Source organism: Bufo bufo, chromosome 2, assembly GCF_905171765.1.
Source record: "Bufo bufo chromosome 2, aBufBuf1.1, whole genome shotgun sequence".
NCBI classification, from domain to species: Eukaryota; Metazoa; Chordata; class Amphibia; order Anura; family Bufonidae; genus Bufo; species Bufo bufo.
Genome location: NC_053390.1, coordinates 78495802 through 78567890, shown reverse-complemented (window position 1 = coordinate 78567890; position 72089 = coordinate 78495802). Strand labels below are relative to the sequence as shown.

At 44.6% G+C, this 72089-nt stretch overlaps 2 protein-coding genes across 3 annotated transcripts; one reads left to right on the top strand and one right to left on the bottom strand.

The window, feature by feature from the left end:
* Positions 1-27468: 27468 nt before the first annotated feature.
* CDC20B (cell division cycle 20B) lies at positions 27469-66036 on the top strand. The gene is made up of 13 exons (XM_040419619.1): positions 27469-27544; positions 27623-27694; positions 46488-46695; positions 48220-48356; positions 51093-51262; positions 51714-51775; positions 54116-54220; positions 55488-55684; positions 56427-56521; positions 57944-58169; positions 60151-60276; positions 61239-61356; positions 65908-66036. The coding sequence occupies exons 1-13, from the start codon at positions 27482-27484 to the stop codon at positions 66018-66020; spliced, it is 1692 nt and encodes a 563-aa protein (XP_040275553.1). The 5' UTR covers positions 27469-27481; the 3' UTR covers positions 66021-66036.
* Positions 33102-40096, bottom strand: GPX8 (glutathione peroxidase 8 (putative)). 2 transcript variants are annotated; one of them, XM_040421249.1, is made up of 3 exons: positions 39829-40096; positions 39164-39425; positions 33102-33707 (listed from the first exon to the last, which is right to left on the bottom strand). In XM_040421249.1, the coding sequence occupies exons 1-3, from the start codon at positions 40033-40035 to the stop codon at positions 33544-33546; spliced, it is 633 nt and encodes a 210-aa protein (XP_040277183.1). In that variant the 5' UTR covers positions 40036-40096; the 3' UTR covers positions 33102-33543. The 2 variants fall into 2 exon arrangements, with proteins under 2 accessions (XP_040277183.1, XP_040277184.1); XM_040421250.1 differs by lacking the exon at positions 39164-39425.
* Positions 66037-72089: the final 6053 nt, after the last annotated feature.

Below are 72089 nucleotides of genomic sequence, written 5' to 3'. Positions count from 1 at the left end.
AGCGGCTCCGTTGACGGGGCTCTTGAAGGGACGGAAGTCCGTGACGGTCCACTGGAATGAGCAGGCGGAAAAGACTTTCTCTGCTTTAAAGTAGGCTCTGTGTGGGTCCCCTGTTTTGGTGACGCCCGACTTCAAACGGGAGTTTGTGGTACAGACCGATGCCTCTGAAGTAGGCCTTGGAGCTGTACTCTTTCAGGAAGTCAATGGGGCGTAACATCCTGTTGTTTTCCTAAGCCGCAAACTTACCCCAGCCGAGACTAGGTACAGTATAGTGGAGAGAGAGTGCCTGGCCATCAATTGGGCACTCGAGTCTCTCCGCTATTATCTGTTGTGGAGAAAGTTCCGTCTGGTGACCTAACACTCCCCTCTCAAGTGGATGAGCCAAGCCAAAGAGAGGAATGCTCGGGTCACCAGATGGTCCTTATCTTTACAAAACTTCACGTTTTCCGTGGAACATAGGGCAGGCTGCTTGCAGAGAAACGCAGATGCCCTGTCCCGGGTACACTGTCTGGCGGGTGTTCACCCCCTCAGGGTTGAACAAAGGGGGGAGGTATGTAGGAAGGCGCAAGGGTCCGTCATTGACGGAAGGTATGTGTCACTGAGGTTCCTGGCCTCGGTGAGGTAAGAGCCAGTAGTTTTGAGTGTCTGCGGCAGCTAGTGCTGACTGATACTGTTTGCTGTTAGTATGGCTGTAAAGCCGATCCGGGCCGGCTCTTACTGGGAGTAGCCAAAGTGCTGGGTGGGTGGCTTCTCCCCACGTTCCAGGCCGGGTCTTTACTGGCCTATATTAAACCCGGCCAGCAGTCTCAGCTGGGTGTGGTTTTCTCCTCTCTGACAGTGGACCGCCGTCAGTCTCTGTGTGTTTGGGAGCTGAGAATTTTCCTAGGAGTGAAAGAAGCCACATCTCACTGAGAGACGCCTGCTGGGAAACAGGCCCTAAAGCCTGCTGTGGACTGCGGGTGGAAAAACTGCTGACCAGGTGAAGGCTTTTGTTCTGTGAACTTTTTATGGTGTGAACAAACACCAAGACTGCAAACCGTTACTTTTTGTTTTTCCTTATGTGTGAATAAAACACCAAACTATTTAAGTTAAAGACTTTGTGGTTGCCTCTGTACTGCGTCCGCTAGCCTGTCTACCAGAGCAAATCCCCACACTATGCATTAAAATCTTTCAAAATTCAGTGCAAATACAATGCAATAATAGTGCAAATGAACAGGACATATCATGTAAAGTTCAATTCAACAGTATGAAACAGTGTATGTGCAAACAACAGCATAAATCACAGTGCAAGTTAAGCCTTCAAAGTGCACTAAAGTAGTTGATGGCTTTGCATGGCAGCAGTAGGGGCAAATATCCACAATCGTACCCTTGCTCCTGGCTACTACACCTCAGATTGCTAATGAAAGAAGTGGTAAGTCGTTAATAAGCAAACCGCACGGCTTTTAACAAATAACAAGGCGTTAGCGCTTATTTCATTAGTAATCTGCATGGCCCTTTTGTCCATGCGGTGGCCCCTACATGTGACAGCACTCTGAGTTAAATTTCTAACATTCATTGGGTGCCCTCTGGTTTCCTCCTTCTGGTTCTATCTTGACGAGGTGGCCACTTTCAGAGCTCTCAAATCGAAGACAACACACCTCCAAAAGAGGATATCATACCTAGGACAGTGGTGTATGATACTACAATACACATCATCATTTAGAACACTTGATTATAATATCCATCATAATATAAAATGCAGTTATATAGTATCCACCATCATATAGAATGCCGTTATATAGTATCCACCATCATATAGAATGGCACTGCATCGCGTTAACTACGGCGCAAAACCAGGGAAATGTGGCGTTTGCTGGCACATGCGCAGTAGTTAAAGCGATGCCGTGCCCACAATGAGCATCGCAGTACGCATGCTCCGGCCCGGCGATGCAGTGCACAGGCGCGGGATCTCGGCCGGACCGAAGGATGACGCAAGGGAATAGGAGGGTGGGCATAAGCAGAGGCTGGGGTGGGGAAACAATGAAAAAAGGCAGAGCAGCCTGGGCCCCAACACAGTGAACGCCAACCCTGGGCACTTGCGAGTGCTCATTTGCATATGAATCAAAGTTCGTTTTTCCAGCTTCTGCAAGTGTAAAGACAAAGACAAAGGTACCATTACATTCATGTATAGGTGTGCTATAGGACAATGTAAGCACTGTATATGGCCATATGGAGGTGACAGACTCCCTTTAACCGCCTCCGGACCGCCTAACGCAGGATCGCGATCCGGAGGCGGCAGCTGCAGGCAGAGTCACGCATATACGCGTCATCTCGCGAGACGCGAGATTTCGCTCAAAGCCGGTCCGCGCATGCGCATCGCGGGCCGGCAAAAGTTAGAGGAGTATTTCGTCACCAGCCTGCCAGCCAATGATCGTCGCTGGCAGGTTGATGATTTTTAAAAAATCTAATCACAAGCCATCTAACACCTTATATTTATAAATATAATGTGTTAGGCCTCTTTCACACTTGCGTTGTCCGGATCCGGCGTGTACTCCACTTGCCGGAATTACACGCCGGATCCGGAAAAACGCAAGTGTACTGAAAGCATTTGAAGACGGAACCGTCTTCCAAATGCGTTCAGTGTTACTATGGCACCCAGGACGCTATTAAAGTCCTGGTTGCCATAGTAGGAGCGGGGAGCGGGGGAGCAGTATACTTACAGTCCGTGCGGCTCCCGGGGCGCTCCAGAATGACGTCAGAGCGCCCCATGCGCATGGATGACGTGTCCATGTGATCACATGATCCATGCGCTTGGGGCGCCCTGACGTCACTCTGGAGCGCCCGGGGAGCCGCACGGACGGTAAGTACACTGCTCCCCCGCTCCCCGCTACACTTTACCATGGCTGCCAGGACTTTAGCGTCTTGGCAGCCATGGTAACCACTCTGAAAAAGCTAAATGTCGGCTCCGGCAATGCGCCGAAACGACGTTTAGCTTAAGGCCGGATCCGGATCAATGCCTTTCAATGGGCATTAATTCCGGATCCGGCCTTGCGGCAAGTGTTCCGGATTTTTGGCCGGAGCAAAAAGCGCAGCATGCTGCGGTATTTTCTCCGGCCAAAAAACGTTCCGTTCCGGAACTGAAGACATCCTGATGCATCCTGAACGGATTTCTCTCCATTCAGAATGCATTAGGATAATCCTGATCAGGATTCTTCCGGCATAGAGCCCCGACGACGGAACTCTATGCCGGAAGACAAGAACGCAAGTGTGAAAGAGCCCTTATATGGCTTCTCTGCTCCTCTGCTGGTCCTTTTGGTCGGTTGGTTCCAGCAGAGGAGCAGACATCACAGTGAGTACACCAAACACTACACTTAGCCCCCAGATCACCCCCTATCACCCCAATTAACCCCTTGATCACCCCTTGATCACCCCTGTCAATCACTAGTGAAAGGGAAAAAAGTGATCAGTGTAAACTGTCACTTTTTTTTCCCACTAGTATTGGCTGTTAGGTTTTAGGATAGTTTAGGTCCCTTGGTTAGGTAGTTTAGCGTGAGTTAGCGCCCAGCCCACCGCACCACAGTCACTGATTCGCTGATTAGCGTATCGCTAATCAGCATTTGTACTTTTATAGTATCTGTAAGTGATCAAAACTGATCACAATCAGATCTATAATAGTATTAGTGTCACCTTAGTTCACCCTCCACCCAAAACGCAGTGTTTGCCCGATCAGGCCTGATCGGTCGCCCACACGTGCGTTAACCCACGCCCGCCCCACCGCAGTGACAAAATTTTTTATTTTTTTTGATCACTGCACAATCACTTTACAAGCGCTGCGGCGATAAAAAAATCAGTTTTGATATTTTTTATCAACCGCAGCGGCCTCCGGTACTTCGCTAGCCTCCCCTTTGTAAGACAGGTTTGCTTTTTTTCTTGGGTAGTCTCAGGGAATACCCCTAAATTTTGTAGTCCAAATGTCAAACAGGGGGTATTCTTCTGAAGAGGCCTACAGGATTCTGACCCAGTCGGATGAGGAGTGGGAACCCTCATCTGATGAATCTAGCGGGTCAGAATATGAACCTGTAGAAAGCAGTGGCAGTCTGACCCAAAGTTCGGACGAGGAGGTTGAGGTCCCTGATAGCACCAGGCGTACCCGGCCCCTTGTTGCTAGACCAAAGGTTGCGCAGGATCCGCTTCAAGGGCAGCAGAGTGGGGCTGGCGCTGTTGGATTACGTGGTGAAGCATACACCAGCAGCGCAGCCCTCCCTGGACCTAGTACCAGCACTGCCGTACAACATGGTGAAGTGGCGAGCACCAGAAGGGCAGTTGAAGCTGGTACGGTGGCACGTGCAATAGTTACCCCGTCGCAGCCACCGCACAGACAGGCCCGTAGAGCCCCTAGAATCCCTGAGGTGCTGGCAAACCCTGATTGGCAGTCACCAACTTCAGCCGCACCTGTAGTTCCCCCTTTCACCGCCCAGTCTGGAGTTCGGGTTGAGACAGCTCAGATCGGTTCGGCATTGGGATTTTTTGAGCTGTTCTTGACTGCGGAGCTCTTGGACTTAGTCGTGGCAGAAACAAATCGGTATGCCACTCAATTTATAGCCGCCAACTCGGGAAGCTATTATGCCCAGCCTTTCCGGTGGAAACCAGTCCAAGTTTCCGAATTAAAAAATTTTCTGGGCCTTCTCCTCAACATGGGTCTAACCAAAAATCATGAATTGCGGTCATATTGGTCCACGAACCCAATTCACCACATGCCCATGTTCTTTACTGCTATGTCCAGGGCACGATTTGAGGCCATCCTGCGTTTCCTGCACTTTAGCGACAACACCACCTCCCGTCCCAGAGGCCACCCAGCTTTTGACTGGCTCCACAAAATTCATAAACCACTTCAACAACAAATTTGCAGATTTGTATACCCCTGAGCAAAACATCTGCGTAGACGAGTCCCTTATACATTTTACCGGGCGCCTTGGCTTCAAACAATACATCCCAAGCAAGCGCGCCCGGTATGGGGTCAAATTGTATAAGCTCTGTGAAAGGGCCACAGGCTATACCCACAAATTTCGGATCTATGAGGGAAAAGATCAGACCCTGGAGCCGGTCGGTTGCCCTGACTACCTGGGGAGCAGTGGGAAGACAGTCTGGGACTTGGTGTCACCCTTATTTGGCAAGGGGTACCATCTTTATGTGGACAATTTTTACACAAGTGTGGCCCTCTTCAGGCATTTGTTCCTAGAACAGATTGGCTGCTGTGGCACCGTGCGACCTAGTCGCCGGGGCTTCCCCCAACGGCTCGTTACCACCCGTCTTGCAAGGGGGGAGAGGGCTGCCTTGTGTAACGAAGAACTGCTCGCGGTGAAATGGAGAGACAAGCATGACGTTTACATGCTCTCCTCCATTCACGCAGACACGACAATACAAATTGAACGGGCAACCAGTGTCATTGAAAAGCCCCTCTCAGTCCACGACTATAATGCGCTCATGGGAGGGGTGGACTTCAATGACCAAATGTTGGCTCCCTATTTAGTTTCCCGACGCACTAGACGCTGGTATAAGAAGGTGTCTGTATATTTGATTCAATTGGCGATGTACAATAGTTTTGTTCTCTACAGTAAGGCTGGAAGAACAGGATCCTTCCTTCCTCAAATTTCAGGAAGAGATCATCGCGAACCTCCTGTATCCAGGAGGTTCCGTGGCCCCAACCACCAGTGTAGTGAGCCGCCTACACGAGCGACATTTCCCCAATGTCGTTGCTGGTACCTCAACCCAACCGTCACCCCGAAAAAGATGTCGTGTCTGAAGCAGGAGTGGAATAAGGCGTGACACCTGCTTTTTCTGTCCTGACTGCCCTGACCACCCTGCCCTATGCTTAGGGGAGTGTTTCCGGAAGTACCACACACAGGTACACTTAGCATAGGGATTGCATCTCACAGGACAGGCACACAGGGCTATTAGGGCCCTTTCTCTCACAGCTGCTGCAAACCTCTCCTTTCACCTGGGATAAAGTGCATAATGTACTTCGCCACATCTTTGGGCGATTTGCGCTTTGCACATTGTCCCATGGGGAAGGAGAGGTTTGTCCTATAAAGGTAAGAAAAAAAAAAAAACACCGGTAAGCAAAAAAGTTAACGTTCTGTTCAAAAAGTTAAAAAAAGTTTATATGTTCCGTTCAAATGTTATTATAAAGTTAATAAATTAATTGCCTGGTTTTTTCTTTTTTGTTTTGTTTTTTTTACCTTCCAGGTGGACCAACCGATCGACTAGCTGCAGCACTGATGTGCATTCTGACAGAAGCATTGCGCTGCTGTCAGATTATACAAAAGTCGGTGTATGCGGCGCTGCAAGACGAGATTTCTCCTCTGCAGTAAAAGATACGTTTGCCGGGGCATATGAGCTGAGGAGGCAGCGGTGTTCATATACTTTGGCAAATACTTTGTATATAAAAAAAAATCAAAAATCCCGGCAATTATTTATTCATCCACATCGATTGATGTGAATGGAGAAATCGGGTTTGCTAGGGCATACGAGCTAAGTGGGTATGGATGTTGGGCGGAGCTCCTATGTCCTGGCAGACGCCTTTCCCCTCCTTTTTTTTTTTGGCAGAGATTTTTTCATCCACATTGATCGATGCGAATGAAGAAATCTGTGCCGTTCATTTTTTCTTTCATCCCAGAGGCTGAACGGAAAAAATAATATCTCATTACCCGTATGCTCAATATAAGGAGAATAGCAGAAACTCCTAATGCTGGCCATACATGTAATGATTGCGGAGACCCTCAAATGCCAGGGCAGTACAAACACCCCACAAATGACCCCATTTTGGAAAGAAGACACCCCAAGGTATTCGCTGAGGGGCATATTGAGTCCATGAAAGATTGAAATTTTTGTCCCAAGTTAGCGGAAAGGGAGACTTTGTGAGAAAAAAATAAATAAAAATCAATTTCCACTAACTTGTGGCAAAAAAAATAAAATTCTATGAACTCGCCATGCCCCTCATTGAATACCTTGGGGTGTCTTCTTTCCAAAATGGGGTCACATGTGGGGTATTTATACTGCCCTGGCATTTTAGGGGCCCTAAAGCGTGAGAAGAAGTCTGGGATCCAAATGTCTAAAAATGCCCTCCTAAAAGGAATTTGGGCCCCTTTGCGCATCTAGGCTGCAAAAAAGTGTCACACATCTGGTATCGCCGTACTCAGGAGAAGTTGGGGAATGTGTTTTGTGGTGTCATTTTACATATACCCATGCTGGGTGAGATAAATATCTTGGTCAAATGCCAACTTTGTATAAAAAAATGGGAAAAGTTGTCTTTTGCCGAGATATTTCTCTCACCCAGCATGGGTATATGTAAAATGACACCCCAAAACACATTGCCCAACTTCTCCTGAGTACGGCGATACTAGATGTGTGACACTTTTTTGCAGCCTAGGTGGGCAAAGGGGCCCACATTCCAAAGAGCATCTTTCGGATTTCACAGGTCATTTTTTACACATTTTGATTTCAAACTACTTCTCACACATTAGGGCCCCTAGAATGCCAGGGCAGTATAACTACCATACAAGTGACCCCATTTTGGAAAGAAGACACCCCAAGGTATTCCGTGAGTGGTATGGCGAGTTCCTAGAATTTTTTATTTTTTGTCACAAGTTAGCGGAAAATGATGATTTTAATTTTTTCTTTTTTTCTTACAAAGTCTCATATTCCACTAACTTGTGACAAAAAATAAAAACTTCCATGAACTCACTATGCCCATCACGAAATACCTTGGGGTGTCTTCTTTCCAAAATGGGGTCACTTGTGGGGTAGTTATACTGCCCTGGCAATTTAGGGGCCCTAATGTGTGGGAAGTAGTTTGAAATCAAAATGTGTAAAAAATGACCTGTGAAATCCTAAAGGTGCTCTTTGGAATGTGGGCCCCTTTGCCCACCTAGGCTGCAAAAAAGTGTCACACATCTGGTATCGCCGTACTCAGGAGAAGTTGGGCAATGTGTTTTGGGGTGTCATTTTACATATACCCATGCTGGGTGAGATAAATATCTCAGCAAAAGACAACTTTTCCCATTTTTTTATACAAAGTTGGCATTTGACCGAGATATTTCTCTCACCCAGCATGGGTATATGTAAAATGACACCCCAAAACACATTGCCCAACTTCTCCTGAGTACGGCCATACCAGATGTTTCACCGAGCAATAAACGAAAGTAGTGTAGTGCAGAAGTGTAAAAAGTGGCCTGGTCATTAAGGGTGTTTAAGCTAGGGGGGCTGAGGTGGTTAAAAGTAAAAAGTAAGTAGTTGCAAAGAACTAACATCACAATCTTTGCAGACTGTGCCTGGAAAATACATCAATCAGGAGTCGCACTCACCAGAACTTGCGGTCAACCGGAATGCAACAGCCCACCTGGAGCCCTAGATCCACACAGGCTCCTGAGTATACAGTCCAATGAGCAATAGCGGAGGCAGCATATCCGGATATACTGCCTCCGCTATTGCTCATTGAACTGTGCCTAGAAAAGAGTCACGGCCACCTGAGAAGAGTCTTGGTTATTCATAAATTCCTGCTCTCCCTGCCCACCTGCTGATGACTGACAGATTTCTACCTAGTTCCCTTTCTCTCTAGGAGAGAACTGCCAATCATCAGCAGATGGGCGAGGGAGCAGGAGATTATGAATAACCATGACACTTCGCAGGTAGATTTGACTCTTAAGGCCTTGTGGCAGGCGCAGCACTATGAAGTGCCTTTTGCACTGTGGCATTAGAAGAATTTTGGTATCTCTGACTTTTAGTCTAACCAGACTGTCTATTACTCTGTAATTCCTCTAGCGCCGTTCTATGGAAACAGTAGGTTTAAAGAGCACACCAAATGCTTGAAATAACTTCTTTATTAACTTCAATTTTTCTTCATATAAAACACTGCCGCCTCCGCAGCAGATAGTCCATGTACATAACACGTATTGAAAAGATATCACAAAATGGCGGTATGATTAAGATGGTGGTTCAACTGTTCAATCTTGTCATTCAACATAAAATCGTGGATATATTTCTCTCTTGAGTATCTGTACTCTCACTTTAAGTTATTTAAGTACTTTATGATCTCTCTTAGAGGTATATCTGAGGTTAAACTAATAGTTCTGCTTGCTCAACTTGGTTTGCAGTTTGTATTTGCAATTGTATTAGCAATTGGTGGAACTGTAAGTAAACACATATATATCTAGTTCAGTATATAGTTCTAAACCCAATACTAACAATATGAACATTATATAACTCTTTTAACTACCTATTTTGGCCTCTTGTTCCCATAAAACTCAGCTCTCAGTAGAGTGAATGCCTCTTCATCTCCTGTCTCTGGTGAATAATGATTCCAGCAGCTCCTGCTAGGGGAATTCCCAGACATGCTGTGTGTGAGACTGGCTGTGATTGGTGAAAACTCTTGCTATATGAGAAGTTGGCTGTGATTGGTCTAGACTTCTGCCCAGCAACAACAGATTAAGGCCTCATGCACACGACCGTTCAGTTTTTTTGCAGTCCGCAAACCACGTATTCGCAAAAAACGGAAGCCGCCCGTATGCCTTCCGCAATTTGCGGAATGGAACGGGCGGCCGTCAATATAAATGCCTATTCTTGTCCACAAAGCGCGGACAAGAATAGGACATGTTATATTTTTTTAGCAGGGACGCGGAACGGAGCAACGGATGTGGACAGCACACGGAGTGCTGTCCGCATCTTTTGCGGCCACAATGAAGTGAATGGGTCCGTTTCCGAGCTGCCAAAATGGCGGTTTGGATGCAGACCCAAACAACGGCCGTGTGCATGAGGCCTAACACTAACTTTCTGTTGTTTCTGCTGTGTCACTGAGCTTACCTTACATTACAAAATGAATCTTAAAGACATGTTATCTTTTTCTGATTCTGTGAACACAAAATATAACAGTTATATGACAACCAAAACATGATGTCACAGTAAATAACTCATTACCCAACTTCTCCTGAGTACGGCGATACCAGATGTGTGACACTTTTTTGCAGCCTAGGTGGGCAAAGGGGCCCACATTCCAAAGAGCACCTTTAGGATTTCACAGGTCATTTTTTACACATTTTGATTTCAAACTACTTCCCACACATTAGGGCCCCTAAATTGCCAGGGCAGTATAACTACCCCACAAGTGACCCCATTTTGGAAAGAAGACACCCCAAGGTATTTCGTGATGGGCATAGTGAGTTCATGGAAGTTTTTATTTTTTGTCACAAGTTAGTGGAATATGAGACTTTGTAAGAAAAAAAGAAAAAATTAAAATCATCATTTTCCGCTAACTTGTGACAAAAAATAAAAAATTCTAGGAACTCGCCATACCCCTCACGGAATACCTTGGGGTGTCTTCTTTCCAAAATGGGGTCACTTGTATGGTAGTTATACTGCCCTGGCATTCTAGGGGCCCTAATGTGTGAGAAGTAGTTTGAAATCAAAATGTGTAAAAAATGACCTGTGAAATCCGAAAGATGCTCTTTGGAATGTGGGCCCCTTTGCCCACCTAGGCTGCAAAAAAGTGTCACACATCTAGTATCGCCGTATATAACACATAAACATAGGAACTGTATTAAGGCTATTAGCAGGTTTAGCTGTATACACATATAAGGCATATTAGCAAACTAGGACAAGTCCCAGCTGGCCAGCTACAGGCCTGGGTTGCAATAATTATGATGCTAGTTCTCAGCAACCACTTACTTTTAGCTCATCAGTGACACACCGCAGAAATCTGAATTTCTGCCACTATTTTATGCTGCGCTCTAGGTCAGCATAAAGCTGATGACAGGTGTCCTGTAAATATACAACAAATTTCAAACTTGCAATATGTAGTGCAAATACGAACATAACTGAACAACATGAGTGTTTCTGCTCCTTGTGTGGCATGATTAAACTTTCTTGCACATCTCGGGCTTCAGTGCAGATCGGTGGCATGTTACTATGTTGCCACTGGTGCTGAATGCCCTTTCAGAGGGGGCACTCATGGCAGGAATGCCAAAGTATTTCTTGGCTAGGCTTGCCACCCTGGAAAATTAGCCTGGTGCAGCCTCCACCACACCAGTGGGTCAGCTTCTTCTTCTACATCCAGTGCCTGCAGGTAACTCTTAGGCCCCTTTCACACGGGCGAGAATTTCCGTGCGGGTGCAATGCGTGAGGTGAACGCATTGCACCCGCACTGAATCCGGACCCATTCACTTCAATGGGGCTGTTCAGATGAGTGTTGATTTTCACGCATCACTTGTGCGTTGCGTGCAAATCGCAGCATGTTCTATATTCTGCGTTTTTCACGCAACGCAGGCCCCATAGAAATGAATAGGGGATGTGTGAAAATCGCAAGCATCCGCAAGCAAGTGCGGATGCGGTGCGATTTTCACGCATGGTTACTAGGAGATGATAGGGATGAGCAACCTCATTAAAGTCAATTTACTATATTATTTTCCCTTATAACATGGTTATAAGGGAAAATAATAGCATTCTTCAGACAGAATGCTTACTAAAATGTGGCTTGAGGGGTTAAAAAAAATAAATAAAAATGAACTCACCTCATCCACTCATCGCGCAGCCGGCATCGTTTTCTTTCTTCTTCTTTCAGGACCTGCCAAAGAACCTTTGATGACTTAGGCTACTTTCACACCTGCGTCCGCTCGTGAGCTCCGTTTGAAGGGGCTCACAAGCGGCCCTGAACGCAGCCGTCCGGCCCTAATGCATTCTCAGTAGAGGCGGATCCACTGAGAATGCATCCGTCTGCCAGCGTTCAGCCTCCGCTCCGCTCAGCGAGCGGACACCTGAACGCTGCTTGCAGCGTTCGGGTGTCCGCCTGGCCGTGCGGAGGCAAGCGGATCCGTCCAGACTTACAATGTAAGTCAATGGGGACGGATCCGTTTGAAGATGACACTATATGGCTCAATCTTCAAACGGATCCGCCCCCATTGACTTTCAATGTAAAGTCTGGACGGATCCGCTCAGGCTACTTTCACACTTAGAAATTTTTCTAAGTTATAATGCAGACGGATCCGTTCTGAACGGATGCAAACGTCTGCATTATAGGAGCGGATCCGTCTGATGAAACATCAGACGGATCTGCTCCGAACGCTAGTGTGAAAGTAGCCTTAATCGTGCTCACCATGTGGTGAGCGTGGTGACGTCAGCGCAGGTCCTACTGAATGAAGACCACGTGGTGAGCGCGATTACGTCATCAAAGGTCCTTTGGCAGGTCCTGAAAGAAAAAGAAAGAAGAAGATGACGGCTACGCGAACAAGTGGATGAGTTGAGTTCATATATTTTTTTTTTAACCCCTCATGCCACATTTTTGTAAGCAATCTGTATTAAGAATGCTATTGCTTTCCTTATAACCATGTTATAAGGGAAAATAATAAAATCTACAGAACACCGAACCCAAACTGGAACTTCAGTGAAGAAGTCCGGGTTCGGGTCTGGGTAACACAATCAGTTTTTTCTCACGCGCGTGCAAAACTGAGCAACGCAACGCAATCGCAGTCAAAACTGACTGAAATTGCGTACGCACTCACAAGATTTTCCCTGATCACAGATGCAATGCATCCGGACCTAATCCGGACGCGCTCGTCTGCAAGGGGAATTTCAATTGCTCCTCTGTCAGTGAAGGCAGCTGGGCCAGGCTGAGCGGATTTATTTTTGAAGAGGCTGGCCAGACTTCATTTACTCCTCTTGGGTTCTCTCTGGGCTTCTCCGTCAGCTCCTGTGCTTGTGTGTGATGGTGGTGACTCTGCCAGATACAGCTTGCGTCTCTAGCAGGGCCTGAATTTCTGCTGCTGCTTTTGTCAAGATGAACTCTCTTCGGTCATCTGCTATATGTGATGATCTGAAGTGTGGGTCGACAAAGGAGGCCATATCCAGGAGGTCATCAGTCGCAGGGTCTTAGTACTTCTCATTTAAATACTTAAGGATGGCTCTCTTCATGTCCTTCGTCAGGTCTATGTCAATGTCATCATCAGCTAGAGGAAGAACTGTGGTGTTTAGAAGGTGGAGCACAGGTTTGACATACGACACACTCACATAGTCTTCTCCAGACAGAGTATCTGTGAACTCCAACAGAGGATTGAGGGTCTTGTTCATGGATTCTAACACATCAATGTCCTGCTAAGTTTATACCAGGTGCCTGGTTTTCCTGTCTCAGGACCTGTGATATGGCCTTCTCTTGTTCAAGCAGTCGCTGAATCATCTGTTGTCGAGACCCCCATCTTCTTGGTGTCTCAATGATGAGGCGGTGAGGAGGCAGGTTTAGCTCAGCCTGGGCATTAGCCATTTCTCTCTTCCTTTTCCAAGTGTAAGAAAAGGCACTCACTGTTTTCTTGCATTTGCCAATTCCATGTTCAACACGGGCGTCTTTCACACTTCTCTCTAAGGACAAAATTGGAAGATATTAGCCAAATACCCCCGCATAATGTTGAACTAGTCTAGGACTAAAATAAACGTTTACCTACCGATGGCGAGGTGGAGCCTGTGGCTGAAACACTGCAGTCTTGTCCAGCCATTCATTTCCACTGCTTTCACGATATTTGCACCATTGTCGGTGGTTATGCAGACTTGTAACTCTTCTTTAAGTCCCCATGACTCCAGCGCTTCCTTTAATCCCTGAGCAGGGGCGTAACTATAAAGGGAAGTAGGGGAAGCGGCTGCTTTGGGGCCCTGACCCAGAAGGGGCCCATCCAGGAGGAGGAGGACTAAAAGATTTTGTCAGGGCCCCCTCAACAGTATTACACAATGAAATTATATACAGTGACAGTATAGACAATGTAGAAAACGGATGGAACAGCTGCCCGCCTGGTCTGAGAGAGCGATCTTTACTAGCCACATTAATGGGGGCGGCATGAAAGGAAGGGGTTGCGAAAAAATTACTGGAGGAGTAGGGGCCCCATTCAAAAATTTGCTGTGGGGCCCAGTCATTTCTAGCTACGCCACTGTCCCTGAGATATCAGTTCACCCGTATGATCCTCGTGGAAATAAGCTGTCTGTAGGCATCTGCTGCCCAACTTCCACTCGTCATTGATGAAGTGGACTGTGAGACTAATGTAAGGCTCCATTGTGCGACTGGACCACAAGTCCGTAGTAGTTGCATAGTGTTTTATCCTCCGGAGTTCTTTCTTCACTTGCTCGCGGACTTTGTCATACAGTTTGGGCATTTTTTTAGTTTGGCTAAAGTGTTTGCGGCTAAGTACCTCGTAACATGGATCGAGTGTCTTAATCATGTTCTGAAAGCCGATTTTCTCCACTGTAAGAAACGGCCCCATGTCAGTGCACAGGTACAGGGTAATGGCATTTGTAATATTAATCCACCACCGATTTCTTTTGTCATACAGAATGCCTTTAGAAAATGCTTTTAAAATATTAATCTGGTGGGCAGGGGCAGGGCCAACTTTTTGGTTTCCACTTGACTGACTGGGTTTTTGTGGAGGGCGCAGTTTTTGGCTATCTTCCTATTCCAGTGTGCTTAGTTTTGAGGTGATAAAACAAATTTGTTGTATTTCCCCATCTTCGCTATTATTCTCGCCCGGCATAGTTTGCAGATTATATTTTTCTGCTCAACATCTGACTCCTTAAACCCAAACCAGGTCCATATGACTGACGTCGCACCGATCTTCTTTATGAGCACCTCCTCCCCATCTGTAAGCTCCTCCATGCTTGCGAGTTGACCAAAACAGGCACAGCTTGATGACATCTAGGGCTGCAGGAAACTATTATTTTAGCAATTGAGTATTAATCGAGTACACTAATAAGAAAAACCTTCGTAAACTAACGTATTGCTAATTGCTTTATGAAAACAATATTTTTATTTATCAGCCCCATGCCATTGCCTTTTGCCATCATCCATGTCCCCCAGCCAGCGCCATCAGCCCCATGCCATTGCCACTATCATCATGTCCCCGAGCCAGCGCCATCAGCCCCATGCCATTGCCTTTTGTCATCATCCATGTCCCCCAGCCAGCGCCATCAGCCCCATGCCATTGCCACCATCATCATGTCCCCCAGCCAGCACCATCAGCCCTATGCCATTGCCAATTTGCCACCATCATGTCCCCCAGCCAGCGCCATCAGCCCCATGCCATAGCCATCCACCCCCCAGTAGATTTGGGCCCCTTCTAATATACTTACCTTTCCTGCAGGGTGTGCAGCTGGCTGATGGAGTCCGCATCTTCTTCCCAGCATGCACTGGGAGGGTCCTGACATCACACACAGCGTTAGCCAGCGAGATAATGATGTGTGCACGCAAGGCCCTGGCCAGTGCAGCGCGGTGCCCAGTCGGGAGTCCACGGAGCGGTGAGTGAGAAGCTTCTTCAATTCACTACCGCTCCGTGGTCATTTATCGCGATATGGCGATATAGCTAAAATCTATATCGCTGCCCGAATTGATGGCGATATTATCGTATATCGTTTATATCGCCCACCCCTAGTATCCACCACCATCATATAGAATGCCCTTATATAGTATCCACCGTCATATAGAATGCCCTTATATAGTATCCACCATCATGTAGAATGCCCTTATATAGTATCCCTCATGATATAATGTCGTTATATAGTATCCACCATCATGTAGAATGTCCATATATAGTATCCCTCATCATATAGAATGCCCTTATATAGTATCCCTCATGATATAATGTCGTTATATAGTATCCACCATCATGTAGAATGTCCATATATAGTATCCCGTCCTCTGCCAGTGGTCCACAGTAGGGGGCAGTGCAGAGAGAGGAGAGATTTGAAGGGATGTCCTGATATTCGCTGTACAATGGATATTTCACTGCTATACCGTCTATAGATCACACGCAAAGTTATGTGAGTGTGATATAACACCGCCAGCATTGTTTACACCAGTCACAGAGCGGCATGTCTGTCCGGCCTGTCAGTCTGTGGCTGCAGACAGCGCAATGCTACTGACTCAGTCCTCCCAGGTATCCGTCCAGGCCTTGCACCGGACGAAGGACAGGAATCCAGGAAGCCGGACTGTCCAGCCTAAGGGTCCGTTCAAACGTCCGTAAGTGTTTTGCGTTCTGCAAATTGCTCTGCCAATCCTGCGCTAGATGAAACGTCTATTTGTGGAGCTTTTTGGGTGGCTTCTATCAGTTCACCTCAATGAAAACTTTATTAAGCCTTCTTCATCACACACATTTATTTTTCAGAGTTTTTAAGGCATTTTCATATAGTTTCTTGGGTGTCTGTTTACCATTGATTAAGCGGGCCCCTAGGGTCCCATTACACTGACAGAGTATACTATGTGGTGTACCTTTTATTTACTATGGCATACGTTTTAGGGGTCTATTTAAGAAATGTGCTGCGAGCTTTCCCCATGTATATGGTAAATGTATGCAATAAACGCTTGTAAAGGACGCCGTAAATTCTATTTATTTTTTTTACGAGCATTTTCTGAGACAGGTTTTATTTTGTTACATTTGTAGCCTGCATTTTTTTCTTCTGGACTATTGTAAGCCCTGATTGGAAGATCACCAGAGCGTAAAGTGTTTTGAAAAAAAGCCATTGACCCCAAAAAATGTCACCAAAATGCTAAAAAACAACATGCATTGTATGGATTGTGTTTTATATTTCACTACAGGCTTTAATGAAACATTTGCCCAAAAAAAAGAAACACAAAAAAATTGATAAAAAAGCAACAACTTTATCTGTGAAACCAGCCAAAGAACGTTTTCATAGAACCGTGAGACATGAATATGGAACGGCGTCCACCAAACCTTTTCTTTGCATTTGAGACTGCACTTGCTGTTTTAGGTCCAGTTTGAAGGTCTATGATTAATGGAAAAAGTCTAAAAATGCCTCTCCTAGAGTGTGCTGCACCGTGTGCCCCACCGGGGCCGGGGAGGCTAAAGAGAGCAGAAGAAGGCATTTGCCCATAGTAACCATGTATAAAGGAAGTCATTGGTTGCTATGAGCAACTCAAAAAGGCAAAAATGCACTGATTGGAAACTTCTCTCTCTGCATCTTGAAAGATCATTTTTCCACATCTCAGTTTTCTTTCACATCAAATGACAGATCGTCAGATGGACAACTGTATGTGATAGTCTGAGAACATGGCCTGAGAACATGGTCTGAGAACATGGTCTGAGAACATGGCCTGAGAACATGGTCTGAGAACATGGTCTGAGAACATGGCCTGAGAACATGGCCTGAAAACATAGCCTGAAAACATGGTCTGAGAACATGGTCTGAGAACATGGTCTGAGAACATGGCCTGAGAACATGGCCTGAAAACATAGCCTGAAAACATAGTCTGAGAACATGGTCTGAGAACATAGCCTTAGAACATGGCCTGAGAACATAGCCTGAGAACATGGCCTGAGAACATGGCCTGAGAACATGGCCTGAAAACATGGTCTGAGAACATGGTCTGAGAACATGGCCTGAAAACATAGCCTGAAAACATAGTCTGAGAACATGGTCTGAGAACATGGCCTGAGAAGCGTCAATTTTGACGTAAATTTGTTTTCCCTTAGTCCTAACAGCAGCACAAGTGGGGTATTCGCCCCTGTGAAGCTGGTCAGGACAGGCGGAATTTTTGCTGAATAAAATTCTGCATCATAAGTAATTAATTAATTAATTAACTCCCCCCTCCTTATATAGGCCGCCCTACACAGGGCTAGTTGCTTTTTTAACAAGTAATCATAACAGCATAGAGGGAGGGATATTTGTGTGCTGCTGTTAGGACTAAGGGAAAACAAATTTACGTCAAAATTGACGCTTCCCTTTCGTCCTAACCAGCAGCACAAGTGGGGAAGTAGCAAGGAACCTCGCACAAATTTTGGGAGGGCTAAAGGACTACTACTAAGTAGCTGGATTATCCACAGGAGTTAGAGAGCTGACCTATGGACGAGCAGCATTTAACACGGACCGTCCAAAGGCTGTTCCCTGTAACCGCCTATTCTCCAGGCGGTAATGGGAAATAAAGGTGTTTTGCGTGCTCCACGAGGCAGCCGCACAAATTTGCTCTAAAGGGATTAGTTTCCTTTCCGCATATGACGTAGAAACTGCCCTTGTAGAATGGGCAGATAAGAAGGATGGCGGTGGTAAGTCTTGGGACGTAAACGCCAGCTTAATAGCCTCCTTAATCCATCTGCTCAAGGTGGGTTTGGAAACCTTGAGCCCTCTGTTGTTCCCCGAATAAGAGATCAGCAGATTTTCTGATCTCCTGAACTCTTCCGTTCTATTTAAATAAATTCTAAGGACTCTTGAGATGTCCAAGGAAAGTAATCTCTCCTCCTCAGGAGTGTTAGAGGTAGGAGAAAACACCGGCAGTGTTATTGTCTGGTTGGTGTTCACAAACGAAGGCACCTTTGGTAGAAAGGTAGGCAGAAATCTTAACAGGACCTTGTCCTGCAGAAAACTTAAGTATGGTTCCGCTGCCCCCAGAGCCTGGAGCTCCCCAACCCTCTTGGCTGAGGTTATGGCCAAGAGAAAGGTAACTTTGAGGGAAAGGTATTTTAAGTCTACCTGTTCCAAAGGCTCGAAGGGGGGGGAACACAACCCCCTTAGGACCACTGGCAGCTCCCACTCAGGGATTGGTCTCTGGATGCTGGGCCTAAGCCTCTGAGCACCTTTAAGGAACCTCTTAATTAGGGGGTCCTGAGAAATTGGCTTACCAAGGCATGCTGACAAGGCAGCAACGTGAGCTCTCAATGTAGATGGGCTTAGACCCTTGTCTAGACCATCTTGCAGGAATTGAAGAATCTCAGAGAGAGGAGGATCTGAGGAAACTACCTCTCTATCCGTGCACCATCGTATAAATATCTTGAATATGCGGGAATATTTCTGATTCGTAGAATCCGCTCTGGAGTGAGAGATTGTTCTCAGGACCTCCACCGAAAGCCCTCTAGCTTCTAGAAGGGACCGGTCAGTCTCCAGGCTGTCAGACTGAGTCTCCTCAGATCTAGACAGGGACCTGTGTCCTGATACACAAGGTCCTGTATTAGGGGAAGTCTCCAATAATTGCCCTGACTCATCTGCATGAGCTGGGTGAACCAAGACCTCTTCGGCCAGAATGGGATGATGGCTATCACTGAGGTCTGGTCTTGCTTGATCTTCATCAATACCCTTGGTATCATGGAAATTGGAGGGAATACATAGGCCAGCCTGAACCTCCATGTTATGGACAGAGCATCTATCGCTACCGGATTGTCCTCCTTGTACAAGGAGCAGAATTTGCTTACTTTGGCGTTCAGACGGGTTGCCATCAAATCGATCTCTGGAGTCCCCCAGCGTTGGACTATCCTGGAGAAGATGTTGTCGTTCAGGGACCATTCTCCTGGTACCGGAAGGCCCCGACTTAGACGATCTGCTACTATATTGAGATCCCCTCTGATGTGGACTGCCACTAGATGAGATAGATTGCTCTCTGCCCAAGATAAAAGTAATCCCACCTCCCTCAGGAGGGTCCGGGATCTCGTTCCTCCCTGTCTGTTTAGATAAGCAACCACAGTCGTGTTGTCGGTCCGTACTCTCACGGCTTGACCTTGGATGAGAGGTGAGAAGTGATTGAGGGCTAACCTCACCGCCCTTAGCTCCCTCAGATTGGACGACAGGAGTCTCTCCTGAGGATTCCAGGTATTCTGAACTGTATTGTGTCCCAGATGGGCTCCCCAGCCCAGAAGGGAGGCGTCCGTGGTCAGGATCACCCAAGTAGGTTGGGATAAAGGCATTCCATCCACTAGGTTCTTCCACCACCTGAGGGAGGAACGGACTTCTACAGACAGGGAGTGATTCCGATCTAGGTCTCTGGGTTTGCGATTCCAAACCGCTAAGACTTCCTCTTGTAGTGGCCGAAGATGCCACAAGGCCCAAGGTACTGCCTCTGCAGACGCTGACATGTGGCCTAACATCCTCATGAGAACCCGAATAGACACCCGTCTGGGGGGTAGGAGAAACTCTGCAGCTTTTATTACTTTGTCTCTCCTCTGTGGAGACAGATATAGGGTCATTAGTTGTGAATCTATCACAAACCCCAGAAACCGCCTTGTGGTAGAGGGGACCAACTCTGATTTGTCCCAATTCACGAGCCACCCCAGGTTCTGCAGAGTGTGGAGAGCTTGTTGAAGCTGGGCTTGTAAGATGTCTGCGGACGCGGCTTTTAAAAGCCAGTCGTCTAAATAAGGGACGACTTCTAAGCCGAGGAGCCTTAAGTGGGCGACCACAGGAGCCACAACCTTTGTGAAGGTGTGTGGAGCAGAGGAGATGCCAAAAGGCAACACAGCAAACTGGTAGTGCTTCACTACCTCTTTTATGCAGACAGCAACTCTGAGAAATTTCCTGTGGGCCGGACAGATAGGAACATGAAGGTAAGCGTCCTTCAGATCTATCGTCACCATCACGTCTGCCGGGTTCAGGATGTTTAGGACTGAGCGAATGGTTTCCACCCGGAAACGCTTCTTTCTGATGAACCGATTTAGGTAACGCAGATCGATAATCATGCGCCAGTCTCCTGACGGCTTTGGAACAAGAAAGATGGGAGAATACACTCCCTGACCGAGCTCTCGAGGAGGAACTTCCTCTAGGGCCCCTTTGACAATGTACTGGAGTACAGAATCTTCCAGGATCAGTTGTCTGCAGGGTGTTAGACGTCCTGTAAGGACGAACCTCTCTTGAGGCTGGGAACTGAAATCGATCCTGTAACCGGTGCTGATGACCTGCAGCACCCAAGGATCTGGGATTATTTGCTCCCAAAAATCTCTGAACAAAAATAAACGACCTCCTACTGGAGGATTCAGGCAGGGAGATTCGTGGGGAAGTGTGGGGGGTGGGGATGGGGAGGTGGTGGGCTGCCGAGAGTCATTGATCAGCCCTGCGGTTCCCGCGACCGCGACCTCTACCTCTCCTGTTATTTTCGGAACGTCTCTGGTTCCTCTCTCTTCCCTGGAATCTTCCACCTCTGCCTCTCCCACGTCCTCGAAAGGATTGCTGAGGGAGTGATTTTCCCTTCTTGTCTGCAAGATTCTCCATGAGGAGGTCTAGCTCGGAGCCGAACAACCTGCCAGGCTCGTAAGGGAGGGAGCACAAATTAAATTTTGATATGTTATCCGCCACCCAGGGCTTCAGCCATAAAGGCCGTCTGCTGGCAGCAGACAAAGCCATTGACTTGGCAGCAAGTCTTAGCTGCTGCTGAGACGCATCCGCCATGAAATCTATGCCTAAAAGGAGGGTTTTAAATTGATCCAGGATGTCATCTCTGGCGACTCCCGAATCTATGTCTGCCTGGATCTTCAGCGTACGGGCGCGAATGAAATCAGAGACCTCGGTACCGGCTATGGCCACAGAGGCAGAGGCGGACGCCGCAGTATAGTTACGCCTGAGCGAACATTCTGCGCGTCTATCCAGGGGATCCTTCAGGTTACTCCCGTCATCGGAAGGCACCAAGGTTCTTCTGGAAAGTTTGGCTATTGCCATATCCACTTTAGGTGGTGGGACCCAATCCAGGGAGTCCCCCTCCTGTAGGGGGAACATCAGTTTGAACCTCTTGGTTAGAACTGGTCCTTTCTCAGGATGTTTCCATTCGGTCGCCATTAACTTTTTAAGCGACTCGTCCACTTTGAAGGCCCTTGGCCCCCTAGCGGTGGAGTGTGGAGCTTCCCCATGCTCAACATCCTGGTCCCTTGACCTGATGGAGCGCAGTAATCTCTGTGTCTTCTCCGCCGGAAAGGAAAAGACCGACTCCTCTTCCTCAGAGGAAGAATTCTCGCCAAGCGAGATCACGTCTTCCGACATTGGAACAGGCCCAGGCGAGGCCTGCCTGGGTCTCTTGTTGGAGACCGCCCCCTTGATCTCCGCGACGGAGGTGTCGAGGAACTCTTTCATCCAAGAAAACATCTCTACGACTGTCGGCTCAGGATTGGCTGGCCTAGGGCGGCAGCCTGGACAGCGATGAAATTCGTAGGCATCCGGTAACGGGGTGCCACAACTGGAACAAGCCAGGTGCTTCTGTTTGTGGGCAGCTTTTCCCTGAGAAGGTGACGTCATCACTTTAAGAATTCTGAGCAACCTTGAGCCTTCTGATCAGAGTAGGACACTGGATCAGCCAACTGTCAAGGTCAGCTGCACACAGAAACTGAGTGCAACACTGACCCAGCCAGCAACCTGGCCTTATATAGCAGGAAGGGGAGGGCGGGGGGAGGAGGAAGCAACAGCTCCTCCTCCAGCAATGTCCAGGCACCACACTGCGGGACTAACTTATAAAAATAGAAGTTCCTTGCTGGAACTTAACCACATTCCCTCCTCCCCCTTGCTCTGCAAGCATAATACAGCAATCTGAGCTGTATTCTATAGCGGCGCCGATCTAAGTGTGGACCGGAAGTGACAGTGACGCACTTCCGGTTTCGCGTCCGACACACCGGAGCTGAGACGCGATCCCAGGGCCGGCTGCAGACTACAGAGGAGGTAGGAGGAGGGCGGAAGGAGCGGAGCGGAGAGGGGACAGGGGGAAGGGAGCTCCACAGCTCCGCTTTGTGCGCACTTCCCTGTCTAACTTACCGGCTACTACAGCCAGGATGTCACAACATACTCACGCTCCCAGATAGGCAGGAGACAGCCGTCCTCTGCCTGAACCTGTAAAAGAAAGTTTATAACATAAGGCAACATAAACATGCAGAAATTAGCAAATTTCTCCCCAAACTAGTAAGGGAGAGACTCTGAATAGAGTCATGCCTGTCAGACCAACACACAGGACAAAATAAAAGCAACTAGCCCTGTGTAGGGCGGCCTATATAAGGAGGGGGGAGTTAATTAATTAATTAATTACTTATGATGCAGAATTTTATTCAGCAAAAATTCCGCCTGTCCTGACCAGCTTCACAGGGGCGAATACCCCACTTGTGCTGCTGGTTAGGACGAAAGGGAACATGGCCTGAAAACATGGCCTGAGAACATGGCCTGAGAACATAGTCTGAGAACATGGCCTGAGAACATGGTCTGAGAACATGGCCTGAGAACATGGCCTGAGAACATGGCCTGAAAACATAGCCTGAAAACATAGCCTGAGAACATGGTCTGAGAACATAGCCTGAGAACATAGTCTGAGAACATGGCCTGAGAACATGGTCTGAGAACATGGTCTGAGAACATGGCCTGAGAACATGGCCTGAAAACATAGCCTGAAAACATAGCCTGAGAACATGGTCTGAGAACATAGCCTGAGAACATGGCCTGAGAACATGGCCTGAGAACATGGTCTGAGAACATGGTCTGAGAACATGGCCTGAAAACATAGCCTGAAAACATGGTCTGAGAACATGGTCTGAGAACATGGCCTGAGAACATGGCCTGAGAACATAGCCTGAGAACATGGCCTGAGAACATGGTCTGAGAACATGGCCTGAGAACATAGTCTGAGAACATGGCCTGAGAACATGGCCTGAGAACATAGTCTGAGAACATGGCCTGAGAACATGGTCTGAGAACATAGCTTGGTATTATCTATTACATATTCCTAGTGGTACTTTACTGTAACAAAAAGGTAACAAAAGAAAGATAGATAATAGATAGATAGATATGTAATATATAGATAGATAGATAGATAGATAGATAGATACTGTAGATACAGTAGATTGATAGATAGATAGATAGATAATGGATAGATAATGGATAGATAGATAGATACAGTAGATAGATATCCAAAAAGCAAATAATGAGGCAGCACTCCAATATCAGTGAAGGGTGTTAGACCCGTTTATTTCCCCATTCGCAAGGTTTCAGCCTTTTGTTTTTTGTAGATAAATAATAGATGGATATAGATAATAGATAAATACAGTAGATAGATAATAGATAGATAATAGCAGGGATCTCAACTCTCCCGGAGGTTCAGGGAGTCTCCCGCTATTAGATAACAGCTCCCTGACATCCACATGTGAAACAATATCTCCCGGAAAGGTTTATCTCAGTCAGATAGCAGAGCAGAGAGATAAGAGAAGTGACAGGACAGAGTTTAGATTACAGGTTGAATTAACCCTTTAGTGTCTAATTGGCTTCTCAAGGAGATATATATGTTAACCACCTGCCGTCCGCCCATAGGATATAAACGTCCTATGGGTGGACCTCTATTTCTGAAAGCACGTTTTAAAACGTCTTTTCAGAAACAGCAGCTGCACGCTAATCGTGCAGCTGCTGATCGGGTTGCCCGCTGTCAGTGACAGCAGGGCAACCCAGAGAGGAGGCAGGGACAGTTCCCAGGTGTCCCTGCCTTCCGGATCGCTGCAGACACAGCGAGCGCTGTGTATGCAGAGCAGGAAGCGCTATGCGCTTCCTGTTCCGGCCCGGCGGTCATGCGACCGCCGGGACCGGAGAGTGCAGGAGCTGTGTGAGGTCATTCACAGACCTCGATCAGCCCTGCTCTGAGGCTGTACAGCGCAGAATTATGCTGTACAGCCTCTCTGGGGGGTGCATTTCTTCTGTAACTGGGGCTACCATGTCAGCCCCAGTTACAGGAGAAATCAACAGTGAAAAAAAAAAGAAAAAGTGAAGCAAATGTCCCCCAGAGGTCTTGTATGACCTTATGGGGGATAAAAAGTGTAAAATAAAATAAAAATAAATAAAGGGTTGAAAAATAAAATAAAAAAAAGTTTCACATGTAAAAAAAAAAAAAGTTCCCAAGTAAGGAATAAAAAATAAATTTTAAAAATAGAAAAAATAAAATAAAATAGACATATTTGGTATTGACGTGTCCGTAAAAACCAGCTCTATAGAAATATATCACATGACCTAACCCCTCGGGTGAACACCGTAAAAAAAAAAAAACTGTGTCAAAACAAGCAATTTTTGTCACCTTGCATCACAAAAGGTGCAACACCAAGTGATCAAAAACACGTATGTCCCACAAAATGGTACCAATAAAACCGTCACCTCATCCCGCAAAAAATGAGCCCCTACATAAGAAAATCTCTCAAAAAATAAAAAAACTATAGCTCTTAGAACATGGAGACACTAAAACATCATTTTTTTGGTTTCAAAAATGCCATTATTGTGTTAAAGTGAAACAAATAAAAAAAAGTATACGTATTAGGTATTGCCGTGTCCGTAAAAACCAGCTCTATAAAAATATCACATGAGCTAACCCCTCAGATGAACACCGTAAAAAAAAAAAAAAAACTGTGTCAAAACAAGGAATTTTTGTCACCTTGCATCACAAAAGGTGCAACACCAAGTGATCAAAAATGCGTATGTCCCACAAAATGGTACCAATAAAACCGTCACCTCATCCCGCAAAAATTGAGCCCCTACATAAGAAAATCTCTCAAAAAATAAAAAAACTATAGCTCTCAGAACATGGACACATTAAAACATAATTTTTTTGTTTCAAAAATGCTATTATTGTGTAAAACTTTAATAAATGAGAAAAAGTATACATATTAGGTATCGCCACGTCCGTAACAATCTGCTCTATAAAAATGTCACTTGACTGAACCCCTCAGGTGAACGCTGTAAAAATAAATAAATAGAAACTGTGCTAAAACAACCAATTTTTTGGTCACCTTGCCCCATAAAGTGTTATAATGAATGATCAAAAAATCATATGTACCCAAAAATAGTACTAATAAAACTGGCACGTTATCCCCTAGTTTCCAAAATGGGGTCACTTCGTGGGAGTTTCTACTGTAAGGGTGCATCAGGGGGCTTCAAATGGGACATGGCATCTAAAAACCATGTGGAGTTCCTTTTCTTCTGCGCCCTGCCGTGTGCCCATACAGCAGTTTATGACCACATGTAGGGTGTTTCTGTAAACCGCAGAATCTGGGTAATAAATATTGAGTTTTGTTTGGCTGTTAACCATCGATGTGTTAAAGAAAAAATTGGATTAAAATGGAAAATCTGCCAAAAAAGTGAAATTGAAGAATTTGATCTCCATTTTCCTTTAATTCTTGTGGAACGCATAAAGGGTTAACAAAGTTTGTAAAATCGGTTTTGAATACCTTGAGGGGTGTAGTTTCTACAATGGGGTCATTTATGGGGGTATCCACTATGTAGGCCCCACAAAGTGACTTCAGACCTGAACTGGTCATTGTAATGTGGGTTTTGGCAATTTTCTTAAAAATTTGAAGAATTGCTTCTAAACTTCTAAGCCTTCTAACGTCCTAAAAAAATAAAATGACATTTCCAAAATGATGCCAACATAAAGTAGACATATGGTGAATGTTAAGTAATAAATATTTTATGAGGTATCACTTTCTGTTTTAAAAGCAGAGAAATTGAAATTTAGAAAATTGCGAATTTTTCACATTTTTGGGTAAATTTGGGATTTTTTTCATAAATAAAGGTGAAATATTTTGACTCAAATTTATGACTAACATGAAGTACAATGTGTCACGAGAAAACAATCTCTGAATGACTTGGATAAGTAAGGGCGTTCCAAAGTTATTACCACATAAAGTGAGATATGTCAGTTTTGCAAAATTAGGCCTGGTCAGGAAGGGGGCAAAGGGCCCAGATGGCAAGTGGTTAAAGGCATCCCTTCTCTCATTCAGTAGCTATAGAACTATTGAGAGAGATGTATTTTTTTTAAAATACATTTACACATTTAACCCTCCATTTTAATTATATAATTTACCCCAGTGTTAAATTCACCCCCCCTGGATGCTTTAATCATATACATAAATATGATAATTTGGGGCAGGGTGAGGAGCCCGGTCCTCCACACCATAGAGCAAAGTGTGCAGATACTGCATATGTTTGGAAAATGGAATAAAAAGTTCGTGAAAAAAAAAAGAAGAAAACCTCCCTGAAATGAGTTTTTGCAGGTTGGGATGTCTGTAATAGATAGATAATAGCTGGAAGGTAGATTCATATTTTTATATAAGTAAAATAAATGAGATATGATGGATATAGGTAGATGCTGAAATACAGATAACCGCAGTCAGTTACATGACTTTCTCTCTGGGGACCTGACACGGTGACACTGCCCCGGTGGCCGCACTGACACTCCCCAGGTCCCTGTGACGCTACATGTCGCGGGCTCTCCCAGCACCCGGAGCGGTCACCTCCGCCTCTGCTCTCCTGACACTGATAATACGGCGGCCGTTGGCAGTTTCGGGTAACCATGGCACCGGGGCCCGCTCCTTCACCCGCCGATTGGCAGCTGTTATCAGACTGGCGCTAGAGCCGCCGGAGGCTGTTTACACAGACAACACTGGATGCAGGGAAATAGGGAATCCCTGGCTGTGACGTCACTGGGTTCCACCAATCGGATGAAAGAAGCTGCGGTTCCCGCTGCAGCAGCCGCCCCCAGCTCTCCATCCATCTCATGGCACCTCCAGACCAGAGGGATTCCCTGGCGTGACGTCACGAAAACAGAACCTTTCCCAGTCTCCGGTCTCCGAACTCGTCCACCAATCAGAGCGCGGCGCAGGTGATTCCCGCTCCGTCCGCCGCCCGGTCTGCACCTTTATAAAGAAGAATCGTCCCCTTGGGAGCATCAGAAGATCCAGAGAAGGGAGAAGCAGCACATGAAGAAGAAGACATGGAGTGGAAGCTGGAGAGACTGACCTCCTCAAGGGTCAAGACAGATGAGCACGTGATGTGGGTAAGAGTCCTGGACTCTTCTTCCAGTCTTCTGTATGTGCTGTGGGGGAGGAGGCACTGATGAGCTCTGTCTTTTCAGGAAAGTGTTATGAAGACTCTGGGAAGAGACTTCAGATGGAGAGGGAGACCGAGTCTACAGAAAAGAGCCAAGGTGAGTGCAGGGGTCCCCTGTGAGGAGGAGGGGGCCGGCGGCTTGTCCCATTGTCTGGGGATTGGCACATCATTCCAGTTTCTTACATAAAGCGGTAACTGTATTTATCCTGCCCTGATCCTGAGTTCCACCTTAGAGCTGCATTAACCATTCTGCAGGCTTCAGAGCTGAACTCTCTCAGCATCTTTTACCTTCTTAAAGGGGCATTCCTATCTTGGGCATTGGGGCATACACCTAGGAGGTGGGACCCTCACCTATCAGACTTTGGGGTCTTATGCTAGCGATATGTCCCCAATGTCCAAGATAGGAATAACCCTTTATTTGCTTTCAGTCAACATCAGGCATATAACAGTAATCTCCTTGTTTTATTGGAGCTCAGCTAAGTTATCCCCTATCCACAGTGAGGGTCTGGCCCACCAATCTCGAGAACTGGGGTCCCATCCCCCATCCTGATGGAGCGGCAAGCAAAGCATGCACCATCATTCATTCTCTATGGCACTGCTCATCTCTGGCAGTCTCATAGAGAATGAATGGAGTGGCAGGGTGCATGCTTTGCCTGCCGCTCCCCCAGGACACGGGAACGAGTCCCCCATTCTCGGGATTAATGGGGGTCTCAACGGTTGATCCTACACTGATCAGTTAGTTACCCCCTATGTGGATAGGGGGTAACTTAAAAACGTGGCACAACCCGTTTAGCAAATAGCTTGTTAACTGTTTCCAAAGACAACCAGCAGAATTGTGAATAGAGCTCTGGAGGATGCTGCATACAGCGTATGCACAATCTATACATGACGTGTAACCTGGGGGGTGAAGCCCGCAAACAGCTAACCCTGCCATTGCCAGGAGGGAGAAAAGCTGATTCCAGCATCATCAGGCAATCATCATCCGGATCTGGACCCCCACCTATCATTTCTCAATAGATGAAGTGAAAGCGATAGGTGCAGGCCCCAGAGGTGGAACCTTCCTCTATCAGCCATTTATAGCATATCCTATGGCTATGTCATCAACATGTGATCTTAGAATACACCTTCAAATGGAAGTCCCCTGCTTGCTTTAAGGGCCTTTGTGCAGCTGCCTAGGTCACACATATGATCTATGTGCGGAAAGGAATACTTGAGGCATAGCTCAAGCAGTATACAGTGGTTTTGGAATGATAGGGGATCTCTCGTAGTGAGGAGCAGTGATTTGTGGCGTGGCGGTGAGGCAGTGCATTGCTAGCTGGCTGTTGTCATTTGGGAACACAGCTGCTAGATGCCCTCCACACTGTTCTGTCTGAAAACTTTATTTCAAAGTGTAAGCTCGCCATCTAGTGGAATTTTTTTGGAACTACATCACAGTCATTGTTCAACTTGGCAATCTGGCATCAGCGGTCTATCACTATACCTGTTTCGGGTAGGCAGTGTAATTTTAGCTGGCTGCTTGTTATGATATCAGCAGTCGCTAATACCCTGCCACCAGCAACAGGGAGAACACATCACTTCCAAGAGAATCGTCCGTCGTGTGCATTCATTGTGTGTGGGAGGAAGGCAGTGTAATGTTAGCTGGTCGGCAGTTAATACGCCGGTTAACTTGCATCTGCCCCCCTTCTGCATCCCCTTTCATCCAGAGAACATGATATAATAAAGGATGATTAATTCTTCCTGCAGGTCAGATATATTAGCCACAATTATATATTATCCTGGGATTTATAAGGGATTCGGAGAGAGAACCGCAATCTAGATATTCAGAAGTGGTGCTGTTTCTCATGTACACACTGTACTATTAGTAAATGCAACGTTTCTTGAAAGCTCAGTGCCACCTTAAGAAATGTCCCCCTGTATGTTTATCAGGGGATAACTTCGGCAACTTCACAGCTCAGGCTGTGTTCACACTTCAGTTATTTGATCAGTTATTGTGAACCAAAACACAGAACCGGTGCAGAACTTTCCTTTCTGTAGAGGCTTCACTGCTGGTTTTGGCTCATAAAAACTGATGGAAATAACTGATCAAATAACTGAAGTGTGAACTCAGCCTTAGGCCTCATGCACACAACCGTTTTTCGGGCCCGCATCCCGGCCGCAGTTTTCGCGGCTCGGGTGCGGACCCATTCACTTCAATGGGGCCGCAAAAGATGCGGACAGCGCTCCGCGTGCTATCCGCATCCGTTGCACCGTTCCGTAGCCCCGCAAAAAAATATATAGCATGTCCTATTCTTGTCCGTTTTGCGGACAAGAATAGGCATGTCTACAATGGGCCGCCCGTTCCGTTCATTGCGGAAGGCACACGGGTGGCTTCAGTTTTTTTGCGGATCCGCGGTGTGCGGACCGCAAAAAATGGCACGGTCGTGTGCATGTAGCCTTACAGGTGCGCCAGTGCATCTAAAATAAAAAAAATAGAACAAATAGAACAAATCTGCAAATATTAAAACAACCTTCCGTTTTGTGTATACAGCAACAAAGCAGACATAGGTGTTGTCTTACCCGGCAGCGGTGCTTCCTTCCGTCTGTCCCGTACTTTTTCTAACCAGCCAAATGAATGAATGGTTGTAAGGAGGAAGAAGGGGGCAGATGGCAGGGGCTGTGAGTGCAGGATCGGACCACACCGGCTTTGCTTGTACTCTTTAACACTACATGGTGGTGTGCTGTATTTGCTATTATTGCATTGTATAGTTTGACTTCTTTAGTTTGCGCTTTGTGTGTGTTGTATCGGTGGATGGTCACACATTTCGTGAAAAGCTTCACAGACAACCCAGGAAGCGCAGAATAAAGACAGCACGTGGTATGTGTGGTGATTAGGCAGTGTATTGTTAGTTAGCTGTGGTGTGAATATCAGCTACTACGTACACTACCACATCAGCGCATGTCATTGTCACCGGGTGTTTAGGATAAAGGATAGGCTTAGCTGGCCACCTATGAACATCTAGAGAATAGAAATGGATGTCCTTCAAGGCACCTTCAGTTCAATACAGTTTACTATTCCTACTTTATCTTCCGAGTTTCATCCTGTATTCAGAGCTGCAATCACAATTCTGCCTGTCGTCAGTTTATCTGATCTCCTGTAATAACTTTCTGCAGAATGAGATAACTAGAAGGAGCTCTGTGCAGATACTGAGAGATTTCAGTCCTGAAGCCTGTAGAAAGATAAACTCAGTTCTGGAGTATAATTCAGCATTAGGGCTCGTTCACATGACCGTTGGTGTCCCGTTCCCGTATTGCGCACCGCATTTGCACCGTTCCATTGTCATTCCGCATCATGGATGCGGACCCATTTTTTTCAATGGGTCTGCGAATCCGGAGATGCGGAACGGAAGCACGGAATGGAACACTACGGAGTGCTTTCTGGGGCTCCGTTCCGTGCCTCCGCACCGCAAAAAGATAGAACATGCTCTATCTTTTTGTGGAACGGAGGGATGGTGGACCCATTTAAGTGAATGGGACTGGGATCCCCAGGCGCCTGCCCCACGGAAGGTGCCCGTGCATTGCGGACCGCAGTTTGCAGTCCCCAACGGTCGTGTGAACGAGCCCTAAGGCTACATTCATGCAAATTGCGGATACACAAAACATGGATACCGGCCGCGTGCGTTCTGCATTTTGCGGGACGCACAGGGCCAGCCCTATATAGAAATGCCTTGCGGAGAAGAATAGGGCATGCTCTCTCTATTTTTTTTCCGGGGCCACGGAACAGAATTACAGATGTGGACAGCACATTGTGTGCTGTCCTCATCTTTTGCAGCCCCATTGAAATGAATGGGTCCGCACCCGTTCCGCAACATTGCAGAGCGGATGGACAACCTGGACAACCCCTTTAAATGAGTGTTTATGAGCTGTCAGGAGTTCAGAGATAAGGGCTATACATCAAGCCCTCAGAGAAGCAACCTGATGGTTCAGTGTGAAACTGAAAGCAAGATTCTCTGCACTCTGCAGGACAAAAACAACTTAAAATTTTTAATAAAGACCAATTGAAATTTTATATTTATTTTTTAGCCCAAAGTGAATCAAATCATTAAAAAGAATTGCCCCAGAAGGGGTCCATAGTCTTTAAGTCAGATGCAACATTTTGTGCCAAAATTGCTCCACAATTCAAGTGTCTATCCCTGCACCATCATCCAGCTTGGGCCCCGGGATACATTTGGTGCCCATACTGATGATCTCACACTGAAGCATACAAGGATTTGTTCACACAGGTTCATACTGCATCCATGAGAAATACCTGGCATGCCTAATGGCGTGCCATATTATGATCTCTGATAGAAGCATTGCTTCTTGGTGAGAAAACAATGCTGCAGGGAGGTGCACAGAGTTCCTATGGCTCCATTATACCCAATCATAGGGACCTCTTGTGTCCCTGCACAGGCTCCATACACAGCATTGTCTGGATATATGACGCCCTTATAGATAATGATGGCAGTCGGTCATCAGAATAATTGATATTTTGGTGTAGCAACGGAAAACACATTTTTTAAGATTTTCCAAATTCTTTAGGCTGTAAGTGTTTCCAGATGTATGATAGAGTATACACATGACGCTTTCTGGTAGACATGGCTTACTGTATGTTTCTTTTCATTTACACGAGTGCTGCCATGTTACATCTCTTCGTCAAATGAAGATTTCCAAATAATTCTGTATTGCTCAGCAAGGAAAACCCAATAATTTTTTTTTTTTTACTAAATATTTAACAAATCTATATTTTAAAAAGTTCTGTAGATTTGTTACAGGGAGGCTGTCAGATGTTTTGACCATGCTAAACTGCTGACAGTGCTAGGTGAGAGTTGGAGAGGGAAGTACAAACATATCTTTAGTGGAGCTTTTATTATCAGGAGTAGTGTGAATACGAAGGTTTATTCTGCCAGATTCTGCCTCAGCAAGTGTCCAGGAGGCGGAGCTTCACTGTGAAGTGCTCTGTGTATTGAGCTGCTTCACACCCTCTGCTCTTAGAGACAGATGTAGAGGTCTCCTAGCTGGATGCTACAGCTGACACTCAGATCAGAGAGGAGGGGGTGTGAAGCAGCTTGAAGGGGTTATCCCATGACTAATGCACAAAATGAAAATCAGACATCATATAGCACATGACAACCTCTGTCTAACAAAGCTATAACCAGCCCTGTACCTCACATGGATCCAGAGTGGGGCTTAAAAGTGGCAAGCGTTGGCGTCAAACCTCTAACAGTCTCAATTGTTTCGCGAATGGTGAAAAATTTTTATAATTTTTTTCCCCTCCCAACTGACTGTAAAACCCTGGGGTGCTCCTAGGGTCACGGCGCAGTGTGGTAAATATACTCCACACTGAACACAGATGGGAGGGGAAAAGGTATTAGGCCGGGAACCTAGGGAAAGGGAAAAGGTCACACCTAGTGAGTCCCTACGCCAAGCCCTGACTGCTATCAGTCCTTGTCATTTTGGGTCATGACCAACTACATATTGACAAAATATCATAATTACTCTATTTTTACTCTCAGAACTGTTTCTTTTCAGGCAAAGTCAATGCATAATGCAGTCGTCACTGTGCATTTTTATCCCCTCTCCCACTCGGAAAGTGGTATATCCCATTTCTACATAAGTACTCTATGGATGAGGTTTATTAAAACTGGTGTAAAGAAAAACCTTTCCGCCTTTCATTTTTCACAGCTCCTTTGGGAAATGAAAGGTGGAATCTAATTGGTTGCTATGGGCAACTAAGCCAGTTTTCCTTTACACTAGTTTTGATAAATCCACCCTCCCATGTATTTGTGGACTAGGTGTCAAAAATATAAAAATTAATTCATCAAAAGGTTCCAAAATATAAAAACCATTGGGAAAAAAAATTATAAAAATATCTAAAATTAAGAAGACCCATCTTGCGGTAAACAGTCCGGCTTAAGGTTTGTTGTAACTTCAAAGATCTTCCTTTTTCTTCCTAATGATTTCTGTGATGATGGAGGCCACGTCATTTCTTAAATTTTCCACAGGATCCTCTGGTTTCAAGATTTTTATGACTTGACCTTGAGGGTTAACTAGATATTTCCAAAAGTTCCATCTCGGCTCTTTCTTAGTGGAATCTAAATGGAAAAACATGTAATGGGTTATTCATGTTTAAAATTAAAGGGGTTGTCCTACAAAAATATTCTACAGTTTTCAAACCACCTCCTGGATCTGAATAGTTTTGTAATTGCATGTAGATACAAATTTTGTATAGCCACTGAGTTATTCAATAAAATGTATCTGTATAGCGCCACCTGCTGTTTGTTGTTTTTCTTATTTATTTGTCCTGCTCAATGTGATGGCCGCACATGCTCAGTTTTATCCTCCAACTGCCTCCTGAGGTATGATAAGGAGAGAGCTGCAGCAGAGAAGACACGCCTCCTGAGCTGCAACAGAAAAGACACGCCCCCTGAGCTGCAGCAGAAAGGACACTCCCCTTGAGCTGTCAGCTTCATATAAATCTAGCAGAGCAATGAATAGGGAGATCTCTGGATCAAAGTGAGGTACAGGGTTGATTCTAGCTTTGTTAGAAAGAAATTGCCATTTTTACAATAATCATGGGATAATCATTTTAAAGGGGATGTCCTGCAGGGAACAAAAACCCTAGAAAAGTAACAGAATAGGTTAAAAAAATAAAAAAGCATTATCACCTGTCATTGCTGGCATCTGTGGTGATCCCCCTTATCCAGCGATTGGCTCAGCAGGGGTTTCCTGCGTATTTATAGTCACTAGTAGGGGACGCAATAGATGTTGGAGCAGCAGCAGCGGGTGATCGGTGAGGTGAATATTATTTTTTAACCCATTCTGCCCCTTTTTTAAGAATGAAAATCAGACATCATATAATACCTGACTATCTCCTTCTAACAAAGCTAGAACCAGCCCTGTACCTCACATGGATCCAGAGATGTCCCCGTTCATTGCTTCAATTGCTCTGCTTGATTGATTTCAGATTGGTAGCTCAGGAGGAGTGTGATGTTATTGAGGTGGACAGAGAAATAAAGAAAATAGCAAACAACAGGTGGCGCTATACAGATACATTTTTATTGAATAACTTGATGGCTATACTAAATTTTTAATTAAATACAATTATACAAATATTCATATACAGGTGCCGGTTTGAAAAAAAAATGTAGAATATTTTTTCCTTGTACAAGCCCTTTAAAGCAAAATTTAGTAGTAAAATACACTGCCTGTCCCAAAAAAAAAATCGCCATCTGGATTTAACTAAGCAAATAGTTATGAGCCTCCTATTGGATAATTACTGCATGGGCGATTATCTTCCAGCTGGCAACAAGTTATTTAACCCCAACTGGTGCAATGAGTTTCTTCTTATTTCTTAAACAACCATGTCGAAAGACACATCTCGTGGTCGTGGAAAAGATGTTAGTCTGTTTGAGAAGGGTCAAATCATTGGCATCAAGCAGAGAAAACATCTAAGGAGATTGCAGAAACTACTAAAATTGGGTTAAAAACTGTACAACGCATTATTAAAAACTGGAAGGATAGTGGAGACCCATCGTTTTCGAGGAAGAAATGTGGCGGGAAAAAAATCCTGAATGATCGTGATCGGCGATCACTTCAACGTTTGGTGAAATCAAATCGAAGAAAAACAACAGTAGAACTCAGGGCTATGTTTAATAGTGAAAGTAAGAGCATTTCTACACGCACAATGCAAAGGGAATTCAAGGGATTGGGACTGAACAGCTGTGTAGGCGTAAGAAAACCACTAATCAGTGAGGCAAATAGAAAAAAAGGCTTCAACTTACTAGGGAGCATAAAGATTGGACTCTGGAGCAATGGAAGAAGGTGATGTGGTCTGATGAGTCCAGATTTACCCTGTTCTAGAGTGATGGGCGCATCAGGGTAAGAAGAGAGGCAGATGAAGTCATGCACCCATCATGCCTAGTGCCTACTGTACAAGCCTGTGGGGGCAGTGCTATGATCTGGGGTTGCTGCAGTTGGTCAGGTCTAGGTTCAGCAACAGTATGTCCTCCAAGAATGAGGTCAGCGACTACCTGAACATACTGAATGACCAGGTTACTCCATCAATGGATTTGTTCTTCCCAGATGGCACGGGCATATTCCAAGATGACAATGCCAGGATTCATTGGGCTCAAATTGTGAAAGGGTGGTTCAGGGAGCATGAGACATCATTGTCACACATGGATTGGCCACCACAGAGTCCAGACTTTATCCCCATTGAGAATCTTTTTTTTTTTTTTTGGGGCGACTTTTTTTTGGGGACAGGCAGTGTATTACTACCACTGCAGATCCCACACCAGCTTCATGCCAACTTGTGCAGATAAGCAAAAGGATATACTGTGTACTAGTTTGATGGTCTGTTTAGTTTACCTGTCAGGCTGTCACCTTTATAGACGACACTATATCAGGTAGTGGCATACAGATGTAGCAAACGTTGCATTGCAATACCGGATCCGTCTCTCCGGTGTCATCCGGAAAAACGGATCCGGTATTATTATCTTTTGCATTTTTAAAGGTCTGCGCATGCGCAGACCAAAAAGCCGAATCCATTTTGCCGGAGCACTTAATGCCGGATCCGGCACTAATACACTTCAATGTAAATGAATGCCGGATCCAGCATTCCGGCAAGTGTTCAGTATTTTTGGCCGGAGATAAAACTGCAGCATGCTGCGGTATTTTCTCAGTCCAAAAAACGTAAAAGGGACTGAACTGATGCATCCTGAACGGATTGCTCTCCATTCAGAATGCATTAGGATAAAACTGATAATTTTTTCCCCTGTATTTAGTCCCTAGGACGGAACTCAATACCGGAAAATAGTGTGAAAGTACCCTTAAACACTCTGTATTGACACTTAAAAGGGTTATCTCATGAGTAATGTAAAAAATGAAAATCAGACATCATATAGGACATGACAATCTCTTTCTAACAAAGCTAGAACCAGCCCTGTACCTCACATGGACCCGGAGACCTCACTATCCAAGGCTCCAATTGCTCTGCTAGATTTATTTCAAGCTGGCAGCTAAGGGGGGCGTTCTCTTTCTCAGGGGGCGTGTCCTGTCCGCTGCAGCTGGTGGCAGTTGAAGGATGGAATTGAGCATATGCTTCCATCTCAGTGAGTTGGACAAAGAATTCAGAAAAAGAGCAAACAGCAGGTGGCGCTATACAGATAGATTTCAGTGAAAAACTCAGTGGCTATACAAAATGTTTTAATTACATGCAATTCAAAAAAGATTCAGGTGCTGGTTTAAAAAAATGCTGAATATTTTTTGTGGGACAACCCTTTTTAACAAAAATCTATCTACAGTTCTCTGCGTATTTGGTCACACCTATACCCACAATAGGCTCAGGGTATGGTACTGCAAACTGATCCCCATGGGGGAGGGGGGGCAAACCTCATTCTGAAATTTAGAGCATGCAGCTTGCTTTTCTCCTTCCTCAAAGGGGATATCCCATGAATAATGTAAAAAATGAAAATCTGACACTATTTAGTACATGGCAGTACCTTTCTAACAAAACTAGAACCTGCCCTGTACCTCACATGGATCCAGAGATCTCCACATTCATTGGTCTTCATGGGCCCTCAGTGTCTGAATGGTCAGTGCACCCCTCTTATAGAGAAGTAGCCAGGATCGGGCTGCACCACAGGGGTACAGGTGAATCCCCCGGTGGGCCCCTAGTCTCCCACCCCCTGCACCAGTGGCACATAACACAGTAGACTTACTGCACTACATACATATATACAATGTACAGGCCCTCAACCAGCCGATGGTCATATAAAAAACTTGATAGATTATTAAAGAAACTCCCCAGTTCATTATTATAGACACGATCAGAGCTGAGATGACTTCTAGGTATGGAGGAAAGCTGCCAATGTCCTCTTCTCCCCAGGACCTACCTTCTCAAAGTATTCAATCCTCTGGTAGCATCTTGCTGCTGTGTGAGCAGGTAATATTTGAAAGTATCTGTGCGGTGGACCCCCAAAATAAATTTTACTGGTGGGCCCTAGGCACCCCAGTCCGACACTGGAAGTAGGGAATTGTATCATGCCGTGGTAGGGGGCATTGGTGATGATTTTAATTTTGCTATGGTGCCCCCCCTCCCACAGTGTAGACCCCAACAGGAGCAGTGGTTAGCATGAGAACGGTTGTTCTTCCAGTTTCACATGGGCGATAATAATGACGACTGTCACACATCAGTAATCGACAGGACCAAGTGGTAAAAAACAATAGTGAGACATATAGTCCCGCATTGTCCACCCAGCCATCTGCGGCCAGCCTCTTATCTCCAGGTTATCAGATCCAGGAACATTGTAGATAGACTTATAGAATAGTCTCCTAGGGCCATTCATTCACAGGAGATCACTGTCTGAGCAGCACTCGGCTATCTCCGGGAGTCCCACAGGGAAGAATGGAGATGCTGAGCAGTGATGGCCAGTTCGCAGTGTTCACCAGCGAACACATGCGGGCTGCCATCTTGACTCACCCGTCCTGCGATACACAGGTAAGCCCTTACCTGTGCCTGTGCCGGGAGCCAGTCTGAAATCAAATGTGGTCACCGGGAGCAGGCAGTTCCGAGAACAGCCCGATGAAGGCCCCCGGCGGCTGTTCTCGGAACTGCCTGCTCCCGGTGACCGCATTTGATTTCAGACCGGCTCCCGACACAGGCACAGGTAAGGGTTTACCTGTGCATCGCCGGACGGGTGAATCAAGATGGCAGCCCGCATGTGTTCGCTGGTGAACACTGCGAACTGGCCATCACTGGTGCTGAGTGCACGTGTGACGGTCGCTCCATCCAAATGCGGAAACAATGGGCCCTCGTGATCAGCAGGGACCCCCGCAGTTGGATCCCTGCTGATTAGACACTTAGAAAGGTCATTTATCAACCTATATACGCCACTTTTTGGTGTATATTAGGCGCAGATTTTGTCGCAAAGGTGTTTTGCAGCAAAATCTGTGATTTTTTCCCCCCCCTTTTAGGCCAGGGCGTGGGGCAGGCATGTAAAAGGGTGGGCCCGTCTCATTTAACATTTTCTACGCCAGTTTTTGCCGCACTTCTGAACCTAGCCTAAGAAAGAATATGGTGCCACAGAATCATACGCATTGCTTGTGGGTCCATAATAGGGCCCTTTAGGAACTCCATATTCTACTCTACATGGTTTGTTTGTAGACGTTGGGGGGGATGTATTAAGATTTAGTATGCCAATCTTAATAGCAAACCCTGCTGGTGTGTGATGTGCCAGAATTATTATAAAGTATAGGTAATATTTCCGGTGCATCGACGGGAGGTCCTTGTCCCGGCTAGGGAGCTGGCTTAAATTTCTGATCCAATGTGCACCAGTTTTCTGGCGTTGTTAAATGAGTTCTCGCCTACCCCCGTCCGCAAAATTATTGGCACAAAATGGCACTTGTGTCAAAAATTGCAACTTTCGTAATATGTTACATGTTTGTATTAGTTAAAAAAATAATAATTCTAAATGAATGGAAAGAAAAAAAAAAAAAAACATTTTGAACCCTGACCTGTCACAGGCATAAAAAAAAACAATACACTTACCTACAAGGAACCGGAACGCGGGCTCTGCCTCTAAGCCCAAAATCTTAATTTTGTTGAATATCGGGAACGTCACTCCGTAGTTTCCTTTAGCGAAGGCTTCTATTTCCCGGTTTGAATTTGGCTCGGATTCCCCAAATTGATTGCAGGGGAAAGCGAGGACGTTGAAGTGAAACGGGCCATACTCCCTCTGTAGTTCCTGCAGCCCTTTGTAGTTTGCATCCGTGTGCTGACAGGCGCTCGCCACGTTTACAACCAGAGACGCCTGCGGGACAAAAAAAAAGAGCAAAAAGTCACTGAGAAGACTACAACTGTAGACAACTCCGACCTCAGTGCCATGTCAGCGGTGAACTGCTGCATCCAAATACCCCCCAGTTTTAGCTTCTCACTGGTCCACAACCTTTTTTTGGGGGGTCAACTGCAATGGACTTAGATTTAAAAGATGCCATCCTATAGATTTCAACCCAGAAATCTTCAGTCTGCGCTGTACTGATTCATAACATGCCTTCCATAGCAAAAATGACAGTTGACTACTCTATAGATTTTGCAGAACTACAACCCCCAACCGGACTGGGGAGACATACAGACAGCATTCTATATTTGGCAGAAGCGTAATATCATGACCAAGTCTATACAGATATGTCCTATGTACAGGAGCTGCTACTTACTTTGCCCCTGTATTTGCTCAGCGATACCGTCCTCCCCTTGATATCCTTCACTTCGTAAGAGTAGAAGTCCTTCCCTCTGGGTCGGAAGAGCTTTAACTGTAAAATAAATAGAGCGGCCGTGCATAAGACCATGGAGAAGAAAACGAGAAAGACTTTAGCCTTTGGGGAAGAGAATTTTAGAGGGTAAGGAGGAGGCAGAGTCTCCATGTTGGAGATTTTGCAGGGAAGTTTCAGCAAGTCCCTGGAATGTAGCTCGGGGAGGAGCGCAGTCTGTAACTGGAAACCAGATGTTTTCTCGGCCCACTGCAAGATACAGAGGAGGGTCTGAAGCTGGGAGGCGCGTGTCAGTAAGGCCTCCTGCACACGGCCGTATGGCTTTTTCAGTGTTTTCCGTTCCGTTTTTCCGTATGGCCTATACAGTATACAGTAATTACATAGATAAAATTGGGCTGGGCATAACATTTTCAATAGATGGTTCCGCAAAAAAACGGAACGGAAACGGAAGACATACGGATGCATTTCCGTATGTGTTTTGTTTTTTTGCGGACCCCTTGACTTCCCTTGACTTGAATGGAGCCACGGAACGTGATTTGCCGGCAATAATAGGACATGTTCTATCTTTAAACGGAACGGAAATACGGAAACGGAATGCATACGTACATTCCGTTTTTTTTGCGCAACCATTGAAATGAATGGACCGTATACGGAACACAAAAAACGGCCAGTAAACGGGGGGAAAAACGGTCGTGTGCAGGAGGCCTAAGTCGCTTGTAAAGCACCCTGATTTTTGTAGTGGTGCTATTGCAGTGCATCTTTTGATCAGTAGGGGAGGCTGTCGTACCAGAGCACTGTTTTATTTTCAGCAAGTAACTGGCATAATTAGATGGCACATTGGGCATAATATAGTAACCACTTGTAGAAAAATACAAGAAGACTCGGAGCTGGAAGCATTTGAGTAGGAAAGCAAAGAAATAAAAGAGCTAAAGGATGGCTGCACAAGGTGCGGATTATGCACTGTTTTTCCGGGCGGATGTTGCACGGGGAAAAAACGCTGCATAAGGGCTCATGCACACGACCGAGCCGTGTTTTGCGGTCCTCAAATTACGAATCCACAAAACACGGATGCTGCCCGCGTTCGTTTCACAAGGGTCACCTATAATAGAAATGCCTAGTCTTGTCCGCAGAACGGACAAGAATGTGACATGTTCTATTTTTTTTTGCGGCGAATGGGTCCGCATCCGAGGGGCAAAAAATGCGGCTCGGATGTGGAACCAAACAACGTTCGTGTGCAAAGGCCCTAATATAGTACCAGCAAAGTGCATGAGCTTGGACAGGTATCTCATGCACACTTTGCTTTTTCCTGTAGGTGCGGAAAGTGACCACCTGTGCGGATTTTGAAATCTGTAGCATGTCAATTGGTGTTGTGGAAGGGGGGGAGATCTGCGACAAAACCGAATCAAATCTGCACACACAAAAAAAACCAGCGATAAATAGTTCCGATTTATGTGCATTGTTATGTGCGGTTTTGGTGCAGGCACTCTATGGCCACCTGTACACAAGTAAGGGTGAACGCACATAAGATCCGCACAAATTTCCGTGCGGATTTATGTGTTTTTCTGCAGCATATCTGCAACAAAATCCAAAATTAGAAATGTTGGTGCGGATTAGATACGATTTTGCCGCAGGTCTCACCCTTCAAATGAAAATCTGCAGCTAAAACTGCAAACATAACTGTCAGGCTGCGGATTTGTTTGGTCAATTTCCGCACAGAAACAATCCGCAAAGTGTACATGGGATTTGTGTAATTTCGTACACGTTGCTGGTACTGTACTATGCTGCATTCTTTCCTCGCATGATTCCTGGGGTCACACGTGACTGATTAGCTACGGATTTGCCATTGTGGATTTTCGTGCAGCAAATCTACAGCAAAGTGGATGAGGATTGCAGAATTCTCATCCACATGCTACGGGGGGACAAAAAAAAACGCGGCAGAAAAGCTGCGGTATTGTGGATTTTAAATCTGCAGCATGTCAATTTATACTGCGGATTTCACCCTTTTCAATGCAAAGAATAACACACTTCATCTAATCGGCAGCTTTTCCGCAGCGTGTAACAGAACCCTTTGGTGCTTTTTTTTTTTCTGCTGCAGTTTAGACGCAGAAATCCTGCAGATTTTGGCCTCATGCACACGACCGTTGTTTCGGTCCGCATCCGAGCCACCGTTTTTGCGGCTCGGATGTGGACCCATTCACTTCAATGGTCCCGCAAAAAAAAAAAAAATGGCATGTCCTAGTCTTGTCCGTTTTGCGGACAAGAATAGGCATGTCTACAATGGGCCGCCCGTTCCGTTCCACAAATTGCGGAAGGCACACGGGCGGCTTCCGTTTTTTGCGGATCCGCGGTTTGCGGACCACAAAAAACAGCACGGTCGTGTGCATGTAGCCTTTCAGCCACATGTGAACCCAGCCTTAGGCCATCTACACCAGTTGCAGAATATATGTGTTTTTTTCGCTCATATTCCCGAGCTGAAAAACCGCAGCGTATTACAGTACCAGCAAAGTCTAGGAGACACCTATATTGACTGTCTAGCAGCGCCCCTCTACAGTAAAGCACGGTACTACATGTGCTGCACTACCCTTTACCAGTGCCAGGATGAGTGGCCCCTTTGGACACCAGGTAAAGGTGGCTCTCCGTTATTTTTCTAGTACTCAGTGTACTGCACAGTCCTCATCATAGAAAGTGACTGACAGCTCCCAGCATCTACTCTTCACTGTTCTATGTCAGGACTTGTGGGGTCATTTATCAAACTGGTGTAAAGTAGATCTGGCTTAGGTGCCGATAGCAACCAATCAGATTCCACCTTTCATTTTCCAAAGGAGCAGCCAAAAATGAAAGGAAGAATCTGATTGGTTGCTATGGGCAACTAAGCCAGATCTACTTTACACCAGTTTTATAAATGACCCCACAAGTCCTGACATATAACAGTGAAGAGTAGATGCTGGGAGCTACTTTATCTGTAGTAGTTTGCTTTTTAATTTCCTTGAATCATAATTTTATTTGGTTATGGACTCGCCCCGGAACCAAATATTGAGAGTCTTCAGTCTGCGCCTTATGTCTTCTCCTAATGCACACAGCACAAGGATTATCAAGTCAGAAAACAAACTAGGAACTCTTCAAACTAAAATGTCACATAGTGAAGTACTGTATAATGCACATGGTGATGTCATAGTATAAAGATAACGCATACAGTGATGACACATTAAAGGGATTATGCACAAAGTAACGTCACAGCCTAGAGATAATGTACATAGCAATGTCACGGCATAGGTATTATACACATAATGATGTCACATTACAGGGATCATTAACTAAGCAAAGTTACATCTAAGGAAATATGCAAACAGTGATGTCACAGTAATGGGATAATTCACATAGTGATATCACAGCACAGAAATAATACACAGTGATGTCACAGTACAGGTATAAGCACAAAGTGATGTCACAGCACAGAAATAATGCACGCAGTATAGTGATAATAGATGATACTGTCACAGTACAGTGATAATGTACACAGTCGTGTTACAGCACAAGTGCAGAGACCTGGAGAGGGACGGCACAGAGCAGAGAGGATGGGAGTGGTAGTTGTGGTCCTGAGAGTGGTAGTACTATTCACAGTTTATGGAAGCAGTTCTCCCCCTGGTGTTCCTGGGGCGGTGCAATGGATGGAGGACGCACCCTTTCTGCCCTCTGGACACACCCTGGTACTGGGGCTCCTGCCTGGTGGTATCTGGGGTACCCTTGATGGAGGATGTTTGGCTGGGTGCGAGGCAGGAGTGCAGATGAAGTGGCCGGCGGATGGTGGAGTCGATAACCAGGCAGCAGGTTGCAATAAATAACACTCTTTTTACTGGGTTGATGGAAGGAGTAGTAGTACATAGCACTGTTCCCAAGTATATCACAGTGCAACCCTCTCTCAATAGCAGTGTAGAGGCAACAACAATGATAGTAGTTGTAGTACTCACTCAGTCTGACTGCAAACTCTTTGCTATCTTCCTAAGATAACCACAGGCATACTATACTGTCCTCTCTTTAGATAAGGATGGCCAGTCCATCTCAAAGAGTGGTGAATGCCGGAGGCAATAATCCTTTCCACAGAAGCCAGGCCTTTCTGCCATAAACAGGCGAATACTATGCTGTATGAAGCTTGCACAGCCTGGATGGTTCTGGACCTTCTAGGGTGACTGGTCTCTTTCTTTCAGGGATCTTCTGGTAGTAGAGTAACGTCTATGGCAGCTGTAGTCTTATAGACAGAGGTTGTCTGGACTTGGGTCTAGCTCTTAGGAGCTTGGACTTTTAGGTCTTCCCCCTTGCTCTGCCAGACACAATAACTAGTGACCTAAACAGTCTGCCAAATTGTTAACTTTTCAGTTTCCTTGTACATTGTTATTGAGTACATCTATGGCCCTCTGTGCCGGCGCTGTGTCCGTGCGTGTGTGCCGATGTTAAATGCGCATGTGCGGCGTCCAATCAGGACACAGCGCTCCACACGGACACAATGCTACACACAAGTTTAAAATAAAGAGAAAACACAAAAGCACACGGTGCGGTGGGAGGAGCCAAAGAGGGATGCTTACCGGCTTCAGTGTGTTCCGTAGGTCCATGAAGATCTGGGACCTGATCACACACATCAAGCTACTTCCTGGAAGGAGGAAGTGGGCACCTCCCGCACACAACAGCTGTGCCCTCTGTCCCCGGGGACGGCACGAGGAAGACGTGGGCCGAGTGAAGGAAAGACAGAGGACAGAGGAGGGCACGGTGCAGAGACACGAGGGCATGGGTGCAGACAGATATGGGCCCAATATGGAGGGGGTAAGAGGACGGAGCAAGGGTGGAAATGGAGGAGAAGATGGAGACACAGGACAAAGAGGAGAGAGAGAGGAGAAACAGAGAATAGATGCACACAGATGAGGAGAGAACAAAGAGACAGAAGTGAAGAGGACAGAGACAGCAGAGGTGAAGAAGATACAGACAGCGGAGGCAGAGGTGAAGAAAACAGAGATAGCAGAGGTGAAAAAGACAGACATAACAGAGGCAGACGTGAAGAAGACAGAGATAGCAGAGGCAGAGGTGAAGAAGACAGACAGCAGAGGTAAAGAGGACAGAGATAGCAGAGGTGAAGAAGACAGAGATAGCAGAGGTGAAAAGAACAGAGATAGGCAGAGATGACACACAAGTTTCCCTGCAGGGTGTTAGCAGCTTGACTGCCCATAGATACCTCCGAGACCCTATAGTCAGGCCACAGCTCCTTCGCCGCCGTCCGATCCTGCCACAGCTCCCCGCCTCCGCCCGATCCTGCGCATGCACCGCCTTCGCCATACAGACCTGATGAGCGGCCGTGAAGGAGATGGGAATGCGCAGTACTAAAGCGCGTCTGCACTGCCTACATGCCATTTAGTGCACTACGCCTGTGCATACACAGTTTTACACTGGGCATGCGCAGACACAGCGCTCCACACAAGCACGCTGGCAAGTAGGATACGACGCTGAAGAAGCCGCCTGTACCACCCACACACCATTCAGTTTTTCGGCACTGTCCACAGACGGCGCCTCCACTGCCCACACCTGCGCGTTGGCAAGTAGGTCGGACTGCCGCCATTTTAGCTAGCCAGTCACAGTGCCATTTCTGTTCGTCAGTTACCAGTCACAGCACTATAACCCATATAGAGAGGAGCCCCTGTCAGCAGTCTGACCTACCAGTCACTACCAGCAGTCTCCGCACCAGCAGTCAATGCCAGTCGTCCAGCCACCAGTTACAGTGCCAGCTGTGTTAGCCACCAGTCAGTGTCAGCAGTCTCAGCCACCAGTCAGCACCAGCCATGTCAGCCACCAGTCTCACTCACCAGTCAGTGCCAACAGTCTCAGCCACCAGCCACAGCCACCAGTCAGTGCCAGTGCCATTTAATATAGACTGTTTCTACTAATGTTTATGCACTAATGTTCTAGCGCCCGTTATTGCTTAATGTCTAGTAAACATAATAAATCACAACATTTAACTTGTCAACGTTGCAGTAACTCTTTGGCAACCCTTTTCAGTAGTCTACTGGGGCACTGCACAAGAATAAGGGGAAAATAAAGGGGTTGTCCAGGATTTTACCAATGATGATCCACCCTCAGGAATAGGTCATCAATATCTAATTGTCAGGGTCCAACACCCTGCAGCTCCGCCAAGCAGCCGTTCGGCAGTGGCTCCTGTGCCAGAAGTACATGGCTCCATCCATTGTGTAGTGGTCGGAGCTGGTTACTGCAGCTGTCACTTCATCAGTTCTGTCACAATGGACGTAGCTGTGTACTTCCGACACTGGAGCTACCCTGAAAGAGCTGATGGTGTGGGTGCGGGGTGTTTGACCCCCGACAATCAGATATTGAGGGCCTATACCATTATGGCAAATCCAATTGACATGCACTTAAAAGGAATAGCATGTGAACCCCTCTAATTGTCTGTGGTGACCTTTTATCCAGAATGTTTCAGTTATGTATATTCTTTATAAACGGCATCATTAGACTAGCATAAAACATGTACATTTCTGTGATTTGCTTCTTTTTTCCCCCGTTGATTTATACAGTGTATATTCATAATCTAATTTTTCATCTTAATGTAGACACCAGACATTCAGAAGACTTCATATTCAAGGTTCAAAAGAAGCATCTTAAGAAGACGAGCAAGACAGGTTCCTGTAGCGAGTAGTCCGATTTCCACTAGATGGCAGCATTGTCAACATCAGGAGAATGCCCTTAGTTCCTCTGAGCTGTCCCTGAGTTCATCTGATGAGTACTGGAGAACACCAGAGAAGCTGGTATTATTGCCATGTAAGTGTCACTATGTATATTTGCTTCACCTAATAGATTTTTACTGAGATTTTATGATGTTTTCCCTGCATCGGTCTTAAAAACCCCTCTAGTTGGTGGTGGATCCGCCAAAGTTATGTAGCGACGCTGACCTATCCACCGCCAGCTAAATGTAAAACAGCTTTCTTGCTGGCTTAAATTTAGACCATTTTCTACGCCTAAAACAGGTATAGAAAAATGATAAACGAGATGAGCCCCCCCGGACCCTCCCCTTCTCCGCCCACGCCATGCCACCTTTTTTAGACCTGGGAAAAGTCGCAGATTGCGGAGCAAATAACCTTTGCACCTCAATCTGTGCCAGATATATGGCAGAAAACTGCCATATAGCTGATAGTAACTGACCCCCTAAGTATTTGTGATGTCATTCAATGTTTTATGCAGATCTGAGCTTATTTTTATCAGACCGCACCTCTAGTTATGACTGCAGTCACATCTGCCATCATTAATATAAAGAGTAACTGTCATTTTGGTTTAAAGCACATCTGTCAGCAGATTTGTGCCTATGACACGGCTGACCGATTACATGTGCACTTGGCAGCTGAAGGCATTTGTGTTGGTCCCATGTCCATATGTGCCTCTATTGCTGAGAAAAATGATGCTTTAATATATGCAAATGAGCCTCTAAGAGCAACAGGGGCGTTGCCGTTACACCTAGAGGCTCTGCTCTCTCTGCAACTGCTGTGTCCTCTGCACTTTGATTGCCAGGACCAGGCAGTGAAAACATGATCACACCTGGCCTTATCAATGAAAATGGAGAGGGCGCGGCAGTTGTAGAAAGAGCAGAGCCCCTTGGAGTAACAACAACGCCCCCGTTGCTCCTTGAGGCTCATTTGCATATATTAAAACATCATTTTACTTACTGTTCCATCTGTACTCTTTAAAGGGGTTTTCCCGAGATTTTTATACTGATGACCTGTCCTCAGGATAGGTGACCAGTATTTGATCAGTGAGGGTCCGAGCGCGGCGGCCTTATCTCTGCTTTTCCTAGGCCAGTGACGTCACGGCCTCTATGCGACGTTGTGCTTGGTCAGCACAGAGAAGGCCCCGGTGCTCACAGGAGCACCAATGCCTTCTCAAACAGCTGATCATTGGGGCTCTCGGGTGTTAGACCCCCACTGACCATATACTGATGACCAATTCAGAGGATAGGTCATCAGTCAAAAAATCCTGAAAAACCCTTTTATACACAGGGTAATACACAGTTCTGAAGGCCATAACCAATCTCGGACATGCCTTACAATTTATTGAAAATTTAAATAAAAAAAAGTTATTCTCACCTCTTTCTCCAGTACTGTTCTGTGCAGTGCTGGTCCGGTTCTCCCCATCGGTGACATACTTGGGTATGACACATGCATGGATACGGCATGTGACCGTCGTGGTAGTCAGTCACTGTCCTCAGTCTACTATTTTAAGCCATTTTCGGTTGTGTCCCAAATTTTTTATTATCTTGGACAACCTCTTTAATAGTCAACCACTATTTTGCAGACCTAACTGATGTATCCAATGTTCCTGATTCGACATGCAAACCACCCCAATCCGAAGGCAGTGTTCCTCAGAGCATCTCTAAGAAATCCATCAGAAGGTGTCTAAATCAGAAAAAGAGATTATTTCTCCACCCTCAAGTAAGTCATCAGAATAATGCTAATATCAGTTACAAATAGTGGTTTTGGCAAAATAAAAAATAGATGTCATAATGGGTCTCATAATGTCTTAAGGCATTGAGATGTCATGATTAGTGCATTATTATGTCAAAATAATATCTTTTCATGTCATAAGCTATAAAGTCATAAAATATTTTAGCATGGCATTATGCTAGCCTATGATGTCATAATTCAAGGGGTTGTGCAGGTAGTATATAGTGATCACCTATCCTCAGGATAGGTCATCAATATCTGATCGGCGCGGGTCTGACACTTGGCACCCCGTCGATCAGCTATTTGTAGAGGAGGCGGCACCCCATGCGTCCTCTGCTTCCTCCTCATTACACTGCACGTCTGCCTTGTAGCGGTGGCGTCGTGTAATTACAAGTACTCGCTCCTTTCAAGTGAATGGAGCGAGTACTTGTAATTACACTGCACCGCCGAAACTTCTGAGACGAAAGGCAGTGTAATCAAGAGGAAGTAGAGCTTGCATGGGGCGCTGCCTCTTCCCTAAACAGCTGATTGGCTGGGGTGTCGGGTGTCGGACCCCCACCGATAAGTTATTGATGACCTATCCTGAGGTAGGTCATCTATACAAACCCCTACACAACCCCTTTAATGTCTTACATGTCGTAATGATGTCCTAGGACAGGCATCCTCAAACTGCGGCCCTCCAGCTGTTGTAAAACTACAACTCCCACAATGCCCTGCTGTAGGCTGATACCTGTAGGCTGCTGGGAGTTGTAGTTTTGCAACAGCTGGAGGGCCGCAGTTTGAGGATGCCTGTCCTAGGACCCCTTTATATAGCCTTTTATGATGCATCATATGTGACTATCTACACTTGATGTAAATGTCATCATCACTGCAATCTAATCAATCTTTGTGGTCAGTTTCCTTCATGTGACCACTCCACATGCATAATATCACCCATGCCAAGTCATGTCCTACCGAAAGCAGCGTGCGTTCAAATTCACATCATATCAGAAGAAATATGCCAGGCTACCTAGGCCTGGCCCTACCATAGCCATTTTTTTTTAGAAAGCAGTGAACACTGAACAAACCCCCCAAAAATTGCAAGTGGGTCTTGTGCCAAAATGTTGACTTTTTGACACCGAAAAACTGATGGGGCTTTGATAAATTCCTTCCTTATACTAGACAGTTTAAAAGTGCACCAGTTTTATAATTTATCTAGTCTAAGCTTACACAAATAAAAAATAGACAGTATTAAGCCCCCTTTACGTGATCTGACTGATCAGGCAATTATGGGGAATTATCAGTGGTCGAGGGGATACACAAATCTTATAAGGCCCTATAGCGAAACTAGTGTGGGCTCCACTTCCACACCAAGTTTCCCAGTACACGCCCGTCAATCACTCAAAGGCAATGCAGAATGCAAAGCACAGTGCCCCAGATTTCTGATGACTTTGCATTTTTTTATAAGCAGATGAAATTTTAATTAAAGAAAAAATTGTAATAAATAAAATCACCCTTGGCCTCATCCACTGTATCCAACTTCTATATCAGGTGCTGCATAAATATGGTGCTCATTCTGGCCACCATATTTCTCACTGTATTCGCACAGACAACTGGCATAAATGCATTGATAAATATCCTGCTTTCCATCAAGCTGGCTGCCTGAAGCCACCACTAGGGGGAGGTAACTGCAGAGGAATTTATGCAGTAACAATTGACAGAAATGGAAGCTGTACAAAGTCTGTTTGTACTGAGCTCCCCTTAGTGGTGGGTGCATGAAAGTGCACTGCTTTTTTCACATCAGAAAGGGAAGAAGTTCAGTGCTGGACCTCGTAGCAGTTGCGTGGTCTGCCTCCATGAAGGTACATGCAGGAATCACCTCCACTGTATCATTGCTGAAATTGCTTCTCTCCATACATTTATTTTTATCAACCTCAATGGGTTGTCCCATGGAAATGAATCTACATTTTTCAAATCAGCATTTGGATCTGAATACTTTTATAATTACAAGTAAATTAAATAAAAATCTATTTACTTTAATTAATTATAAAAAACACTACGTTTTTCAATAAAATGTATCAGTATAGCGCCACCTACTGTGTGTTCTTTTCCTTATTTCTCTGTCCACTTCACTGAGATGGTTGCACGTGCTCAGTTCTATTCTTCAACTGCCACCAGCTGTGTCTACCGTGACAGTTACAGGTAAAAAGCAGCAGCAGAAAAAGAAATGCCCCCTGAGAAAGGTCACATTCCCCCGAGCTCCCAGCTTGATATAAATCTAGCAGAGCAATGAATGGGGAGATCTCTGGATCCATTTGAGGTACAGGGCTGGTTCTAGCTTTGTTAGGACCCTTGCAGACGAGCGTGTGTCACGCTTTGAGTCCGCAGTGCAGCTCCCGGCCTGACCTCTCAGCACTGCCGGGTTCACTTAGCATTATATTGATTTATGATGCTATGTAACCCTTACAGTTCTGGAATGTATAGGATAACACTGACAGCATTATGCCAGTGTCATCTAATAGATTCCAGAACTGTAAGGGTTACATAGCATCATAAATCAATATAATGCTATGTGACCCCCGTCGGTGCTGGGAGGTCAGGCCGGGAGCTGCACTGCAGACTCAAAGCGTGACACACGCTCGTCTGCAAGAGGCCTTAGAAATATATTGTCATGTACTATATGATGTCTGATTTTCATATTTTACCTTAATCATGAGCTAATCCCTTTAATTGTATCATTTCTAGATATTTCTCACCACTGTGGAAGAGCATAAGATTGGAACTTCTAAGCAATGTAACAGTACAATGCAGATATGTGAGGAAGACTCATGTACATATAAAGGTATAAAAAATGGAGATTATTTTAATTTCTTGCTACGTCGTGGAAAATGTCATTTTATACAGCATAAGATGCAGTGATTCCCCCAGTATTACGGCCCTAGATATTTTTTCAGGGGTCTCCCTTTTGTTGCACCACTTTCTGTATACCCTGCCAGGTATATAGAGGTAATACAGGAGAGGTCCTCTTACCTTAATCCCTCCAAACCTTCTCTTTTTAAATGGTTCCATTCTGACTTATGTCTCTTCCTAGGAAAGTTGGTTGATCTTATGACCTCCTTTTAAGGGATTTTAACTCCATTTATGGCATTTCTAAAGGATATCATAATTGTCTGATAAGTGGGGGTTTCTGCCTACCCTGTGACTATGTCATAAATGTCTGAAGTTAGGATGCCCCTTTGATATCAGGGTGTGTGTTTTTTCTATAACAGACTCCTATTAACGTTAAAATGCGTGAAAGATAAAAGACAGATATCATGAGGGGTTTTCAGTTCTTAATCTGATTCCTCTTTATCTTCTGTTTTTTAGCACTTGTGAAATGCCTATCGTTTGCTCCATTGAATATTTACTCTACAAAACTAATACACAATGTTGGTCCGTCTTTGGCCCTGGATTTTACGGAGCATACTTCAAAAGATGTGTTTCAACAAAACAAATCCAATTTAACCGGGTTGTCTCATGAGGACAACTCCTGTCCATATACCCTATTAGGACACATGGATATCACAGAAGTTAAGTCCTCTCCATATACCCTATAAGGACATATGGACAACATAGAAGGGAGCCCCCCGCTCGAGGACCCCATTATGAACTGGAACGAAGAAATACTTTATGAGAGCGGCTCCCGTTCTAGTGGACCCGAGGCCAACCTTGTATTCTGTGGATGGCTATTCATCTGAATTGGCTTATCACTGTTGTGCCTGCATTTTGCAAACAGTTGACTCTAATGGGGCAATCACTTGAATTTGGCAAGTCATTGGCTATCCAATTTTTATCAGAATTCAATAGCTTCCAACTAGTATTGTTTAGACTGGACCTCCGTTGAAGGTCTGTTTCCGCACATTGAAATCATTGGAGAATCTCAGAAGCTATGCCCGTGTGCTTTCCTTCTCAAATCCAATAATTTGCTTCTCAGAGGAACATTCAGTGAAGGCAGGCTCCCCCTAGTTACCTTATAGGCTTCATGTGGAGCGCATGCTGGAATATGAGGATTATGGTGACTTGTGGAAATGATATTACTTTTCTTAGCAGAAATCTTATTAGATGTGATTGGTGTCAGGCAGCCAGGGAGACAGACGCAGTCTCACCTGAAGCATGTCACCAAGCGAAGACGTGTCTCTCATTCTCCCAGGTGGTCTCCGGCCCTCTGGTGGGACATCCCTCACCACTCGCTGACCACGAGGGGTGGGGTGTCGCCCCTGGAGGGTGGAGCTAGTAAAGATTTGCGCTTTATGTGTGCGCGTCACTCTGTGAGATCCACTCCGGATCTTGGTGCTGCTGGGAGACGGGATTCCGTCTTTCCCAGTGCTGACGCTGGTCAGGGGTCCCAGGTTGCCGGAACCCCTAGCGTCAACTGTTGCCTGGGAACCTCTGTTGTTATGTCTCCTGACTTGGACATGTGGTGGGAGGTTCCTTCCTCTGCACACTCCCAGCCCTCACCTCTGCTTCCCTGGTCTGAGGGTGTAGATTGGGTGTGACCTCAGCAGTGTCAGGTGATCTGTGGAGGGATATTTAAACCTGGTCTTTTCCCCCCACTCACTGCCGATTATTCAGTTGCTTCCATGGTTCTGGATCTGAATCTGGTGAGTGGTTTCTCTGGTTATTGACTCTGGCTTTGGTTTTGGTTGTCTTCTGGTTCTTGTGGCCTGGCTTACATTTACTGGCCATTCTCGTGTCTCCCTATTGAACATTGCATAGTGTCACGGTATTTACTTTGGGGTTTTGCCCAACTTCGGCCGGTGTGCCCAGCCACCAGCCGCACTGCTATTTGACACCTGGGAAGGGCTCTGCCAAAGCCCCCCTTCCAGCTGGAGGCGGGTGAAGAGTACCCCGGCCCTCAAGGGTGTTCAGAGTGTGACAGCTTACGCAAAGTGTGTCTGGTACGCCGCGTTTGCTGGCTGTCAGTTTGGCTTTATCGTTACATTAGCATTAGAATTGGATTTTCCAATGTATATCTCAGCAGTACATTGATCGAAGCGCACAAAAAAGTGAGATTCCAGAGAACAAAGTGGCAATGCTCATGTGATGCAAGGAATGAGAGTGCATGGAGGGGGACAACAACTCTGTACAAGACCGCAGATAGATATGCCATTCATAGTTTACATGAAAGGGGTTATCCTACTAAGGGGTTATCCTACAGCTTTTTTACACGCATATCTTCCCTTTTTGTGGGTGGGTAGTAGTTCATCAAATACCTGCATCTCCTCTAAGAGTACATTGCAAGCAGCTCTTGTTATAACACTCCTTCCTCCCCTGCATAGAAAGTCCATCATATATAGCCCCACAGATACCTATGGTGTGAAATGCCCCAACAATTTTCTCCTCCACTGTCTAGAGAGAGAGAGCAGAGGCGTAGTCTGCAGTAAGGGTACAGAGGGATGGTAACCAGTTAAGGGTGTGTCCCTGCACAGACTCACTCTATCCAATCAGTGCTGACATTTCAAGACTGTGTACACCCCCTCTAAACTGGTTACCTCCCCTCTGTACTCTTACTGCAGACTGCTAGCAATTCATTCATAACTTCTCGTTGAAATAATAAAGGAATGGCACAAAATAGAATCATAAGAATAGATGTTCTAGAATTGTTATTACATGAGGAATGCATGAAGCTATTAAAACAGGCATGTGAGGAGCGGTGAAAGATCCTCTTTAATGATAATTAAATAAACCTGATTCATTTAATTCTGTAATTGTGTAATATGTCTCTTCAGGCTGTCAACAAAGCAAGACAAATGTCACACTTGAAAAATCTTCCGATGTTTACTTTTTGCAACCTGATGTGAAACTCCATTTATCAGGGCTTCGGAATGATTACTGTAAGTTCCTGTAAGTCATAATTTATGATTTCCTATTTATTATCAATATTACATTACATGAATAATGTTTTATAATGGTTGTAAATGTGAGTGGGGGCCTTGATATTGGAGACTCACATTGTCTGTATAGAGAGGGTGTGTATGTCTCCTGCAATGATTGGAAAGAAAAGTGCCAACAGATTACTACAGTCCAGCAAATTGACTACTGCCCTTTGGGGATATTCACATGACCGTATGTATTTTACGGTCAGGAAAAATACGTATGATGTCGGTGTTGCATCCTTTTTGCTGACCCATTCTGTTCCCCAAAAGATAGAACTTGGCCTATTCTTGGCCACAAATGCGGACCATGGATTCATTTAATTCAATGGGCCTCCAAAAATACGGATGCAACACAGACATCGCATGGGCGTCAACCATATTTTGTAGATCTGCGTTTTGCGGACAGCAAAATACATACGGTCATGTGAATGCCCCTTCTGTGATCAGGGAGAAGCAGTGGAATTGCATACAGAGGCCTATCTGTGTGAATACTGTTATAGTGGCTTACCAAAGGCTACAGCAACACAATATAGTTGTCATCTGTCCAATACAACCTTTTCATTGCCATATTCTGATCACCATAACTTTTTTAAAGTTATGTCTACGGAGCTGTGTGCGGCTCACTTTTGCGATACAATAAGTCGTTTTTATTGATACCACTTGGAGTGTGTATGACTTTTTGATCACTTTTTATTCAATTTTTTGGGGAGGTGTTGGACTCCCACTGATCAGATATTGATGACCTGTGTGCAAGATAGGTCATCAGTATTGTACTCCTGGAAAACCCCTTTAAATCCCCTGTCCTCTGGTGATAATGAGATGACTCTGATGACCCTATCCTAGTCTACATAGCAAAGTCGAAAAGTGAGCTGACGAATCCTGTATATGTCAGCATAAAATTCCCTTGGTTAGTGTGAAAACTGGAATACTTTTATATGGCAAGTCACAAAAAATAAAAACTTTTTCCAACCAACAAAAATAACTTTGATCATCGTGGTTATGATACATTCCTTTTAAAGGAAAACCCAAGAGTAAATTGTATTGCTCATTGGAATTAGTTTCTTTAGGCTTCCAGTTGATGTGATATGTCCATCACCTGAGATGTGGGGCATTCCAGAACCAAAGAGGTTGATTTGTCAAGCTGTCTTCCTAAAAATATAATTATCCTTTAAATATACCTCACCGTGACTCCACTAACAGACTGTATATCTGTTTTTGTTTTCAGATCTTAACCTTTTGGATTGGAATTCAGAAAATCTTGTTGCCCTGGGGCTTAAATCAGCTGTGCATATCTGGAATACGGAAAACAACAGCATAGCTCAAACTATTCATTTACCTTCTCCATCAACATATGTTTCATCAGTATCATGGATAAATGCTGGGTCATGTCTGGCAATTGGCACAAGCAATGGCGAAGTTCAGGTACTTTTTATTATATCATCTGTAGATTGGGGGTGAATGTACGTATGATTTTAAAGAGAACCTGTCACCTCTCCTGACATGTCTGTTTTAGTAACTACTTGTATTCCCCATATACAATGCATTTGGAAAGTCTTCAGACCCTTTCATTTTGTTATGGTGCTAAAATACAAAAAAATCTAGTTTTTCCCCATTAATCTGGACTCAATACTCCATAATGAGAAAGTGAAAACAGACTTTTAGAAATGTTCGCTAATTTATTAAACAGGAAAAATGAAAATTTCGGATGGACATAAGTATTCAGACCCTTTGCTATGACACTTGAAATTTAGCTCTGGGGCCTCTCATTTCTCTTGATCATCTTGATCACTTTTTAATATTTCCCCTAGGCAACTTGAACAAGCAATCATCCGATTGTATCTCTCATAGACTCCAATGCATTAGCATTGGAGTCTATGAGAATTTCACTGCGTTCCTATGGAGCCCTGCCACAGGCAGCCTTAGATCATTCAGGAGAACCGAGGCTGCCGCACACACCACCTGGCTCCCCCGATCCTGGCTAGGGGGAACCAAAGGATGCATTCCCGGTTTTTAACCTCACAGATGCTGTGGTCTCATTTGACCACTGTAACTGAGGGGTTAAATGTGTGCAATCCATGTTATTGTCAATACATACATTATCCCCAGGTGTCTGCTGAAATATTCTCAGCAAGCAGAGATATAATGGACTTTCCTAATCTTTCAGCTCTGGGACATTGAAACACAGAAGAGACTCAGGAACATGCTCGGACACATGTCTGTTGTGGGAGCTTTAAGCTGGAATCAACATATTTTAAGCAGGTAAGGAGAGGTGTGCAATTAACTGGAGAAGAAATGGGTAAGGGTGGGTTCACATTAGCGTTAGGGATTCCGTTATGGCTTTCCGTTATAACATGGTTATAACGGAAAATAACGGAATCCATAAGACGGAAGGATGGATCCGTTCTTCTGCCCATAGACTTGTATTATGACGGAATGCAAAACGGAAGCCTTTAAAAGGCATTCCGTTTGCTATCCAGCCTTATAGAAGTCTATGGGAATCAAAACGGATCCGTCTGGGTCCCGTTATGCAAGACTGAAAACAAAGTCCTTTCGACAGGACTTTGTTTTCCATCTTGCATAACGGGACCCAGACGGATCCGTTATGCTTTCCCATAGACTTCTGTTGGGACGGAAAGCAAAACGGAATGCCTTTTAAAGGCTACCGTTTTGAATTCTGTCTGGGCATTCCGTTATAAGCCATAACGGAATCCCTAACGCTGAACTCACCCTAATTTAGGAAAATTGCAAAGTTAATTGCAGTGTTTCCATACCGACTTCTGCATTTCTTATATGACTTTTTATAAATACTCCATAGAACATGAAGCTTGGGTAGGATGAAACATAAAAGCATCACTGCTGTTAGTTAGTAATATGGAGTCCCCCCCCCCCCCCTCAAACACACATCCCAAATCTTCATCACGGCTGATCCTATGGCAGTATCAGGTGAAGGCATCAGTATCAGTCCCAGGGGGTATTTAATCTTGCCTATCTGATTATAGTCATGTTATGGCATGCTTCTATGGAAGTCCTGGTGTTGACAGGGGGAAGTGGTGCATATTCAAGCCAAACTGAAGTACTCTATTATTCATGGGGTTATTCCATAAAGAGTATTACCAAGGGTGCATCTAGCCTTTCTGCTGCCTGAGTTGAAAACTGAAATGACACCCCCATCCCCCCATGCCAAATTCTCAACCTAACCCCTTCCCTCCAGCCTTACAGTTAAAGGCATACTTGGAAAACATTACAAATGGTGCTACAAACATACTGGTTAATATAGCAGTACAGCTGAATATGCAGAGATGAACGCTTTCACAATGAAAGCACTTATTGCCCAAGGCTTTTTTGCTGCCCCCCACTTGTTCCTACCTGGTGCTGCCTGAGGCAATCGCCTCACCTCGCCTCATTGGCGGTGCACCCCCGAGTATTACTACAGTATGCAATAAAAAGAGCACTTCAAATGAAGCATTATTGGAATATACATGCAATAGAAATATTGCAAGGTTTTTTATGTATGTACATTACATTTCCTCTCTGGTAGCGCCCTCTGCTGTTTATTCTTTTGGTCCACCTTCTCCTGCATTCAGAGGTAACATGCTCAGTAGCTGTGTGCCTATTCTAGTCAATTTACCAAGTCCTGGTAAGGTTAATTAATGTACATTATATCATTTCTGTTCTGTCCAGTGGCTCCAGGCTTGGTCATATACACCATCATGATGTCCGCATTGCAGAAAACCATATTGGAACTCTACGTCACAAGCAAGGCATTTGTAGTCTAAAGTGGTCACCATCGGAAAAGCACTTGGCTAGTGGATCAAGCGATGGGATTCTCAATATCTGGCCTTATGATCCAGGGTCGTCAAACCTTTGCACACCCTTACAGTCCATGGTGCACCCCACAGCTGTCAAGGTGAGATGTGCCAGATAACACTATTGCACTATGTACTGTTTCTAACTCAATGGGACTATAGTTTTGTTACCAGATGCTGCCTGTAGAAGGCGGTATATCTGTGTGGGACTAGACAGTAAATAGCCGTAATGCACTATTTATCTGGGCAAAGTATGGCACTCTCTTTGCACTAGTTGGCGTAGACAAACATGGCACTTTGCACTATGCATGCAGTAGAATATAGGGTACTTTCTTAGTTCTGTGTTTGGCACTATGTAAGCTTAATTATGATTTATTAGGTCACAATATGGCTCTATGTGAATACCATACACATTCAGTTGCTGTAGGCCAAACGATTATACCCACTTTACACATATTTAATTTATCAGAATAATATTACTACCTCCGAAAAACACAAAACCAAAGTAATAATATTAGCTGAAAAGCAAAATTACGTAACAATTCTGGAACAGAGATGAGCGAATCAATTCTAAACAAATCAGACTCATCACAAATTTCACAAAAATTCTTCTACCAAAACGAATCTGAACTTATGGCGATTTGCTTTGGTCGAATTGCCCAAAATGGATTCTGCCACTTTACTTTTAAAATGCAAGGAAAACAGGGCATGGAGGATGAAGATGGGGATCACATGAAACTGAGCATCTACCCACGTGGCAGGCTCGCCCACAATGCTTTTGCAGGCAGTCTAACAGCCAATCAGGATACTGACTGGACTGATTTATCAGTCTTTTTGCCAACTGGGAAGCACAGACACTATTGTGAGCTCAGCCACTGCCGTGAGAGGATGTGTCTGCCGTATCTGTGACAGACATAAATACTAGACCAAAGCCAGCCATCTTAGAGTGTTGCAATGATAGTGAAGGGATATATTTAGTTACGTAGATTGAATTACTAGTAATAAAGTCGGGTTTTATCAGTAGGGACAGTTAGTGTACTAGGCCAGCTGCTGGGGCTGTTCATGTCTTGCACTGCCTGCACAAAGATCCTGCACAAAGATGATCTTTTTCTGTACATTTAAAAAAAAAAATACTGTTACAAAGCTTCTACAGTGTTTTATAGACATATTAGCATCAACACCAGCACCCTATGATTTGTTGCATAAGCTGCACAATTGCACCTTTATCTTTCCAAAAACCAGTTGCAATTTTGCTACCATTTATCCGTGTGCAAATTAGTGCATTTTAGTGCGTCAATACCAGTGTACAGTGTGTTCGTAATAGTAGACTTTTAATTGTGCCTGTGTTTATTACCAACAAAACCAGTTGCAAGTTTGTTTTTTTCCAATAACACTGTGTGTATTTATATACCATCTGCACCCAATAAGGGATTTTTTTTAAACATAAAAAATTTGACAGTGAATTGTCTTTTTAAAAAGGCTGTTTGCTAACACTGTCAACTATGCATTTACCCATAGCTATGTATGTCAGTGTCATGCTGACCTTATTTACTATTGCTGTTTTTTGCGTTAAAGAGCTTAAAAAGGGAAGGAGAGAGAGAAAAAAGGTAAAAAAAAAAAAATTCAAAAAAGAGACAAAGACTAGAGAGAAAAATTTTAGTTCTAGGAGACCTCAGAGTTTCAGGCCAAAAGTAGAACTTTTGATTTGAGTAGAATCGACTCCCACCCCAATCAAATGTTTTGACCAATTTGTTAGAATATGAACAAAACAAATGTCAAGAAATTTGCTCATCCCTATTCTGGAACATTTATTTTATTGTCTCTGTGTGGTGTCCTTCCTGTATAATTCCCTAGAAAAGATTATGAATAAAGGTAGAACTGGGTGCTACCAGTTGGGGTGTGTCGCTGCACATTATCCAATCAGTGCTGCCAGTATCAGTATCCAGTTGTACATTTATTTATTAACATCAAGCAGGAATATCATAAATGGGGAAAACAAGTAATTAGTTAAAATGACATGTCAGGAGAGGTGACAGGTCCTCTTTATGGTGTTTACTCATGGTTTTGGCTTCTCTTCTTCAGGCGATAAACTGGTGTCCATGGCTGTCAGACACTCTTGCCGTAGGAGGTGGAATGAGCGACGGCCACATACGTATTTGGGATACAAGTAATGCAAGAATTGTCAACTCGATAAACACAAACTCACAGGTAAGCAAGTCAGTTTTATATGTGTATTACCAGTATATTCATATTAGGCTATAGCTTAGCAATTTCACTATATGATGGATTGTGACCTTAGAAAGCAAAAAAGCTTGTTTTTGTTTTCTATGATACACTGGATAATGTGTATTATAATAAGCAATTTTACTGTATTTGGTTTGTCCCAACATTGCATATGACCAATTGTATTAGATAATTTTAATGGAAGATAAATTCCCAGGGGTCCCTCAAGTTAAAGTATTAATTTGTTCTGGACCATTGTAAGTTAAAAATATTGTAACTTTGGACCATAACCCTATGGAAAATTAGGAATTGGTTCTGAAGCCCCCAATATATTATCCCTAAGTAATTAAAAATGAATATTCATGAAAATGAGTGAATAACTAGCGCAGGTACAGCAAGTCCTTAAATAGTTGCTGGAAGCTGAGAGCACTAGAACACTTTCTATGACGAGGACAGGAGCTTCTGCAGGGTCCTGTATGGCACACACTGCACCAGAAAAATAAAATGAAGCCGCCCTCATCTGATTTCCAAAGGAGCAGCTCACCCTGGTACAGACAGAGGGCAGTACAGAACATGTAGTACCGCACTATACTATAGAGAGGCACTTCTAGACAGCCAGTCAGTAAATATATTAATGTATCACAGGTTGTTTACCAGTAATATGCCCATGCTGGCCGGACAGATCTTCCAGTGACTCACACATGCAGCACATCTGTCAGTCTATGACACTGTATTCTGCATGTGGTGGGAATTGTGGGCCAGGAAAGACCATTGTATGTTGAAAATATTCTAACCTGAGGTCACTGTAACTAGAGGCACCACTGAAAGTAATGGGCATTGTTTATAGTATCTATAAAAACTAGAGGTGTATGAAGAACCCAATCCCTAGATTGTTCAAAACTTTCTTATTCAATTTGTTGTTTTCAACATTTTTTTTTTTGCATCAGATCTGCTCTATCCTTTGGCTGCCAGATACAAGAGAACTCATCACAGGTCATGGAGCTCCAAAAAACCAAATGAGTATTTGGCAATACCCATCTTTAGTGAAAAGCACTGATGTTTATGGTGAGTAGGACATCATCTAAAAATTCAAAGTGTCCCTGAACTTAATTTTTTTTTGATATGGTAGTACCCATGGAAGTTTAATTCCATCTGTTCAGCATGGGTGGGCAGAAGAAGAGGAAGAGGATGAGGAGATTGAGAGTGATCCTCTTAATGAGGACAGTGAATTCTTGCATGTTGGTACTCTGGCACACATGGCTGACTGCATGTTAGGCTGCCTTTCCAGCGACCCGCGCATTTTAGACAACACGGATTACTGGTTGTTCACCCTTCTCGACCCCCGCTACAAAGAGAACTTCTCATCTCTCATTTCTCTGGTGGAGAGGACTAGCAAAATGGTGCAATACCAGAAGATCTTTGTTGAAAAAGTGCTCCCAAAATTTCCATATGACAACGCTGGCGGCAGAGTCCGTACTTCCTTTGCCAACCAAGGAGGGGAGACAAGGGGAACAAAACAGCAGTTCCAACAGAGGCAGGGCAACACTCTCCAAAGCCTGGGACAGTTTCATGACACCCCGCCAGCACCCTCACTCTGATGCGCGGCCTAGTGTCACAAGGACGGAAAAATTTTGGAAGATGGTGAAGGAGTACATAGCAGACCGTGTCAGCGTCCTCAATGATTCCTCAGTGCCTTACAACTACTGGGTGTCCAAGCTGGACACATGGCACGAACTGGCGCTCTTAGCCTTGGAGGTGCTGGCCTGCCCTGCCGCCAACGTTTTGTCTGAGAGGGTATTTAGTGCTGCTGGTGGCATTAGCGCTCTTCTACTGCTGTGCACATGAGAGGTGATTTTCACGCATCACTTGTGCGTTGCGTGAAAATCGCAGCATGCTCTATATTTTGCGTTTATCACGCAACGCAGGCCCCATAGAAGTGAATGGGGCTGCCTGAAAATCGCAAGCATCTGCAAGCAAGTTTGCTAAGATGACAGTCTATTCACTGTATTATTTTCCCTTATAACATGGTTTAAGGGAAAATAATAGCATTCTTTAATACAGAATGCTTAGTAGAAGGTCAATTGAGGGTTAAAAAAAAATAAAATAATTAACTCACCTCCTCCTCTTGATCGCGTAGTTGCCGATCTCTTCTTACTTCATTAATCATTAAAGGACCTGTGGTGACTTCACATCACATGGTCCAATCACATGGTCCATCACCGTGGTGATGGACCATGTGATTGGACCATGTGATGAGCTTGTGACATCACCACAGCTCCTTTGACAGGTCCTGAAGAAAGAACAGGAGACCGGCAGCTACGCGATCAATTGGAGGAGGTGAGTTAATATTTTTTTTATTTTTTAGCCCTCAATTGACCTTGTACTAAGCATTCTGTATTAAAGAATGCTATTATTTTCCATTATAACCATGTTATAAGGGAAAATAATTACATCTACACAACACCGAACCCAAACCTGAACTTCAGTGAAGAAGTCCGGGTCTGGTTCGGGTCTGGGTACCACATTCAGTTTTTTCTCCCGCGCGTGCAAAACGCATTGCACCCGCGCGATAAAAACTAAACAACGGAACGCAATCACAGTCAACACTGACTGCAATTGGGTACCTTCTCGTGCGGGTTTGCCACAATGCACCCGGGACGCATCCTGAGCCAAAACGTGACGCCAGTGTGAACCCAGCCTAACACTAGTGATGACGAGCCACAGCAAAGTCGCAGACGAGGCTCTTTGCCTGGCACCAGCGCCATTGACCCCAATGGATGCCCACAGAGTCATATACTCCGTCTGTTCCAGAATTTAATCCTGTCACAGGCATCCGTTATGATGTTATGGGGTTTAGGGGGTGGAATTTTTTAAAATCTTATCAGAAGAACTGCTAAATTTGAGACGCTGCTCAATTCATCTCTAGTCATCCCACCTCATATTTCGCCAAGAATGGCGTACGGTGCCCTGTTGTTGTGGCAGACATTTTAATATTTTAGGGCCTCCTTCTAAATATGGGTCTCATAAAAAAAAACACTATGAGATCTTATTGGTCATCTGATGTGTTGTACGATACCCCCATGTACAGGGAAGTAATGACAAGACAGCGATTTGAGACAATCCTGCGATTTCTTCATTTTGCTGACAACACACAGTGTCCCCCACGTGATGACCCCATCCATGACAGGCTTTATAAAATTTGGCCCCTCATAAATTATTTAAATGAAAAATTTAAAGAGGCCTACACCCCATAAAAAAATATTGCTGTGGACGAGTCTCTTGTCCTTTTTAAAGGCAGGCTTCAATTTCACCAATATTTGCCAAGGAAGAGGACACGATTTGGGCTAAAAATTTATGAGCTCTGTGAGCATCTGGCTGCAGCTATAAATTTAGAGTGTATGAAGGCAAAGATACAAAGTTTTGCCCTCCTGAATGCCCCCCTTCCCTCAATGTGGCAGGTAAAATAGTGTGGAATCTTTTTCACCCTCTTTTAGATAAGGGGTACCACTTGTACGTCGACATTTATTACACCAGCGTACCTGTTGAGGAACGGTTGAGATGTATTAGTAAGGCGCATGCAGCTAGCATAGCGATCAGTGTAGAGCATAGCGAAAGTATTATTGTTATATAAAGGCATAAATGGGCGGAGTCATCAATAGACAATTCCTCCCATTTATGAATATTAATTACCGATATTTGCATAAATATTGGTGATTAATATTCCCCCTTTACAGTACCCCTTTTCAGGTATCTTTCAGTCAGAAAGACAGTGGCATGTGGCACTATACGCCGTAATCAAATTGGTCAGCCCAAGCCTTTTGTGAACCAAAAATTAAAGTCTGGGAAAATAAAGGGCCTTTGCAATGGGGACATCTTACTTGTAAAATATCAAGACAAAAAAGATGTCCTCATAATGACATCTATATATCCAGACAGTAACAGCCCTGTTCCTGTGCACGGCACAAAGACCACCGCCTGTCTGCATACAGGATTACAATAAATATATATATACCAAATGCTGAAGCCCTATAGCGCGGTCAGGAAATCCCGCATTTGAAACTTGCAGCCCACCGTAGCCCTGTATAATTCTTTTGTCATGTTCCAAAAAGCAGGGAACCAAGGAACACATCTTGATTTTCAAGAACAAATCGTTAAAAATTTAATATTTCGAGAGCAGCGCCAGGATAGCAGTGGAATAGCGGCATATAGTCATGCCAACAGAATTATCCCAGGACAACATTTCCCATCAGAGGTGCCCCCTACTGCGAAAAAAAAGCAGAGCCCAAAAGAGATGTAGGGTCTGTTACTAGAATGGGATACCATATATCAATGTGACAACTGTCCAAATAAGTCTGGACTTTGTATTATGCAGTGTTTCTGCATTTACCATACTTCCATAGATTATTAATGTAATCAATTTACATTTTTTTTTACTTTTTCTATGCACTTTTGGCCATTTCTAATTTATTATGCAATTCACTGTTTTTTAACACTCCACATTTCATTATATTATTAGCCAATTATAATTTGAAAATTGCATGTAATTTAAAATTTAGTATAGCCACTGAGTTATTCAACACAGTCCTGACCTCAGTATCTGAGGAAAGGGATTTAGGAGTAATTATTTCAGAAGACTTAAAGGTGGGAAGACAATGTAATAGAGCAGCACGAAATGCCAGCAGAATGCTTGGATGTATAGGGAGAGGTATAAGCAGTAGAAAGAGTGAAGTGCTTATGCCGCTGTACAGAACACTGGTGAGACCTCACTTGGAGTATTGTGCGCAGTACTGGAGGCCATATCTCCAGAAGGATATAGATACTCTAGAGAGAGTTCAGAGAAGAGCTACTAAACTAGTACATGGATTGCAGGATAAAACTTACCAGGAAAGGTTAAAGGACCTTAATATGTATAGCTTGGAAGAAAGAAGAGACAGAGGGGATATGATAGAAACTTTTAAATACATAAAGGGAATCAACTCGGTAAAGGAAGAGAGCATATTTCAAAGAAGAAAAACTACCACAAGAGGACACAGTTTTAAATTAGAGGGGCAAAGGTTTAAAAGTAATATAAGGAAGTATTACTTTACTGAGAGAGTAGTGGATGCATGGAATAGCCTTCCTGCAGAAGTGGTAGCTGCAAATACAGTGAAGGGGTTTAAGCATGCATGGGACAGGCATAAGGCCATCCTTTATATAAGATAGGGCCAGGGGCTATCCATAGTATTCAGTATATTGGGCAGACTAGATGGGCCAAATGGTTCTTATCTGCCGACACATTCTATGTTTCTATAAAGTGTATCTATATTGCGCCACCTGCTCAGTTTCATCCTTTAACGGCCTCCTGAGCTGTGATAGGGAGAGCTGAGACACGCCCCTTAGCTGCAGCAGAAAAGACACGCCCCTTGAGCTGTCAGTTTGATATAAATCTAGCAGAGCAATGAATGGTAAGATCTCTGGATCCATGTGAGGTACAGGGCTGGATCTAGCTTTGTTAGAAAAAGATTGCCATGTACTATATGATGTCTGATTGTCATTTTTCACATTATTCACGGGATAACCCCTTTAATAGAAATGTATGGCTGTCACATGATCCTGTGTTATATTATGTATTAACAGGGCACAGAGGAAGAGTCCTGCATCTTGCCTCAAGTCCACATCACAAGAAAATCTTTTCAGCAGCAGCAAATGAAACATCTTTTATATGGAAATACACAGCAACTAAAGAGTAAACTGAAACATAACAGGACATAACACCTCTGGTGCCAGTTACGTTGTTCCGAGCTCATTCTACTTAGTGAAACAATGTATTTGGATTAGGGATGAGCTAATCGATGCGTTCATCTGAACAAGTTCTCCGTCTGGGAGGGACTGTCCCTCTACAGAGGATTCTGTACTGTGCCAGAAGATTAAGATGGCAGCACATCACCGTTACTGCATGCGTATATAATGTGCCCCGAAAATATTTTTCTTCTGGTAGGCCAAGGAACCCCAATCCGACCTTGCTTGGGTCCACCCCAGGAAATAACTCTGAGGATTCGAACCCCATCCGGCTGTGTGGGACTTGTAGATGTAGTCCGGTCAATACAGTGGTTAAAAAATTGAACTAAGAAAGAACTGAATATGTAACAAAAAAAGTACTGATAATACAAAAAAAAAAAAATGAAAAGGTGACATGTTTGCAGCAGAAATATTCTTTAACCCCTACAGGACCCTGGGATTTTCCTTTTTTGCGTTTTCGATTTTCACTCCCCGCCTTCCCATAGTCCTAACTTTTTTATTTTTCCATTCCATATTTTTTGCGGGACAAGTTGTACTTTCTAATGGCACCATTTACAGTTGCATACCATGTTGTAGGAAGCGGAAAAAAACTTCCAAATGGTGTAGAATTGGGAAAAAGCACAATTCTGAAAAAGGTTTTTATTTTGACTTTTTACACTGTACACTGTGCGGTAAAATTGACCTGTTATCTTCATTCTCCAGGTCAGTACGGTTACAACGATGCCACACTTGTAGAATTTTTCTTGCTTTTTAATACTGAAAAAAAAATTAAATACTTTGAGGAAAACCCCAAAAAAATTTAAAACCATATTCTGACCCCTATAACTATTTTGTAGTTATGTGTACGGGGCTGTGTGAGGGCTCATTTTTTGCGGGACGATCTGTTCTTACAGTGATACCAATTTGAAGTGTGTTCCACTTTTTGATCACTTTTTAAAAAAAAAATATTGGGTAGTTGAATTTTTTTTTCAAATTGGCTGTTCCCCCCCCCCCCCCTTACGCCATTTGCCGTATGCCATTAATATTGTTATATTTTAATTGTGTGGGCATTTTCGCATGTGGCAATGCCCATGATGTGTATTTTTTTTTATTGGTTAAGTATTTTTATTTTAAGGAAAGGGGGCTGATTTGAACTTTTATTTTTTTATATTTGTAAAAACTTTTTTTTGTCACCTTGGGTGACAATAACTGGCAATCATTCGATTGCCCATAGTGTTCATTGATGGCTAAATAGCCATCATTGAAGACTTCATTTGCACTATACCAGGCATGCTCAACCTGCGGCCCTCCAGCTATTCCAAAACTACAACTCCCAGCATGCCCGAACAGCCTACAGCTATCAGCCTACAGCAGGGCATTGTGGGAGTTGTAGTTTTACAACGGCTGGAGGGCCGCAGGTTGAGCATGCCTGCACTATACCAATACAAGGCTGCCACCTAGTGGCCTGTGTTGGTATATTCATCTAATTGACTCTGAAGCCTGCTTGAGGCTTCGGTCAATTAGTGCAATGTAACAGGTTCCCCGATCTGACTGGGGGCACGCTGTTACCGGACCGGAAGCGCAAGACTTCTGGTTCCGGGCTGATCAGACGCCGTGGTCACATTTGACTACGGCATCTGAAGGATAAGATGTATGGGATCAGCCGTATGGATGATCACATACATGTGCCGCGAGTCTCTTCTATTTAAAATAGCAGAAACCCCGTGGCTGAGACGCCCGCTGCACGTGCAAGCGGGCGCCATGTTTGGGGACCGGACCTCCACCGTACATTTATGGCGGAGGTCCTTAAGGGGTTAATAACCCTAATTATTCCTAAAACTAAATTTATAACAAATATGAAAAACTGAAAATGATTGCACTTACTCTGGGTTCACATAGCTACCAAACCATAACCACAGACTTATGCAATACTACTGTACATGGCATAAAGTAGGGAATAATATTAAATAATAATAATTTATTTTATGTTATTTATTTCTGTTAATTTATATACATTTTGGTGTTTAATGAAATTGCCATTTGTTAATATACTAAATCAGTGTGCAGAGTATCATTATTTCTGTGTCATTTTTTATTTTTTTTAAGAACTTCTGAATTAAAGTGTTAGAAGTTGAAATGAATGATGGTTGTGATTACCTGTACGTAACGTTTCTACGTTGTAGTGGTAGTAATTTTTATTTGCAATACCAGTAACATACTGGTTAATTTATTTCATATCGTTGGAAAAAAAAGTTATACTTGTTGATCCAGAGAAAAGGTATTTTTACATAGTCTGATATTACAGCTGTTAAAGTCGCCCTAAATTAGAGCATTTGAGATGTACTCTGGTGCTCCAAATCAATGTACCCCCCAGGGGTTAATATCCACGCGTGGTTGAGAGACTGGACACTGACACAGACGCTGGTCAAAGCAATCTCTACCTTTTATTACAAAGAGTAAACGTTATATACATCTTCAGAAGAGGGCAGTCCTCTCTGAGGCTTAAACATTGTTTCATTGGTCAAAGGGGAAAAAGAGATAAGAGAAACAGAGATAACACTCTAACATCTGCGCACTGTGCACCACTTTGGAATGGGAACTAATGTAAACATCAAGTAGACGCCATGTTCTAATGGCGTCCATTCTAACAAGAATACTGCATACGTCATGTGTGACACTTCAAGGAGGTGCTTCTCTATAGGCAGTGAATAATATGTATATATCATCAAGCCATATAATTGGCTTATGCATTCCTCCACAGTCTATACACCTCCCTTGGGACACCTGTACAAAGGTGAGAAAACAGACACTTCCCACAGCACAGCTCTTTGCCCCCCCCTCTCTTCTCCAGTCTTGAAACAAAGAGGGGGAGGGGAGGCACTTGTAAGGGAGAAAAATTTAACCAATTACAGTCCTAGAGATACAAAACAGAATAAAATTCACACATCTCTATCACAGCCCATTATCAGGAATGACCGTTCATTCCTGATAGTTGCTCTATCATCAGTAGAGGTAAGAGCTGCACTCACATGTAGCAATCATCTCATCTGTATGGGGATAAGCGATTGCTCATCCCCATAGAGAGTCATTGTTTCTGGGCAGCAGATTTCTGCTTACACAGGCACAGAAACAGTGATTTTTAGTGCTTGTCAAGAGACATGATCGTCTGATAAATGAGCGTTTGCTCATTAACCAGGTAATTGCTGGCGCCCTTAAGATGCATTAACGGGTTTCTGTCACCCCAATTTTCACTATTAAACAGGCTGACATTATAGATGTGAAAATGTCACCTGAATTTAACTCTGCATTTCTCTTATTTAAGTATACCCCCGTTTTCGTGTAATTTTGACTTTTATTATATGCAAATGAGCCTCTAGGAGCAGGGGGGGCGTTGCACCTGCTCCTAGAGGCTCAGTTCGCCCATCTCATTTCCACGCCCTTCTGTCCTGATTGACAGGGCCAGGCCAGCGTTGGTTCTCCTGCTGGCCCCGTCTGCCGTGTAAATCTCGTGCCTGCGCCGTCCCGTTCAGTATTCGGCGCAGGCGCAGTGAGAAAGCCGGCTGCAGAAACCCTTTAACACCTACTGAGGAGCAGCAGATTGTTGGCAAGAAAGGGTTGCCAGTTGCTTCCCAGTCGGCTTGCTCGTTCGGTGGAGGTTTAGACAGCACGATCTGCTGCCCAGAAAAGATAATTTAGGTGCCTGCACGAACGACAGTTTCACCTGATGAATTAGCGTTTCGCTTGTTCATTGGGTGATCGGCTGCACTTTTACACAAACAGATTGTTGGAAATGATTGTTCGCAGGAACGTTCGTTCCTGATAATCTGCCTGGTGATTGTACCGTATAAATCCACCTTTACACAGGCCAATTATCAGGAATGAGCATTTCTATAAAAGCTCATCCCTGATAATTGCCAATATTATCAGTCCGTGTAAAAGGGCCTTTACGCAAAACAACTATGAGGCCTGTTCCTCCACTGGTTTCTGTAAATGTACCTTCCTCTCTTTACGCTTTGTGATGTCAGAGCTGTGCTGTGTGCCCTGAACCGTCAGATGCCTCCCTCTGCAGTTCTGCCTCTCCTCTCACTCCTATATCGTTTACTTAAAGGGGTTGTCTCACTTCAGCAAATGGCATTTATCATGTAGAGAAAGTTAATACAAAGCACTTACTAATTTACTGTGATTGTCTATATTGCTTCCTGTGCTGGCTAGATTCATTTTTCCATGCTGCTCGCTTCCATGGTTATGACCACCCTGCAATCCAACAGGGGTGGTCGTGCTTGCACACTATAGGAAAAAGTGCCGGCCTCTCTGGTTGCCGTGACCGTGGGAGTGCACATGGGCTGGTGCTTTTTTCCTGTAGTGTGCAAGCACGGCCACTGCTACTGGATTGCAGGGTGGTCGTAACCATGGAAATGAGCAGTGTATAATGTGATGGAAAAATAAATCCTGCCAGCAAAGGAAGCAATATGGACAATCACAATACATTAGTAAGTGTTTTGTATTAACTTTATCTACATAATAAATGGTATTTGCTGAAGTGAGACAACCCCTTTAAACACAGAGAGAGAAGCAGCAGGTGCACCCCTCCTCTTTCTCCTTGTCTTCTATTGCCTATTTTACACTAGACAGATTGTTTGACTGAGGAGGTTTCTGACTATTTACAGAGATCATGCAGACAGGGAAAAGACTGCTGGATGGTGAGAAGGATGCCATATTCCTCTATTAACATACATTACATTCTAAGTGGATACTGATTAATGGAACACATGTATAATGATAGGTACCTACTAAAGGGGTTGGGTCACTTCAGAAAATGGCATTTATCATGTAGACGGAGTTAATACAAGGCACTTACTAATGTATTGTGATTGTCCATATTGCCTCCTTTGCTGGCTGGATTAATTTTTCCATCACATTATACACTGCTCGTATCCAGGAGTTACGACCACCCTGCAATCCAGCAGCGGTAGTTGTGCTTGCCCACTATAAGAAAAAGTGCCAACCTCTCCGCTGGCCGGGACCATGGAAGTGTGCATAGTCTAGTGCTTTTTCCCATAGTGTGCAAGCATGGTCTGCAGGGTGGTCGTAACCATGGAAACGAGCAGTGTAGAAGAATGTGATGGAAAAATTAATCTAGCCAGCAAAGGAAGCAATATGGACAATCACAATACATTAGTAAGTGCCTTGTACTAACTTTCTCTGCATGATAAATGCTATTTGCTGAAGTGAGACAACCCCTTTAAGAGCTCATGAGTCTAGATATGCTCCTGTTCCCCTGTAGGTTGATGTTCTAGCCAGTTTAGTTGTCAGTTTGACTTGCCCTGACTTATTAGAGGGTGGAAGAAGGAGAATTCTTGAAGTGCCACTTACTAAAGAAGTCCACACATGTCGTGATAACTTGTAAACGGATGTTTATTGGACAATATCTGCAAGACTAGTAATGTTTTTCTATTTTAACGACTCGAGCCACATAGTAAAAATCACAGGGACACTAATTGATTATTTGTGCAACTAGGTTTAATTCACTACATTATGACTGTATATTGCATCCCTTTTTAACAAATTTGCCTGGTACTCTTTGCAACCTCAAAGTTTTAGAATGTCCTAGATCAGGGGTATTCAACTGGTGGGCTGCAGTTGCCAGCTATGTGGTCCCCTGTACATCCCGCTCTTAACTCTATCTGTGTCCTTGGGATGAAGCCGGAAGCTGTCTGATTCCTGTTTCACCACTCCCTGGCCATCCTTGGTTTAGCGCAGGCCTGATGTAATGATCGAGCATGCTTCGCTAAGTCACAGACATCACAGCACAGGGAAGAGCACATCTGCTCCGCTTTGTGTATCGGTCAAACGTGAGGTAGATAAGCATTTGAGAGGGTGGGAGGCACTTAAGGGGACATCACTCTGTGAGGGGGCACTTAGATGCCATCACTCTGTGTGGGGGGGCCACTTAAGGAGGCATCTTACCAGGAAAGGTTAAAGGACCTTAATATGTATAGCTTGGAAGAAAGAAGAGACAGAGGGGATATGATAGAAACTTT

Excerpts from the sequence above, each read along its gene's own strand:
- CDC20B (XM_040419619.1), top strand. The coding sequence starts at position 27,482 with ATGGAGTGGAAGCTGGAGAGACTGACCTCCTCAAGGGTCAAGACAGAT. Across the intron at positions 27,545-27,622 it reads CAGATGAGCACGTGATGTGG|GAAAGTGTTATGAAGACTCT; the intron begins GTAAGAGTCCTG and ends CTGTCTTTTCAG. Across the intron at positions 54,221-55,487 it reads AGGGCTTCGGAATGATTACT|ATCTTAACCTTTTGGATTGG; the intron begins GTAAGTTCCTGT and ends TTTTGTTTTCAG.
- GPX8 (XM_040421249.1), bottom strand. The coding sequence starts at position 40,035 with ATGGAGACTCTGCCTCCTCCTTACCCTCTAAAATTCTCTTCCCCAAAG. Across the intron at positions 39,426-39,828 it reads TGAGCAAATACAGGGGCAAA|GCGTCTCTGGTTGTAAACGT; the intron begins GTAAGTAGCAGC and ends TTTGTCCCGCAG. Across the intron at positions 33,708-39,163 it reads CGCGTTCCGGTTCCTTGTAG|ATTCCACTAAGAAAGAGCCG; the intron begins GTAAGTGTATTG and ends TTTTCCATTTAG.